We start from the raw sequence: 72089 nt of genomic DNA, 5'->3' as shown, positions 1-72089 counted from the left end.
TTGATCGTCCATGGGCTGAGCATGGGTGACGAACGAACGTTCGTTCACTTCCTGTCGTGCACGTCACTCCCTGTATCGCTCAAACGATCGTATCTATTGTGCGTACAATATCTACAAACGATCGTGTCGTTATCTGTATGTGCAGGATCGGTGCTATACGATCGTTCGTAGATATCGTGCAGGATCGTTCGTTTAACAACGATAATAATTGGAAGTGTGTACGTAGCTTTAGATGACAAGGTCTTGTCACAGTTGCACTGTGGGTGTTTGACATCTTTCAAGACAGCAGAGAATTTATTGCTTCCAATCAGAAACCTTATCATTGAGATAAGAGGATCAGCCAGTTTGTATATGGAACACATTTATTACAAAGCAAACAGAAAACTTAGTGCTTAAACATTAACACAGTTTAATGATTATTTCCATTTAGCTAATGATTTTAATACAAAGCTATAAATGTGAAAAAGGAATAAAGTCCTTTTGTTAGCTTTTAAATGTTCATGTAAAAATGATCAGTATTGTAACAACCTTTTTTTTTTGGCGAGTGCAGTGCAGCAAAGAAAATCATTAGGTTTGGCTATCCAAAGTAAAGACACTGGCCCCAATTTATTGAAGATTTTGAAAACTGCAGAAGACATAATATAATGAGAGAGTCTGGGTGATCCAGCAAACCTGGAATAGATCTGGTCCAGGATGTAAAAAAATGTCTAACTAATAGCAAATGAGTATGAGGAAATCCATTCCAGGTTTGCTGGATCATCCAGGTTCTCCCATGATAGTCTTTCTTCTCCAGTCTTGGAGAGCTTTAGTAAAACAGGCCCCTTGAGTCAAAGGAGTACAGGAAGAAGAATCTTATTCTGCCATTACAGTGCAGACCCAGACAGAATAAACAATTTAAAGCAGCGGTCCCCAACCTTTTTGGCCCCAGGGACCGGTTTCACGGAAGGAAATTTCTCTGAGGACCTTCGTTTTCAATAATGGATCATGTACTCGCGGCCCACTGAAAACACCGCCGCGGACCGGTAGTGGGCCGCGGCCCGGTGGTTGGGGACCGCTGATTTAAAGTCATTGTCTTGTTAACACAGTTCTGAAAGAATAGGGCGTGAAAAGCCATTAGTTATTCCCCAGTAAAATACATTCACCAATATGCTTTAACCAACAGTTGTTTAAATGCAAAGTGCACCCAATACCTATATTTGTTTGGAAGCTTTCATTCACCTGCATCTAAAGCTGCTGCTCTAGCTCTGTGTAATTAGTCTTCTATAAACTGCCATGATGGGTAAGAGAAATTGAGAACTGGCACAAGCAGCATGCCTGGCAGTTGGAACTAGCTGGTGGGTGAATCATTCTGTCTCACTGTACATGTACTTTGTTCAATATAATGAAATACATTCTGTATATTAAACACTGGCACACATATTTCAGGCTTTGTCATCCCATTGTTGTCTGACAAGCCGAGATAATATGATATGACATGGGTAGAGCTGCAGGTTAGAACCCTGCTCCGATATTCATTCCTCTGTCCCATTACAGAAAAAAGCCGAGTGGCATTATCATATTGCAGACTGACATCATTATAACTAATTAATACATTTAAACTCCCACCTTCCCTTCAGTCCTGCTCAGGTGTACAGGTTCCTCTCTTGATACTAGAGTTTCAAACTTCTCACAATATATATTAAAATCTGCAGCAAGTCAGACAGAATCTTCCCTATTTCCTGACTGAGGGATATCCAGGGATGTTCAACACCATTCCTTAAAGGCCACTGCAAAAATTTCATATAAAAAGGTATTGTTTGCCATCTGTTGAAGAATGACTAAATGGGTCTGATTTAATAAAGCTAACCAAGACTTGAAAGGATACACTTTCATCAGTAAAGCTGTGTGATCCAGCAAACCTGGAATGGAACTGGTCCCGGATTAAAAACATGTACTAACAAATAGCAAATGATTTCGGAAATCCATTTCAGGTTTTCTGGATCATCTAGGTTCACTGATGAAAGTGTATCCTTTCCAGCCTTGGAGAACTTTAATAAATCAGGCTCAATGTAAGTGGATGCAGGTCCTCAAAGCCTGGGGATGGACACTCCTAATCTAGCCCTTACCTACCCAGCCTTACAATCCCTGGAACACTTGAATTCCTACCATAGGCGTTCACTTGTTGTAAACATGAACACTCAGCATAATATCTTGGCAGCTTCCTATTTCTAGAAAGGCAAGTACACCACCCTTCTGGCTCTTCCCATTGTCCATGATCTGCCTCCATTGCATAAAGAAATACCAGTTTCTTGTGGTGTTGCCACTGGCTATATAAAGAATACAGAAAGGTTTTATTACTTTCATTAGCATGGAATGAAAGAGAAAAGAAAATCTGGGGAGACAAAATATAAACAGAATAAACTTTGGATTTGTAACCCTCTCAATAAATTGCAATAATTTCACAGCTAACATTGTTTACTATATGCAGAATTTCCATCTCTGATATTTCAGTGTACTGGTTGAATGTATAATTGTGTGCTTGGCTCGGGACACGGTAAGGCATCACAAAAGTTGGATGTAAATCAAACCAACAAGCAGAACTGAGAAGATGTTTGCTTGCTCACCAAACCTCAAGCCAAGTTTGGAACATTTCGTTTTCGATGCAGAATGAAAGAACAAGAAGCCCTGTCAGGTTTTTACTGTTGTACGTCCACACTGGGAAGATTCATTCTCTCTCAATGGCAGTAGAATAAAGACGGGAGGGACACTTCTTTAGGTGACGACTGTCTAAGAGGAATTCCCTCATTTACATAGATCTCCTCTTATTTCCTATGGTGTCAGTGGAAAAGAAAGTGACATTGATGTTTTCCCAACAGCAAGAACAAAACAATTGACAGGGGCTGCGGCATTCTCTACTCTATCCCTGATTTATGAAAAAAAAATAAAATAACCAAACAGAGCAGTGTTCGCCCCAGCCCCTTTTAGCACCACCCGGCTGTTTGGTCACAATACAGGGGTTGCCACTCACCTACAATTTCTTCCCACCCGGCTTAAAAAAGTTTCTGGGTTCAACACTGCAGGGCATAACAATGGGGCAGTTACATACCTTGTACTACAACCTTTACCACAGCTTCATATTAATGATCTAAAATACAATGTAATTATTATTAATTTTTAACAGTAAAGCAAAGCTCCAGACATGGGAGCCCATATATACCAGAACACTTTTAACCTCCTGGGCGGTTCATTTGTGTCTGGATTTATATGTCAAAAAGCAGTACCTTGTCTTTCATGAAATTTTATTTCACAGTATAATATAATAGTATGAGTATAATAAAGTTTCAAACACAAAGTCATGTCAAAACAATAAATTAAAAAAAATAAGTTTAATAATAAACTTTGACATGATTTTGTGTTTCAAACTTTGTTATACTCATACTATTATATTATACTGTAAAATAAATTTTCATGAAAGACAATGTACTGCTTTTAGACATATAAATCCAGTGTATTGCATTCAATACAGTTATTTTGTAATGAATGCAATACAAAATGATTTGAAATTCCCGCCGCATCCCTAGCCATGGCCGAACGTACGGCATTATCCGGAACTCCCAACAGAAGGTCAGAACAGTCGCCAGGGGACCGATCGGACGAAGAGGATGCGGCCCGAGGATGGGATCGACCGGCAGGACAATGGAGGACTCCGGTTGGACCAGGTAAGTCTTATTTTTTTTTTGGTTACCTCGAGTGTGGCTCAGGGTTACCGTTATCAGCTGTTTTTTGTACCCTGAGCCACACTCAGGGTTACCGCTTAGGAGGTTAAGAGCTAAGTTTTTCTTAGAGGGTGTGTGAGGGGACTGTGGTGATTTCGGGGGCATGGCCAAGATTTATCGGAGTATAAGCAATCTGAAGTGGGTGCGTCTAATGCCAAAGGCATGAAAGTATTTCCAGGAAGATACCGATGACATGTCATTTTTACCATGGACAGGCAGATATTACCAACAACAGGAAGATATCGATGACAGGTAATTATGCCAATGACAGGCCTATATTGCTGCCAGGCAGAGATCCCAAATGACAGGCAGAGATCAATGACAAGCAGATGTCCATGTGGCCAATTAAATCCCCTCTCTGCCGCCTGCTGCCCAATCCTGCAGCGGGGAAGGGACTGTGACACCGCTGGACTGAATTGCTTTTGCAGCTTAAATGGGCTGGTGAGTGAAAAAAAGAGATCCAGAGGTCAGTAATAAGGGTTCAACACTTAAAATACCAACCCAGAGAAACAAAATCCATACAAAGCTGTTGTCAGCAGATTGTTAACGAGTCCGGTGATGCAAGCAGGTGGGCATTCTGCCAAGACTGAGCGTTATTCACCAACATTAGCCCAGACTGCGTCATGATTGTAAGCTCTTCAGGGCAGGGTCCTCTCCCCCTCCTGTGTCACTGTCTGTGTCTGTCTGTCTTTTGTAACCCCTATTTAATGTACAGTGCTGGGTAATATGTTGGTGCTATATAAATCCTGTTTATTACTAATAATATTAATGATGTACCATCACCGGGAGCAGCCTCAATGATGGGGGAACATGGGGAAAACACCAAACTGAGGAGTGACTGAGTAATAGCACAATTATATATATATATTTTTTTATAATAGGAGAGATCACAAAATGCAGGTTAGAACCCCACTCTGATATTCATTCCTCTGTCCCATTACAGAAATTTATTCTCTTTATCCCGGTGACCTTGACCAGCAGGAAGTTCGGAGTGTTTAGTTGTCGCAGTGGCAGTAATGAAGGTGAAATCTCCCAATGGGGACACGTGGTTTGGGGACAGATTAGAGAGGAAGCTGCTTTTGAGAGATTTCCTCTCACTTCCTGTCCTGCCTGGGGAAGGTAAGATTTCTCAATGTGACACTAAGAGCAGACAAGAAAAACTTGCCAGGGATGTTAATCACTGCTAACTACAACCAAAACAAAATAAAGTTGTGTCTTCAGATATTGGTTCCCTGCATGATTTGGGGACACGGTCACCAGGGGCACATGAACAAAAACCTGAGACGAAGATATGGTGACCACAAAATAAATTTAACCTATTAGTAGCTCTGACCTGACGAAGCACAGCCCTCGGAGTCCAGGCAACCCCGAGCCCCCATGGAGCCGCTCTCCAGCCACTCATCGCTAACATAATCTTTGACATGTAAACAAAACCACACTTCCGCCGGCCCGTCCTCCCTATCAGCGTGCACGAGTCTGAGCGCGTTCCAGAGGTTCTCCTCCTTACTGCGCATGTGAGAGCAAAGTAGTATTATTAGACCCCGCCTACCTCCAGCGAGCAGAACTGATCCTCCTAAACCCAGCCACGCCCAAAAAAAAGGTGGGCGGGAGTCAGGAGATCAGTTCTGTTCGCTAGAGAGAAGTAGGCGGAGTTAGGAAATCAGTTCCGCGCGCTGAATAGGATGGGCGGGGTCAAGAGACAGGTGACGCCAGTTCTTAGCGCTGGAATTGATCTCTTGGCCCCGCCCAACTCTTTCCTTTAAACTTTAAAGTGCAGAATTGTTCTTCTGGCCCCGCCCACTTCATCTCTCTAAAGCAGGGATCTCCTGTTGGGTGGTCGGAATGAGGAAATAGGCGGGGTCAGGTGATCGTCTCCGCTCGAAATGGAGAGGTGGGCGGGGTCAGGGTATCGTCTGTACTCGGAGCGAGGTCTGGTTATCGGGCGCGAGCACAGCTTCTCACTGACCATGTGCGCATAGAAGTAATGGAACGCGCCCAGGCTCGTGCACGCTCGTTAAAGGGTTATAGTAATGATAGACTTTCATGTAACCCCGGAAGTAAAAAGTGTGACAGTTCGGGGTCATGGGGGGGTTAAAAGTGTTGGTTTGTGAGAGTTAGTGAGTGAGTCTGTTCTATTCTTTAAATCTGTAAATGCTCTGTATACATAGCTCAGCTCAGTGCTTCACAGCCTGCAGCTGTTCAAATGTTTTCATTGCTGTGAATGTCTGTTGTACTTAGTTGGACTTATGTTTAATTTGGTGACCACATTGTGGAGATTTTCCCGGACGTCCTGTGTAGTCACGAGGACATGGTTCTCTCCAGCAAGGAAATGCTTTCTCTGGGCTTTCATTGTTTCTTGTCATGAAAATATAAAGTCTACCACTGCTGATCTCAGCTGAATGCCTGGCTGGCATAGTAATGCATTGACTTCAGACCTGTACACAGTCCTCCTAAGTCCTCAATGGGGGACCCCAATACGCTGGGCTTGTATCATCAGAGGTAAATGAACCTGGGGGCATTTCATCCGTCCTCAGAAATCTTTCCTTGTACATCAGACAAATGCTTCATGTGTACACAGTGTGAGGAGAGGATTCTTCCAGCAGGATTCCATAGAACCCTAAGTGATACTAATGCTTTTTACATTTACAGTAGGCTTTCGATTATCCGGCTCGCAACTATCCGAACCCCATACTATAAGGCCCAGTTAAAAACAAAAAAAAAATCTCCTAGGGGACTGTAGGTGGCGTTGTAGGCAGGTGTCTGCCAGCGTTACGTACGCCGCACCCGCAGACATCCAACACAGAAGAAGTGGAGCCGGAGAAGTGACGAAGTGGAGCGGGAGAAGTGTATGCTTTAAGCATACCTAAACTCAAAATATTTACATAAAAGGTTAGACAACCCTATTGTTTAAAATAAAAATTTTATTTATTTATAAATCTGCTGTGTGTTGTTTTACAATTATTATTTTTATTAATATTAATAAACAGGATTTATAGAGCACCAACATATTACGCAGTGCTGTGCATTAAATTGGGGTTGCAAATGACAGATGAATACAGACAGTGACACAGGGAGAGGAGAGGACCCTGCCCCGAAGAGCTTACAATCTAGTATGTGGGGGAATTAACACACAATTGGAGGGGAGATATGGAATGGTGGGAAGTAGTGACAGTTTCAAAAGACAGAAGAAGATGGGTAGGCAAGTTTGAGCCTGCTCACTGAGCAGGCAGTTAATGGCTTACATGTGGAGGGGGGAGAGGTTAATCAGGATGAGCATGTAGGGAGTTGGGTAATGTAACTAGAGGGAGTGGTAAGGGCCCCTAGAAAAGGAAGGCCAGCCCTGTGTTTTAGCACCCCAACATGTTTGCAAAGTTATGTGAAATGTGCAGGTGGCAGACCCAGTGCTAGCAACTCTAGATGTTACTCCTACCCCTAACAGCCGGGAGAGCAGCACATCTAGTAGTGGTGGGAATGGAAACGCAGGAAGGAAAAGACAATTGGTAGTCATAGGGAATTCTTTGATCAGGAGGATGGATAGAATAGTTTGTCGCCCGTATCCCCTCAACTGAATGGTTTGCTGTCTCCCTGGTGCCGTGGTCGGCATGTTGTGGACCAAGTGGACAAACTACTGGGAGGGGGTGAACAGGACCCAGCTGTCTTGGTCCATGTTGGAACCAATGACAATATAGATGGAAGATGGAGGATTCTTAAAAATCTGTTTAGGGAACTAGGTTTTAATCATGGGAGATTTCAACTACCCTGACATTGACTGGAGTAATGGCACTACAGAAACAGCAAAAGGGAGGAAATTTGTGAATTTAATACAAGATTATTTTATGGTACAGTTTATAGAAGCCCCAACTAGAAATGATGCTCTGCTGGACCTAGTTCTTTCTAACAATGCAGAGCTTATTACAAATGTGCAAATAAAAGTGAATCTGGGTAGCAGTGACCATAATATGATTTCATTTAATGTAAGCTGTACACAGGAAGCAGAAACAGGAAAGATAAAAACATTTATTTTATGAGAGCAAATTTTCCATTTTTCAGGGCGGCTCTCTGTGACTTGGACTGGGAGACAATATTGTACACAAAGAACACAGAACAGAAATGGGAATGTTTTAAGTCTGTTCTACAAAAGAAAACTGCAAAAATATATTCCAATGGGTAAAAAGTTTATGAGACTAAAATTAAAACCTATGTGGCTCACAGCTAATGTTAAAAAAAGCCATAAGGAACAAGTAAAGGGCATTCCAAAATATAAAAATGAAGGGATCACCTTCATAATTTGAAACTGAAACTGGAAAACCTGAAAGCTGGGATAAATTAAGGTTGACAAAGCACCAGGACCTGATGGATTACATCCATGTGTACTCAAGAGCTAAGCTCAGTTATTTCAAAACCATTTTTCAAATTTTTAGAAACTCTTTAGTCACTGACAAGGTACCGATGGATTGGCGTAAGGCCAATGTAGTTGCTATCTTCAAAAAAGGAACCAGGTAACTACAGACCCGTTAGTTTAACGTCCATAGTTGGAAAGGTCTTAGAAAGTTTGATAAAGAACCGCATATTGGAGTTTCTGAGAGAAAATAATATTATAAGTGGTAGTCAGCATGGCTTCAAGAAAGACTGAAGTTGTCAAACAAATTTACTCTTTTTTTTGGAGGAAGTAAGTAAACAGGTAGACAGTGGAATAGCAGTTGATATGGTGTACCTGGACTTTGCTAAAGCATTTGACAATGTACCCCGCAGACAAGTAATATGCAAGTTAGGTTCGATAGGTTTAGAAAAGGCAATCTGTAAATGGATAAAGAACTGGCTTAAAGATCGCATCCAGAGAGTTGTAATTAATGATTCTACTCTGAATGGTCTAAGGTTCTTAGTGGTGTACCCCAGGGTTCAATGTTGGGACCTTTACTGTTTTAACATCTTTATAAATGATATAGAGTTTGGGATTAAAAGTACCATTTCTGTGTTTGCAGATGACACCAAACTATGTAATGGAAATAGGTCCATACTGAAAAGGAATGGAGGAGCTTAGCTATGAGGAGAGATTAGCTGAACTGAATCTATTCTCCCCTGAGAAGAGACGTATAAGGGGGGATATGATCACCCCGTATAAATATATAAACAGTCCATATAGAGAACTCTCTCTCCCCCCTTATTCACTTTGAGATCATTAAAAAGAACAAGAGGGCACTCTTTGCGTCTGGAGGAAAAGAAGTTTAAGCTCCAGATAAGGAAGGGATTCTTCACTTTAAGGTCTGTGAAAATGTGGAATCGGGCTTCCTCAGGAAGTAGTTACAGCAACTACTATGGATTGCTTTAGGAAAAAGCTGGATGATTTCTAGAAGCACAGAATATAACTGGGTAATAAAGCTTTAAAGTAAATATAACAGACTGTTGATCCAGGGAACATCTGATTGCCTCATGGAGTCAGGAAGGAATTTTTTTCCTCTGTTGGAGCAAATTGTACCAGGTTTTTTTTTTTTGCCTTCCTCTGGACCAACTATGTCTTATAGGGTTTTATATCTGGGATATGTTTATTTCCCTAGTGGTTGAACTTGATGGTACTATAGATTGCTTTAGGAAAAAGCTGGATGATTTCTAGAAGCACAGAATATAACTGGGTAATAAAGCTTTAGCTCAGGGAACATCTGATTGCCTCATGGAGTCAGGAAGGAATTTTTTTCCTCTGTTGGAGCAAATTGTACCAGGGTTTTTTTTGTCTTTCTATGTCTCATAGGGTTTTATATCTGGGATATGTTTATTTCCCTAGTGTTTGAACTTGATGGACTTATGTCTTTTTTTCAACCTAACCTACTATGTAACTATGTAACATTTGCTGAATACATGTCAGCAGGTAGAATGGTTGTGCACACCGTGCTTCAATGAACTATTGAGAGGATTACGAGAAGGAGAGATAAGCATTCTCCTGTGTAATGAGGAATGTAACCAGCTATAGGAGGATTGTTAAGCTGCGTACACACTTCCGACAGATTGAACGACCAATTGGCCGAAAATCGTTGAGAAAAAAGGTGACCAACGACGCCGACGAATGGGGATTATCATTGGAAATGAAAGACCGTCACGGCAGATCTGATTGGCCGACGATCATTCACTATCTATCGTGTGTATGTTCGTTCAGTGATCGTGCATGTTTCTGCAATACACTTTTTCCTTTACATGTCACTCCCTGCATCGCTTGAACGATCCAATCTAGCGTGTGTACACTGTTGGTGGCTTATATTTGAACGGTCGTATCGTTACAGCATGCACAAAATACGATCGTTCAAATATAATTGTGCATAATTGTTGATCGGTCGCAATTGTTAGTTTTCTAACGATAATTATTGGAAGTGTGTACCTAGCTTTAGACTGTACAACATATCTATGTTAAAAACTACTGATTACTATTCCTAAGGATAACACATACAATTTACTGGTGTCATGGACTTTTCTCTGACACCTGGTAGATGCCAGCGAACAGTTCAGCTCATCCACTGAACTTAATGAGGCTCTGACAATTGATGTCCTCCTATCACAATTCTTCACTTAGACAACAAAATATTAAAATATTTACCTAACAATTGTCCAATTGGATGATTGTTTTTCAAGCCATAGGTGCTCAGGGTTTGCTTACTTTACACATTTTATACCTAAACGACTGACCTATTGCAGTAATATTAATAGCTATAACTAGCTGAAATGGAAAGATAACACTGAAGAAAAAAAATATTAACAGGATAGTAAAAATAAAATCCTTCCAAAATCTACTTGTGGTAAAAAAAAAATCAGGTTTGTTTTAAATGTGGACCATGGGGCTTTCCTGCAGATTGTCTTAGTAAAATCACCTCTATATCAGCGGTCGCCAACCAGTGGTCCGCGACTCTGGATGGTGTGTGCCCCTGAGCGGGGTCAGGAGGAGGACCCTGCTGGGGAGGCGCACCAGTCAGAGTTCGGGGACTATGTCCCCCGTACAGATCTGGCATCTGGTTCTGACATCATGACATCACTATGGGGGAAGTTTCTTCTCCTTTGAGTGACACACGGCTCCCTGCACATGCGCAGTCTGATGCCGTTAAATTTAGTGACCCGTGGGTCCGAAAAGGTTGGCGACCATTGCTCTATATGCTGCACAGGAAGAAAATTTGCCCCTAATGGAGTATATAGTAATCCAGGATTATGAATATCTTTTATGCATAGGGACAAAACCATTATGAGCAAAAGAACTTGCTGGGGGAGAAGACACACAATAACTAGCATGGTACAGAATAAACATCAACTTTACCATAGTAAGAAAAACTGATCCATGACACCTACCTACAAATTAGTAACAGGAGCAGAAAAAAAACAGCCAGAGGAGCCACTGCCTCAGATGGTGAAAGCATGCAGAAGCTACAGGAAAGGTATGCTTAGGCATCTGTGGATTCTGCTACTAAAACTTCTTTAATCCCAACACCCAGGAGGATGCTAGAGTCTGATTCCTTCACAGTTTATATGATTTCTAAAAACAGGTGACTTGTAGTGAATAAATTGTAAGGGAGGAAATTGGAGCTTAATACTGACCACTAATCTGTACAATTAAAATAGAATATATTATAATCTGTATTAAATAACATAGGAAATAACAACCTAAAATAACATACTATTATTCTAAATAATCTTTTACACTTTGAGATTATATGTCAGTATCCATAGGCAAACAAACACAGCAAATTCCACCGCATTGACTTTTCTCTGCATTGACTTCTTTTTCATTTGGTCCCATAGCTACAAAGAAACTCGATTGGAAAATTTCCCATTGGCAGTCTCTTGTGATGACAGGTCTGAACAAACAGCAGGTAGATAGAGAGTACCCCCACTAACCCAGTCAAATTAAAAAACACATCCAAAGCACAACATTTAGATTTCACTAGCACTCACACCCACTGGCCAACAAATTTACACAGATTTCTAGATTTTATTTAAAATTTTGGTTTTTGAACTGATGCCACAGGCCACATTAAGTTTCATCACAAATATAGTGGTTCTGTAGTATTTGAAATTGCCAACAATGGAACATATACAGCAACTGAAAGATTGAGAGCAAACCTAATTAGAAGCTGGAGAATTCTTATCTGTGATTCAGTAACATAAAGGGGCCCTGCATCATATGTCGGCGCTATCTAAAATATTAGTTAATAATAATAATAAAGTGTGCAATATAAAATTTCCAGGTCAATCCCTTGAAATGACTAACAATATTCATAGTTTGCTGCCACCTTCTGGTCATAAAGCAAACTCCTTTCATATGTTAGTTATCTCTAATGAACTCATAGAGCTACTACTATAGAAAGTAAGTCTCTGTACTGAACAAATTCTCTGATCATGCAAGGACAATATTTGTGCATTTCATATTTTATATCAAATTTATTTCATATTTTTTAATGGTCTCAAGGGAACTTTTCCCTGCTCCTTCTCCTCGATCTTTCCTCCACTTTTGACACTGTCGATCACCCCCTTCTAATACAAATCATGCGCTCCATTGGTATCTGTGACACTGCTCTCTCTTGGTTTGCTTCCTATCTGTCTGACCAGTCCTTTCAAGTTTCTTTCAATGGTAACTCCTCCTCACCCACTCTCCTTTCTGTTGGTGTTCCCCAAGGGTCAGTTCTTGGACCGGTTCTTTTTCTTCTGTACACCTCCTCTCTGGGTAGTCTCATATCCTCCTTTGGCTTACAGTACCATCTGTATGCTGATGACACTCAAATCTATCTGTGCACCCCTGAACTGTCTCCCTCAGTCCTGGCTAAGGTCTCATGCTGCCTGTCAGCCATCTCATCATGGATGTCTGACCGATTCCTGAAACTCAACCTGGATAAAGCAGAACTCATCATCATCCCCCCCTCAAATTCCAAATCTCCCCCGACATATATCTAACTGTTAACAACACTGTTATTCGGCCCTCCCCTCAGGCACGTTGTCTTGGTGTCACCTTTGACTCGGCCCTCTCATTTACCCCCCATATTCAGAACATTTCCAGGTCCTGTCACTTTCACCTACGCAACATCTCCAAAATCTGCCCCTACCTGTCCCCTGAGAGCACCAAACTCCTTGTACAGGCTCTTATCATCTCTCGTCTGGACTACTGTAACATCCTCCTCTCTGGTATTCCACTAACCCGACTCTCTCCTCTACAATCTATTATAAATGCTGCAGCCAGACTCATCCATCCTTCCCTCCACTCCTCTTCCTCTGCATCTCTTTGCAGTTCTCTTCATTGGCTTCCATTTCACTTTAGAATCTAATTCAAGCTCCTGTACTTTGCCTTCAAACCCCTCCACAGTTCTTGTCCCACTTACCTTTCTGAACTGGTAGAAAAAAACTCCCCCAGCAGCTCTCTCCGCTCCTCCAATGACCTACTAATGACTTCCTCACTCATAACCTCATCACACGCATGGATACAAGACTTCTTTAGAGCTGCCCCAACTCTCTGTCCTATTTGGCTTGCTCCTACTTTCTGCTCATTTAAAAGAACACTCAAAACCCATTTGGTTTTCTTTCTTTTGAAACCATCACTACTTCCCACCACTATATATCTCCCATCCTATTGTGTGTAAATTCAACCACCTACTAGATTGTAAGCTCTTCGGGGCAGGGTCCTCTCCTCCTGTATCACTGTCTATATTCGTCTGTCATTTGCAACCCCTATTTAATGTACAGCGCTGCGTAATATGTTGGCGTTATATAAATCCTGTTTATTATTATTATTATTAATATTAATAATATTAATATTATTATTAATAATATGTTGTATTCTATTTATGAATACATTTGTGTATTAGAATAGGAGTATGAATAAATCAAACCAAATTCAACCCAAAATACAATGAAATTCTTTTCCAGGAATGGGGAGGAGGTAAAATTACAAACATTCACACTTTTTTTAGTTTTCAGCAGTTTTTTCATTGCAGCACAGTAACTGAGCTTTTCTATTCTACCTATCTCAGGCCAAGTTCATTATTGAGCTCTTACAGCATATTAAGTAATTTTTCCAGCTGTAGTCATTGATCAAGGATGCTGAGTGCAATATCTTACAAATTGCCCAAAGACAAAGTGATTGCAGAATACATACATTCCATATATGATGATACAAATCACAAAATTCCACACAAAGGTTACAACAGTAAAAAGGTTAGGCCATAAAAAATCTATTATTTTTATTTATATATAACTTTAATATTTAAACATAGTACAGGAGTATTTAAGCATAACACAATTATAAAAAAAACGTGCATACAAGTTTGTCAGTGTGGTAAAGGTTGTAAATGTAAAAATGTTTTGTGCCTCTCCTCCTTGTTGTACAGCAATTTCATTGCAAGGAAAATGAAGGCGATACAGTAAGAGGCAGGGATCACAAAGCAACATTAACTTTTATGAACTTATCCTCATCATTATAGCATCAGTCGGAGGGATGTGGAAAACTGTAGTACACCAGACAAACTTGGAAAAGGAAAAAATTGATTTTATAGGTCCCAGCACAGAAAGTTTTAAGGTTAGTGTATTTGATCTTACTATATATCCACAAATAAGAGGAACTTAATTAGACTGGATTGTCTATAAATCTTCTGTTTGTAAAACACTTTTATAATAGGGTATGCTAATTTAATTTAGGTTAATTTTTATCTTATATGACAAATTGTAATACATTCATTACACTGGTGTTTCTTTACATTTCATATTCACAAATCAAACCTAAAGCCCTGTAGACTTTATTCAGATACATTAGCAGCATGGACAATTCATATATAAGTATGCAATTCACCATTAACCATGACAATATGATATTAGCCTGTGTGACTATAGTCAAAACAGTATGATCTTGTGTCTGGATTTTTAATACTTACCGTATTTAACATTTCTAACTTAACAATATTCTCTGTCAATCACATTCATAGAGTTTACATGTTGTACTCAGAAAATTATACCAGTCAGGTGCATGTAGTAAGAGAGTGATTCACTTTCAAATTCTATGCCAGGTACTGGACCAGAATGTAAACATTCCTCCACTTATGTCCATATGCCTCTGATCTATCCTCAGTTAAACGACAATATTTCTGCTCTACATGTCCGTTCATGCTGACTTTCCATCTGGAGGTGTAGGAAGGAAACAGTTTAAGCATTGTGCAAACTAGAATTGATAACACCACTTAAAAAGAATATAAAATAAATTAGGAATGTTACTGTGTTATTTTTATTGAACATTCATTTAACCAGTTTAATTACAGTACAGGATTTGTAAGTGCTTGCTATATTGTATTGCTAGTACATACTGTCATGTGAAAACAAAATCACACCCTCTTTAATTCTATTGTTTTAGGTATCAGACATAATAAAAAAGCACCTGGTCCTTAGCAGGTTCTGAAATTATTTAAATGTAAAAACACTTACCGGACTTCACAATGTCATTATTTGTTTAATAAAAATAAAGCCAAAATGGAGAAGCCTTGTGTGAAAAACATGAAAAGTACACTCCATGATATGATAGTTTGAACCACCTTAACCAGCAATAACTTGAAGTGATTGCTTTCTGTAGGACTTTATCCAACTGTCACATCCTTGTGAAGGAATTTGGCTCATCTGTTTTTATAACATTGTTTCAATTCATTGAGATTATTGGCATTGGTTTATGCACAGCTCCAGAACTAAACCAAAAAAGAAAAAAATCCAACTAACCTTTAATCCTCCAGATTCCCCAGGTCGCGCACCATCCTGGAATTCATCTTTGACCCAGTGCAGAGGAAGTGCCGGGCGCCACCATCTTCTGTATTTTTCCTCCTTTTTCTGGATATGTCACCCGATCTCACACTGCACTGGTGCGAGGTTGGGTGACATAGCCTGCTGTAAAGGGGGAAAAAAAAGAAAGCCGATCTCACTGTGCATGTGTAAGATCATCATCTCTTTCCCTTCAGTGTAGGAAAATGCCCCATGTTGGGAAAGCACAGAAGGGGCAGCCAGGAGCCTCCTGGGATGCGTAAAGTAGGTATTCCAGGAGGCTCTGTGTGCCCATTCAGAAAGGAGAGGTTCTTAACCCTGTTTGTGCATTAATGAAAAATAACAAAATAATATGTTTACTTTATATAAAAGGGTTGTCTACCCTTTTATGTAAAGTAAAAACTTTGAGTTTAGGCCTGCTTTAAGATCCTGCCACAGTATTTAGGTTTGCTTGAGGTCTGGACTTATCAGTAACCAAAAAATCACCACCCAATCCATATTAAATCCATTCTTGGCAAAGTGATCATACCTTTACGAAAACCAAGAGGTAGTATGAACAAATTATCTCATTTCAAAATTACTTTGTTTCTGGTAGGGTGTAGTCAGCTTCACAATGTTCAATGGACTGAGGTACTCCTCTTCTAAATGTTCAGCCAAACCAGGAAGAACCAGCAAGATGGATGGAGTTGGCAAAAAACTTTGAAGAAAACCTTGGGCCAAAACTGTGCTTATTGATGTAGACGTAGGATGTCCTTCTTGGTAAAAGTGCAAAATGCTCTTTGAAGGTGAAGTCTCAAATCTCTCCTAGGTTAGGTAATGGCTGTTATATTAGATATTATATTAAACATATTCTAGAGGCACATGAAAGTCCCAAGAGGGCTTTCAAAAGCAAGGACAAGTCCCAGGATGGAAACAGTGATTTCATCAAAGTTGATACAACATGAGTAACCAAGGTAATTCAGTATTGAGCCATGTCCCATACTAAATACTCACTGGACTGGTATGCTGGCAATCTCCCTGAGCTAGAAAGTCCCTTTTGGTTGGCAAAAGCAGACCTGATATCTGTAGCAGCAAAGGGAACCAGAATTACTATATTTGCCCAATAGTGTAAAGCTGATTTTTGTTGCTGGAAATTGTCTTTCATGATTGGTTCCAGTGACAAATGAATGAACAAGCGCTTTACAGACAGCAACCATTCTGTTCTATAGAGAGGGGGGATAACGAACAAGCAGCACAATTGAAATGTATAGCGGTCATGCCCCGCAAGTTGTTTATGTATCCATCAAGGTAGATTCATGAACAACGTTGAGTGACCAGTGTACACATGATAGATTCTCGCCGAACCGTTCGTATTAGGAGAAAATTATCACACATATGTACATAGCCTAACACGCATAATGCACAAAAGATATCAAGCCCTGCTTTTTGGTTACACAGGCAATCAAACCTGGCAAGCTGGGCTGACCTGGAATGCATCTGAACAAATTCACCCAAGACCTTTTTCACAAGTAAAAAAATCAACAGGTATTTTTTTAGCTCAAATAAAAAAGTTACTTAAAGTTACTTAGTTAAAAGAGTTACATTTCATCTGCCTGGAGTGCCTGATTTAAACCGCTGGGTCAGAAACTATTGAAGTGATAGGATTAGTATCCTGTCATGTAACAAACATTTTCGAAAGGAGGATTCTCCTATGCTGATCCTATGTTTATTAGAAGACATTTAAATTCCTTAAAGATCTGCTTGGAAATATTTACAAATGCTGTTCCTACTGTTTACAACTGGAGGGTTACCTGGCTTTTACACCAAAGCAGTGTATTTTAATGATTACTTTAGGTTGTTTAGACAGTGTATGTCAGTGGAAGCACAGTAGGACCCAACAGAAATATATAAATAAATTTACCACTAAAATCATTAAAGCCTCTTGCAGTCCAATCAATACATCTGTCAACTACCAGCTTGTTTATACCCATGACCTTCAGTTAATGAGATACTATGAGCTCCTGCTTGATCAATTCAGACTCTTGAATTAATGGTGTAAAAAGGCAACAAACATAGTGGCTCCCAAGTATGAAAGTTTTTATCAATGAATAATGGCCTGTTCTGCTCAAATTACCCAATCAGCTTCTTTCTTTCATGGTCGAAAACTAAAGGAAGTTAAAGGACTGCACATAATCTGAGATTGTGTAAGTCTAGCAGACATTTGAACTGCAGAAAGGTTTCCTCCGGCACTATTCACTCATTTCCATACCACACTTTTAACACTTTACAAGTTGACTTTAACAAAAAATAAAATAAAATGACCATTGGAGTTATGAAGCCAGGTTGTTGTTGAGCATTTATTTGCTGCAGTCTCAAAGATGTATGATGAATAAAGCAATCTCCCTTTCTAATCTTTGCTATGTGGAAAGTCGCCTTGGTGGATGTTTAAAAAAAGAAAAAATGTCTCAAAACCAAAAACTTCATGGAGTAATACAACATTTAGTCAACAAATGAAGAAATTCAGATTCTAAACTCACTGCTCTTTTCAAAAAAAATTTTAGAATTAAAAAAAAAAAATTCCGAGCACACACCCTACCAATCGACACGGATGACAGGTTAAATCTGTATCTTGTATACACAGGCCTTTTACAAACAAAATTGCATTATTTGTCCTATTTATAAAATTGGTGAGCAGCTACGATCATTACTTTTCAGAGGGATATTTACATGTATATATAATATATATTATTATAATGGCACAATATTTGCATGTACATGTCCTGTTTGCCATATTTTTTAAGTTGTAGTCAAACTGAGTGTCTCTTTAAATGAGATTGCCATAGGCCATTTGCCAATTTTGCAGCTTCACCTACATAAATGGAGCTTTAGATTACCTCTATTCTCCAAATTTTAGAAGCCTAATCACCAGGAAACAAAACCTATTTCCACTTTAAATATAGTGTTATAAAAGCAACAATCAGTTTTAGAAACAATTTTGGAACAGTTTTCTGTCCTCCACTTCTTTTGCATACAAGCCTCAATATCATTTGAAAATCATTTTTGTGCATTTGATCAATTTAAGTACAGCTTTGTATAATAATAAAAGTTATATATTTGTTTGAGCAGATGTAATGCTTTCTGCTTGACTTTAGAATAAAAGTTATTTAGGACAGGATGATTCTAAAGGTTCCTTTTCTTGAGGGGGTTTTCTACATTCTTCACTGGTTTTTCCCTAGGCTTGGATAAATGTCAGGGATTTAGGTTAGTTAGCTTTCAGGATTTCTAGAGGGAAAAATTGCCCTTTTGTTTTCTAACCTGTTTCAATGTGCCAACCTACTGTATTTAGCTGTATACTGTGTATGGAGGTCACCCAGTGTACAATTCTGTTCATGGGCAGAGACAGATCTATGACCTTTAGGCACAACCAATTCTATTTTATGGTCTGTAATAGCTTTAAGAAGCATACAGTCAAATAAACAAGCATAATATCAATACTTTAGAATTTTCAATAAGCCAGTTGGTGAATACATCCACAATTGTCAGTGAATAGAAAATATTTATTTGAATTAGTCTTAGCAAAGCTGACTCAGAAAGGCAATACTGTTTTTAGCAAGCTGATCCAGATTTAGAAAGATAAAAAACAGTATTAGTTTTATTTTTATTCTGGATCTTTTCTTTCTGTAGCTATGTAACAAAACGTGGATAAATGAACATATTTTTGACATGTATTGGAAAGTAATCAAAATGTCTAAACTTTATCTTGCATTTCTTGAATCTGTGCTAAACCTGAAGGTTCTGTCCTATGAAGAACACAGATGGGATGACTCTGAAACAGATGGGCCTAGACAGTCTTGGCAAAAGAAATGGACTCCTGGAAGATAACATTACTCATTTTCTAACACATTAATACAATGTCATTTTTTAATTGGAAAATTATTGCTCTAAGGTGAGAACAGGATAGGGATAGAAGTCAACTGAGCATTACCAAAACCTGTGCTGCTGAATACGGGACAAGCCAAGTCCCATTCTATAGCCTAGAACTAACCATTCAACGCTGGGGCTGAATTGTCTAAATTAGAGGTAACAGATGGAAACACCCAAAATAATTGGTCCCTAAAATGCTAATTCACAGGATAGTTTATATGACTGACACAGACAGAAGGCTGCAGCATCTTGAATACTGACCAGAAAAGACATCAATGACAACAGCCTCATGGTTTACCAACTTAGGCCTTTCTTTGCATTATGCATTATTATGCATTTTTTTACTGGGATTCTGTTTCCACCCATTTTCCACAGTGTTGTAGGATGAAATCCTTGACAAAGTCTATCTGTTATGCAATATTGTTATGCATATTTCCTCCACTGAAGGCAAAGTAGTAAGTAATAGGACAGGAGGCAGCCTGATAAGTTACTCCTATATTTGTCACTTTTTTAGTCTTGGCTTGCACAGCTAGTAAGATCTAATATGAACAATTAGGAATTTATTGCATAAAAATAGACAATTCAGGGTGTTCAAAAAAGCAACTACTGCAAAAATGAGGGTGACAATAAGTTTACTAGATATGTCCTTAAAATAGAATGCAAAATGTAAATTTACTCATGGAATAAAAGAAGACCCATTTATATGCATATTTACAACTTCAAACATCTACTCGCATGTCATAGGATCCCCAAGACCCAGGATACCCTGATGTACAAATACTAGTGAGTACATGCAGATTCAGTGGCTCATGTATCTCAGTTGTGAGATGGTTCAGATCAAAGAATAATTAGTATATATCCCCTCCTATTGTATGTTACTTCCCCCACCACTTGGATTGTAAGCTCTTCGGGGCAGGATCATCCTTCTGTGTCACTGTCTGTATCTGTCATTTGAAACCCTATTTAAAGTACAGAACTGCGTAATATGTTGGCGCTATAAAAATCCTGTTTAATATTATTAATAATAATTATAATAATAATAATTCACATACAAGCAATTATATTATGTATGAAATGCTCAAACTCCGACTCCTTCTATTGCTTAGTGACACTGCACTGTGCTTTATTGCATGTTCTAATCCACATGGTCATTAGGAAGAAATACCAATTACATTTTTTGGATATATTGATAACAAGAAAAAGTTTTTATTAACCCTGATCTGAAATCCAATATTCTTTTTTTTTTTTTTTTAAAGGCAAACATAAAAATATGTAACTGTTAAATGTACATATAGCTTTCCTTAAAAGAAAGTTGTATGTGATCTGCCAAACGGGTCTAAAGCAGGAAAAAACTGACCTCTACGATTAGCTGTAAGCATTAAATAGTGCAAGTGGTGGGTAAATACAACATTTGTGAACTTCACATCAAGATTTTAAATTATGAACTTAAAACTATGATACTACAGATCTACCTTTTCCAGATCAGTGATCCAGAAAGTATAGCAGCTAGAGGATTTGTATTACAGTCAGCTAATTAGCATTTCTAAAAGGAGATCAACAATGTCAGCCCCCATTATTCTTTTTTGTCAGGTTTGCTTTACGGTGTTATATGTAGAGATCATAGAAAACAGCTCTGCATTTTTCAATTCTGTCTTGCTTTCTTTTTCTTGGACAAAAGTTTGTGTTTTAGTGAATGTAATCCTTACTTTCCAAAGTATTGGGATGTTCCCAACAAAAACAAAGATATTGGTCCCAAAGCCCCAATGTAACTATTTTCTGAAGTCTGTCTAAAGCCAGCTTTAGAGTATATGAAGAAAGTGCTTGTCAGGAATTCAATAGAGTGAAAACGAATTTAACTTTACCTTCTATTTACTTATTGGATGTAATCACTTATCTTGTGTAAGGATAAAGTTGTTGTTACAGTTGTGATTAAAGAACTGATTTGATTTACCTAATGCTAGAAAAGCTGCCCATTTTTTAACAGCTGATGTCTCCCCAGAGCTAGACCCTGCTAACAAACTACTGTAGTGTCAAAAGGCAGCTGTGCTGAGAATATACAGAGTTATTTCAGGCACAAATTCAGCTGAACATGCCACCTGATGTGGAACTTTCAACTTAACAAAGAATAAAAGTATTAAAAAGTACAAATACCTGTGGACTAATACTCAGAATCATGTTCCCCCTAATCGCTTCTTGTAAATTCATTTACAGAAATATGGGCCATCCAGATCAATAGTCTGCAACGTTTTAGAGTCTCTTTCTATTAAAGGTGAATTGTTCAGATATGAAAAAGTAACTGGTAAATATGCAACCCTATATATTTGCTTGTTTAGGTTTAGGGAATATAATGCAGATAAATACTTTATTTATCAGTCCCATGACAGTCCATCTCGCCCTTGCTTCAGCATCAAAATGTGGACGGAATTCAACATCATCATATACAATGCAAGACCAGCTGTGGCCTCTGTGTTACAGATAAAAAATTGATTCTGATTAACAGGGCAGTTACAGAATGCCTACTGTAAGGGCTATGTCATTCATAACTTGTCCCACAATGAAGGATTTGGTTGTCTGAGTTTAGGTCCATTTAATAGGCAGCCAGGGAGTGGAAGAAATGGTTCTGACTAAACACTTGTATAAGGAATATAGATTTAGTTATTGAACTATTTTAACAACAACACAAGTTAAGATCTGGGTGTCAAACATATGCAGATGAACTTTTTACTTTCTAGTTCAACATGAAAATTAAAATATTAATAATCAGTATTTCTTAATTAAAAATATTTTGTAAAGTTGCATTTTATAGTCCAGGGCAGAAAAAAATGTATAAATATATATAAAATAAAATGTATATATAAATATATAAACGAAATCACTATAAGGCTGTCAGAACTCCTTAGCCAAAAGAATGGCTCTCTGTGTATGACCTGTAGACAATTGGAGGTCCACATATCCATTGACACATAGAACAGTGCACAATAGACACATAGAACAGAACAACCACAATGAATAATAATTAATAAGTTTAATTTTTTGTGTTACTTTTCATTCTCAAAATGCATTTTTTTTCAAACTTTTAAAGCACTCAAATGCTGCTGTTTTTAGGCAGATCATAAATAAAAGCCGTTATTGTGAATGTTTTTATCCTTTTATGTACAATAAAAATACATTTCTAGCTGTGCATTATGCCATTTGATTTGTACAAAATTATACAGCTCTGAACCTAGGCATTTTACTGTCATGTAGAATGAGCATGTTATTTGTCACTAGCATGAGCCCACTACAAAGACAATCTGTATCAGTTCAGCAGTCAGCCTTCAACAGCCATTGAATTACAGTATTTACTTCAAGAGATGGAAAGGAATGCATCTTCTGTGACCACTGAAATTAATTGGCAATGGTGGAGAAAGAAGCCAGCCATCATTTCTTCCAGTGTAACACATATAAACTAAGAAAATAGTTTATTTGCAATATGCATTTGTTTAATTCACCATATATACTCAAATATAAATCAGTCTAAATATAAATGGAGGCTTTTAGTTTTACCCAAAAAATAGAAAAACTACATTGACTTGAGCATGAACATGGGGAATAAATTTCAGAAATCACTGCTAACATTCAAAACAGTAAATAAAGCTGACCTATTATTGGAATTATGACTTTATATGAAATAGTATGAAAACGTACCTTTTTCTAATATAAAAAAGGGGGGCTGCTTGTTCTTGCCAGCAGGATGGCTCAGAGGTTAGCACTCTGGCTTTTGCAGTGGCACTATCTGCAGGTTCTCCCCATGTTTGTGTGGGTTTCCCCTGGGTACTCCAGTTTCTCCCCACATTCCAAAAACATGCGATTAGGTTAATTGGCTTTCCCCAAATTGACCTTAGACTGTGGTAATGATTTATGACTATGGTGGGATATTAGATTGTGAGCCCCTTTGAGGAAAAGTTAGTTACATGACTATGGACTTTGTAAAGAGCTGCATAATATATTGGCACTATATAAATACTAGTTATTATTGTTATTATTATTATTATTAATAATAATAAAAAAACTGTGGTCAACAATAATAATGCATTATTGTTGGCCACCATTAGATGGTGCTGTGTCCTCATCTGTGTAGCAAACTCATCTACATGTCAATGTGCACAGCGCCATCTAGTGTGTGACCTGAGTATAAACCAAGATTCTTTTATAATGGTATTTTCAGGTTAAACCCCATCCCTGCCTATCTCGGTTTATACTTGAGTATACACACAACAATTTTATTTGTGGATCTGCATAGTTTCTGAGAATATATAATGTACAATTGTGTTGCACCTTGGTTGTCAGAAACTCTATCACCAACCTTTTTTTGTTCCAGGAACTGCATGTAAAAGCACAAACAAATCAAGCTTTTCCATGTACCCTTTGTTAGCAATTTTGACTAATTACGAAAAGTCAACTCCCTAACACAGCCTCCTTCTTTCTTTCACACAGTAGCTCCCTACTTTTCTGAGAATGTCTAATTACTTTCTGTCTTGGCCTAGGTCCAACTTCATGTAGGTGGCACAGGAGGAGAGAAGGGGAATACTAAAGAGTGTCACTTGAGGCTAGTTGAAATTCCTGATTTCACATCCAACATGGCAGCACCCAGCAAAGTCTTAAGCTTTTCAGATGCCTACACAAAGCAGGCTTTTACAGGTAATATACAACTTCCATAAAATACATTAAATAAACATAAAATCCTTTTTGAAGCTTGTTATTGAAAGGAATGGTCTGGGCCAGGGTTTCTTTGTGAATTCTCTTGCTCACAGGACCTGATTCGATAACCATATGGAATCAAACAGAAAATCACTGGATGCTTGCATTTAAGGTATCACATTATTTTTTACTCCTGTTTTCACAGACAGCAAAGGCAAGGAGGCGGCTTTTTCCTGTATAACTAGCAGCCACATCATTATTAGAAATACAAAGTGATCCTGGCAAAGCGCTGCATGTTTTTTTGTAGCTTTGTACTATTTTTCATAAATTACAGCTCATTTGAAGTTTTATGTTAAATTCTATGGATAGCTAGAGGGTGCAGGCAAACGTACATTGTTAAATGCCTTACTGTCCTTTGTTAAAGCGGAACTAAACAAATCTCTTAAGAACTAGAGTTTGTGGGAATTTTTCTGTCTTTACTGCACACTGCAGGCTGCATAGTTTCATTGGGAGAGCCCACCCACCATGATGCAGATTTTAGTTTTCCTTTAATGTTTTTAACTCCACCCACTGCAAAAAAAAAAAAAAAAACTTTAAAAGCTGCAGAATAGACTTTTCCTATCAATATTGTAAACAGCGACAGCAGTCTCTCTGCAGTGGTCCATCAACCCCCCCCCCCCCCAAATTGCCCACTCTCCCCCACATTACAGACATTGTATTGTAAAGACAATTGGAATTACTATGCGCTAAGTACTGAACCCCAAAGCTTTCCAGTTATTTAGTTTAATGTAAACGCATAGCAAAATAGGCTAAAAACTATGTATTGTGAAACCATGTTTTAAAACACTGGTCAAGTGATCATTGCTTGAATATAAGTCTGTACACAAGTTACAATAAATCTAGCATGTGTACAGCTGTCCTCAGACGTTATTCACATATCTCTCCTGGCGGATCAATAAACGAATAGGTGGGGGCCACTTCTGTACCTTCCTATGCAGCAGAACACGGCAGGGGTTCCACTCCCTCTTTTTTCCCCCTTCTAGTATTATAGAACAAAACATTGCTGTGTGTATAGTGCTCAATAATTCACATTCACTGGAAATGATCAGGAATATTTGTTCAACGTCTGTACATAGCCATGTCATTTGAACCCGTTAGATGTTATTGATGTTTTTTTAACCATTTCTTATTATCTAAACGAGTCAAGAATATAGAAACAATTCTCAAACGTGGTCACATACAGTAATGAAACTTTATTTTTTAAGCAGCGTAGGCAAGGGAAAGCTTTTATTGCACTCCGCATCACTATCAGACAGATCTATTAGGGATCTCAATAAAAAGCTGACTATAACTCATCTCTCTCCAAAATCAAATAATGTTTTGACTGGATTTGGGCTTTAAAACTCTCTATGGAACCATATATGAATGGAGGGGAAATGAGTCATGCCTTTGACTCATTTAGCTGTTTAAAGTCTTTTATTGACCTGCTAGTAAAAGAATCTCCAATGTAAAGAGAACCTACCACACTAAAGCACTGACTTGCTACTTGTAGAGCTACACTGGGAAGAAAACTGCATGTTTTAAGAAAGTGACTTTAGAGGTCATATGACTGATATACAGGGGACAATCAGGGTCAGAATTCTCAAGTCAGACCAGGTGGGAAAAAATGGTTTGCCTCTCTTTGCAGCTTTCCAAATAAGCAAAAGCTTAACTAAACCTAAATTGGTGGGGGGTGAGTGCTTGCCATGATCATCATGTATGCACAGAAAACTGCCATCTCCACCACCGAGTCTTCCAGCTCTACTGCAACCGTCTTTACAATTAGTGACATTGTCTCTGTCATCTAGATCTATTCTTGGCACTGTTGAGAAAGGAGCTGGGCTCTACACTGAATGGCACATCAGTCGTGCATGAATGGCACATGCTGTGTAAACAATAAAACAAAAAGCAACCAGGACCCAATAAAAGGGTTTCCATCTCAAAAAACCTCTACCTCCTGTTTAGGAATGGTCAGTGAGATGCAAAAAATCATCTTTTATGCAAATTTCATGCAATTTGGCTGATTTGAAACTGAGCCAAACTTTATATTTGCAATTTGATTGGCTCAATTTCAAATCAGTACTAGTCACATGAGATTTGCAAAAACGTTTTTTTTTTTTTTTTGCATAAACCATCCTACTCCTGGTGACTTTTTGAATTTTAGGTTTAATTCCACCTTAGGATGCCCTAGGATTCTACAGCAATCACAAGGTATCATACTATTCTATTACCAATAAACCCATTCTTTAATAAATGCAGTGACGCACCTGTCAATGTGAGAATGGCTGGGCTTATCAACCAACAATCTAACCACCCTCCAAATCTCTATACAGATATAATTTGTTACAGAGGGTCATAACAGAATGTAAACTAATTGTAATGTTTCATGATATACATGAAGCCTCTTAAAATACAAACTGTATGCACCTCTACTCTTCCCACTTCATTGTATATCTATTTACTTCTCGAATTATGTTTTTTTTTTGTAATAAAATCAGTACAAGCACTGAATAGGAGATAAACACTTTATTCCAAATAAATAGTTTTGCATAAGGAGTACCAGTACATTGCAGCCTGTACACTGCTTTATTTCTCCTGAGTACTGTCAAAATCTCCTCTGTGAAAACAGAACAACTCTGCAGCTTATGGTATTATAGTCGGCTTTGTTATTAACATGGGGAAATTGATCAGTTCTCCGCTTTACACATTCATTCAGCCTTTACTTTGTTAAGCATGTTTTGACTTAATGCTGTATTCTTTGCTGTAGTCCTGTTGGTTTTATTATATTATTGTATGTGTAATACATTGTATACACACAATTAATCGCATCATCACAGAATACAGCACAAAACATCCCCCCCGCCCCCAAACAGTACTGGCTATGGCCATTGTAAATTTTACCTTTACTGCATCTTCCATTGTAGCTTGTTTCAATTTTATTGCATTTGTGACTTTGTCACCTTTAGCTAAAACTGACTGAGAGATGAGCATAGAGCTTGATACTGTTTTACATCAGCTTCCCTTTCCAAACCTTCCTCCATTTAGAGGTTATAAAGGTCTAACCATGTAGCTTTATGATGATCAGCCCTCTCTTTAAAGGAGAAATGTAATAATAAAACACATTCGTTCTGGTATTACTATACGGCTTCTGATGATCTTTACCTTTTCTTTTTCTCTGTGCTTTTACAGCTGTGATCATAGGCCAGACCACTGTAAACACTACAGATTATTTACACTCAATCTGCATTTGTCTGTCAATGCTGGAAAAAAAAACAAGACAATAGATTTAGTTCAAAGCTATGAAGATGCAATAAAGATCATTTTCAGTAACGAGACCCAATTAAAAACTGAAAATAACACTCATGCAGTTCAAAATAGTAATAACAATAACCATGGCAAATATCACACAATTATAGCTTAGTGAAAAGATTTAAATAGTTCAATGTCTAAGGTGCTAAGACCTGTATATGATCATTTCTGCAGTGCACTAATGCACAGTGATTACTGCAAATTGTAAAGCTGCTGATCATGTTTAAAGATTGTAAATAGCATAGAGTATATCCCTTGATTTGGACTAAAGAAAAGAATTCTGCTTTTCATTTCCTGCTAGAGGATGTCTTCTTCTACTAGTTTGTGATCTCCAGTCCTGACCACAGAATGCACAGAATTCAGAATTTATGGTTCCTGACACTAGGACTATTGTACACACATCAGATGATTGTAGCCCGATACAAACAGGTGTGCTGGTCTTGGGCATGACATTGTTATGTGTGCAGTGGTCACCTACGGATCCATGACAGACCTATAGGAAGCGCCCGCTATACAAATCAAGGGAGGAGAGCACAGCGGGGTGCCACTCATCTGTTCCCTACTCCATAGAACAGAACGGTGTTGTGTGTACAGCATTCATCTGTCTCTCACTTTGTCACTGGAAAGGATCATGATTGTTTCCAGCATTGAAATATGCATGAGTGTATGTAGTCTAAAGCGGTCATGATGAAATTGCATGGTACAACGTGAAAAAAGGTTACTATTGGAACAAAGAAAGTTAATTTTTCCTTTTTTTTTTTCAGGCATTTGCTTTGCAGTAATATTGTTGCACATTTCTTTCAGTAACTACATGCAGTAGTAAAACGTATACCACAACTACCTTCATAGACTTGAATTGAAACTGCTTTTTACCCCTTTGGCAAGTGTTTAGAGTTGAACTTTACATCGGCAAATGTTGCTAGATGTCAAGTAGACTTCATTTGTTTTAAAAGTACACATATTCCCTTAAAGTAGTCATTTAGGAAACAACAAGCAGTGTCTGATTAGAAAGATGCAAGAATAATTGTTTTTTATTGTTTTCTTTGTGAACTAAAAGAAAGTTTCATAAATAGCACAACAGCACATTTAGTATTTCTTATCTAACAATAGCAGTAAAGTCGCTTTTCTCTGTTTTTTGTTTTCAATTAGACTTAAAGTGGAACTAAAGTGAAAAAGAAATGCAACTAGGCAGGTCCTTTATTGCAAAAGGGGCAAGCAATGATCCTTCTGCAATAAAACAAACAATTGCCTGATCGTGTCCTTTAAACACACCTGTCCCTGCTCTCCTTACCCAGTCCTCTTCTGATTCCAGATCTTTTTGATTGGCCAGGCTGGAATGACATGAATGACGCATGAGTTCATTCATCCAGCCAACCAGGAGAGATGCGGAACAGGCAAGGGAGGCAGGTATGTTTTATTGTAGAAGGGACATGTAATATTATTGTTATTATCATTAATAAACAGGATTTATATAGGGCCAACATATTACGCAGCGCTGTACATTAAATAGAACCATTGCATAAAGGAGAGCCCAGCGGGGTGCCACTTTCTTCTCTTCCCTCCTCATCACAGAACAGCGCTGTGAACTCACTATTTCTCCTACTGGAAATAATCATAAAAGATTTTTTCCAGCGACAGAAATTTAACATGTGTACAAGGCTTTTATCCATAAGGAATAACATTAACTGTTCAAATTCACTGCAACTATTAATTGGAGGTTTTAACAAATATCTAAATAATTTTTTAGGTAAAAAAAGTATTTGAATTGACTTAAGACTCAGAGTTTTAAAGTAAAACTTAGGTCCCACTTTGAAAAATACACAATCAGACAGGTGATTATTGCAAAAAGGACAATCAATGTCCCTTCTGCAGTATTTCATTCATTTTACCTGCCTGATGGCTGTCCAGCTGTTAAATTTTGCTGAGCTGCGCATGCAATTTAGCTCGGCAATCCCAACATCCCTTGTGGGTGCCAATCAAGATAGCCGAAGATTGTAATTAGAAAGAATATAAGAATGAAGAGGGTGGCACCCAGCAATGGATTGGGGATAGGTGAGTAGCACAGGCAACCTAAATGTGTTTCAGTTTCTCCCCTTTTCACACCATACTTTTCAAAAATTAACTAACTTCTATTATCAGTTAGAAAGCACTGACATATTATGCAGCGATTTACATAGTCATGCCACTAACTTTCCTTCACAATCTGATGTCCCTAACGCTTTTTTTTTTTAATATAACCAATTAACAGACAACACAAACAAAAGGGGAACACAGGAACTCCATGCAACCAGTTTCCAGATCTTAATCTGGGATTCTAGTGCTGCAAGGCAAGATTGCAACAAATTATCGGAATATAGTGACCCATGTGGGTGAAAGTTGAAACTCTGTGAAATTATTAGCATAAACCTTCCAGGTATGCTTTTCTTTAGTCCCTCAACCCCTTAACACAAATTGCCTTAAAAAGCTATTAGGTTGCATTGTCTCTACCTTGTCTCTAGCTCTTTCAAGAGGCAGAAGTGCTTTTTGGCAAGAGCTGAAAGCTTGAAATCCCACCATAATGTTCTCTTCCAAAGGGCTGGGCTAGATTCTAGCAGCATTTTGTGGTCCCAACAATTTCCTAAAAACACTCAGAGGTCACCTGTACCACCTAAATGCACCAAGGATCTGGGCCAAGGTAAGTATTTTTTTGGGCATTTGCCATTTGTGTTTGGGGAGCAGTGCTTGGAGAGCAGCAGATGAGAATCAGATAACCCCTTTGCCCTGGACTCCTTACTTCATCTCTATGAAAAGTGGTATAATGGGGCCCTAGGCAAGGCAGCTTTGATCTTCCATAGACAATTTACATTTTTAGGCATTTTCCAGAGGAGCCACCACATTTGCACTTTCTGCATTGACATGGCATGCTCCATTAGACACCAACTGTCTGCAAGAGCAACACCCTCCCTTGTAAACTGACAGGGGGGAATAGAGCTTTGCCTAGTTGAGACATCCCCTTGGTTTACTGCAGGACCAAAAAAGTTGTAGCTGGACCCCCTGGACATTAACCCGGCCCTAGGCTCCTACTTAGGCTAACTAGTTTAATGACCATCTATGTCTCCAGAGGTTTTATTATGGGACTACAACTGCTTTAAGTAAAAGGATGTACATACAAACCATTTTTTACAACAATTCAAATAGCCCAACAAAACACAAAAATGCTAAACCTAGGACCACTTCAGATCAAAGATGTGTACAGACTTTTTACTATTATAGGTATAGATTTCACTGAGCATTTCATTGTAACTTACCACAAATCACCAATAGTAAAAATGTGGGTCAGAAACTGGAAAAATTGACTCTAAAATTCCACTGAAAGAAAACGCACACTGACACTGAGTTACAAGACTTTCTCCTGTGACCTAGTTCTTCATCCGGCTGCTTCTGTCATCTTTACTCTTGCCTTTGATACAGTTTGACTTTTCCTTACTGTACGGTCTCCACAGGGATTTGTGAGAAGATCTGTCTTGTTAGTTTGTCTCATCAGCCAATGAACCTGTGTTTTCTGCATTTACAGATGTCATGCTGAGTGTCAGAAGCTGTTGAGAGCACAGCCTCATGAGGACGGTTAGGTTTGATGGTATGATAGTCAGGGCTTTATGGTAAATACTATCTACTTTGCTGCTGTATTTCAATGCAGAATACAATACAGAATAACATGATACATATTGAAGATACCTGTAAGAATCAAAACATTTAATGGAGATTAACTTCAAGTGTGCTGAGACCTGGCATTGCAAATAAAATAGCAATCATTACAATAGGTAATATTTTTAGTACACACAATTAAAGGTCATGATACTTGGATATCGCTATTTTATAGGTTTATTTACATACCAGCATAAGATATGCCTCTGCTCTGCTCCCCAGCCACTGAAAAATTCAACTACAATGATTATTTGAATGCTTGCCCCCCGGTAGATTCTGTGATTCCTTCTGCCAGCCCCTACCTCCTCTAGTGATAGAAACCACTGTGATAGAATCTAGTAGTTAAATGCAAGCAGTGCCTTGGGAGTGGCGAAGTGGCTGCTTTTATATATATATATATATATATATATATATATATATATATATATTATATTGATTTCAGGAAATTAAATGTAAATGACCAGCAACTGGTATGGAGCCCCTTTAATTGCATTTCCCAGACTAATATTATTAAACAATCTTTGGCCAGCTCCTAAACATATAGTGCATCTGTCTAAATGTACATATACAAACATGAAGTTGGCTAGAGAAAATGTTTGGTGACACGCTTTCTGCCATAGTGATGTTATTAAGCACTTAATAGGTGCCCAAACATTGGCAGCTATAATACAAAGTTATCATTCGGCCAGAATATTGAATTTTCACTTAGTTTTTCAAGGTCTTTAAAATATACCATTGAAGGTGTCTTGTTATATTTGTTCAATATGGGTAAAAAACACCTGTTGATCATGTTAGAAATTCAAAGTTGTCCTGTATTCAGAGCTCAATTCAGGTATCAAGGAGAAAAAAAAGCTATTAAAGCTTTAATCCTGGCGCTACAGAATGATCGACCTTTAGTTTGTGCAGATGGGAGAGTAAATGATTCGGAATAGTTTAGAATAGGAAAATTAGGCATCTGACATCTAGGATGCTACTAGGACTATGAAAGACTGGACGCATCGTTAGAAGAAGAATGTGGTGCAGCATGGGCATTTTGCATTAACAGTAAGATGTGCTTTAGGGATAGTAAGTAGAACCTGAACTGCATAGCACACATATGCCACAGTCCTTTTACCCACAGTGGCAGTCGTCAGAACAAAAAAAAAAAAACATTACATTGTCCGAGTTTCTCTCAAATGAAACTTCATTAATATACTCGAGTAATACTTAGTGACAAACAACTGTTGAGACTCATGCCTCTCCTAGCACTCTGCCTCGCATTTGTTAGAGACAAAACGTCCTAACACTTCCTCACCCTCCTCTCTGGCTTTTTTGTTTCCCAGCTTCCTACTTTTAGTCAGGCTAAATCTGGTGGCCTTGGATTTGGCTGATCATCTGAAATTCTTCTGACTATATGAACTTTAGCCCCTGCCAGACATAGCTTTATTAAACATTTAAAAGATGCAGTAAAAAAGTTTTAATGACAAGCACTCACTAACCTCTTGCAGTAGGCATTGTCCAGCTATTCACCCCAAAAGGTTCGTACAATAAGCATATAACAGAAAAGAAGGCTGAAGGCATGAAAGTCACATGGAAGGTTGCTGAGCTGGCTTAGAGAAGAATTTTAGTGTTTTTACTGCCAACTCAGAAGATGAATTGTTCAATGGTGAACTTGGAAGATGAAGTGCTCCATAGTGCTTTTAGCTAAAGAGATCAGTTAGAGCTTCTTATAAAAATATGATATACATAGTATGTACTGACTTTTAAGAACATGTAAATATTTTAATTTCCCGAGCCTGGCCACAGTTGGGCCTAATTTTTTGAGTTTTTTACCTGCAAAGGCTAAACTAACATGTGTATATCATAATAAAAGTAGTTCTTAGCTAGTTCCTATTGCTAATTTGTTATATTCTTCTTTCTGCAGGTATATTACCAACACTATACGTGAATCAAAGTTTGGGTTTGTATCTTACAAGAAAAAAGAAGCTGATTAAGACTCATCAACAACTCAAATGTTTATGCTAAACTTTACAACAACTGCGACTTCTATTCAATATTCCTATAGTATTAGTCATAGTATCCACTTTTCAAATTATTCCAAACACCAACATCACCATCATTCTGAATGGAATATTCACTAGAATATTTGAATATTAATTAAACAGCTGTATCAAACGTGATTTCCATAAATTACTTTTTCTACAGGTTCACAGTTCAAAATGGTATTAAAAGTTAGACGGCTGCATTGGCATGAGCATTAAAATGTATTAGTGGGCTCCATTTTAAAGCAGACAAAAAAGGGAATGATGCCAGTTAAAATACTTTGACAAGTAAAATAAAAATAATTTTTTTAAACATATTATGTATTTTTTAAACCTTTATTAACTCTTTGTTTAACATATTCAGTCCTAATCAACTCTGTCTTCCCCTTACCTATCATATGTTGCTCATTTTTTGGCAATTTTTTTTTTCTAGCCATTTATCCATAAGCCCAATTAGAAAAAAAGACCACATTATCATTTGTATATATTTTGGCAATGCTTGGTGTCCTTTGCTTACAAATTTGGGATGTTTACAGCTCCCAGCAAGGCTGTAGAGTAAAGCTACGTACACACTTCCAATTATTATCGTTGGTAAACGAACGACGAACGATCCTGCACGATATCTGCAAACGATCGTATAGCACCGATCCTGTACATACAGATAACGACACGATCGTTCGTAGATATTGTACACACAATAGATGCGATCGTTTGAATGATACAGGAAGTTACGTGCACCGCAGGAACGTTCGTTCATCACGCATGCTCAGACCATGGACGATCAATGAACGATCGTACACACGAACGATGGTCAACGATCGTCGTCCAATCCGATCCGCCGGTCCGGTCGTTCATTTCCAACGACTTTCCTCGTTCGTCGGCGTCGTTGGTTACTTTTTTTACGAACGATTTTTGCCCAATCGATCGTTCGTCGTTCGTTCGTCGTTCATTTTGAACGATAAAAATTGGAAGTGTGTACGCAGCTTAAATAAGATATGATACCGCTACATGACAGCAAAGAGTGGTAAAAAGGAGAAATGTCTCAGAAGAAGAGGGAAGCAGAAGTTTCAGAAAAAGGGGAAACAGTTTCAGATGAGGACAGAAGAAATTCAGAGTCAGGTGGAGAAGTGGGGAGGGATTTGTGAATGGTGACAAGAGAGGGTGGCAGTTGCTGGCATGGTGCACTGGACATGTTGGCCATCTTGCCAGTCCCACCCACTAGCTGTTGCTTAAGTGACCCAAACTAAAGCATTTCTGATACCACAGGACTGAAATAAAAGGAAATCGCTGTAAAGAAGTCTTTAAGGGAAAACTATATTTTATATCTTCTAAATGGTGTGTAGAATTGAGCTTTATTCTGAGCCCAACCTTAGCATTGCTACTATATATAACGCTTTAGCCCAACCTCCAAGCTTAACCACAATAATAACCTTTAACTTGAACCTAACCCTGATGATGACAAAAATGTATAACTATACCTATAGCATCACTAATAGGTTACACCTAAAAAATATACTGACAAAGTCTGCACAGAAATTTGAATGTCCTGCAAAATCAAGCACCTATATGAAACTCTGTAAGCAGCCTTAAGTTGTTGGAATATTGACATATCAAAGTACTTTTTGGAGCATCTCAAACGAAGGATAATTGAAACGGAATTCCATCCCCCTAAATAGTTTAATTCACAAACATAAATAACGTCTATGTTTTTCTTCCCCATGAAATGGGCACATTCCCATAAATAATATTTTTCCTCATAATTCATTAAACATTAATGTTGGCTTGTGCACCACTGAAAAAAAACTATACACACACAGTTCAGTTATGTCCACTAAAGTCTCTTAGAATTCACTTATTACCTGTGGATACACTGTAGATTAGAACTGTAGCACTATTAACAAAAGCTGAGATGATAAATGTGCCATTAACTCAACATAAGTTTTAGCTGGCATTGATTTCAACCATCACATGAGCCCCGAGAATGATCTTCAATTAGGTAAATTAGCAGTGTGCATATGTTACATCAACACATATGTTACATCGACCATCTGACCTTGTGTTAATATGTACAGAATACCATGCCAATAAAAATACTTGCATGTTTTGAAGTTCTATCAGAAATCAATAGTTATGATAAGATATAAGTTAACTGAAACAGAATTTATCATAAACTTTATAACAAACTAATCAAATGCTAAAGGTACAAAGAGTCCAAGGTTAATCACAGTGTACATGTTGATAATATATCTCATGACTTGATTAAAAAAACATCATGTTATTCTCTCAGTATCATTTTCTGTTAGTACTGGTACAAAAACAAAATTCTCTTTATCGTTAAAAAATAAAATTTTAGTTTAGTAGATGAACAATTTACAGAAACAACTGCACCTGAAACCAGGATACCATATCCTTGAACACTAGTAATTTTGACTTCACTTGCATGTAACTAGGTATTCTATGCAAATGTCTCACCACATTCACTGAACAAATAATCCTTTGGAAAGAGTAAACAACCTAAACTGCTTTAACAAAACAACTCACTTGTCTCTTCTATTGCACATTCTATATTCACATTCAAAACAACTCTGTTACCTGATAAGTAAAGTGAGGTTCAAGCATGTTTCACATTCCCTCGCCCTTGGCTATCCTGGAGCTGGATTACCTATACTATGTCAGAATACAATGGAGCCATAATACTTGTAAGGATAACAAACGGTAGCAACTGCAAACGACTTGTAAAACCGTAGCAATTGTTATCGCTACAAGGACCAAAAACCAACCAAAGTGTAAACCAAAGTCTGCCAGCAGACTGCTACATGGATGCATGCTCCAGTTTTTGACTTGTCTGTTTTTTTTCTTTTAGCTTCTCCAGCATTGTGTGGCTGTCTGGCACTGCTAATGAAGAGTAATATTGACTAGAACCAGAATATTGATAAGTGAATAAAAAAAAAATATATCATAAAATGGATATGCATTGTGTCAGGAGCAGAACTGTAATAAGGATGAAAGTTCTATTTTACGATACAAACTCTAGACAATAACTAAATGTACAGGTCAAACACAAAGAAAACGTGCTAAAGATTTTGTTTTTCTAGCCATTAATCCCCGGGATCTACAAAGTCCTATCCTACATCCCAGCCAGCTGGAAGACACTTTTTTACCCAGCACAGTCAGGTGAAAGAATAGAGTGGTGACACCTTACCGACGCTAGTCTACTGAATATAAAATGAATAATAAGAAATATTAGGTCAGCCCCCTGATCCATCCTTTTACCGTCCTTGTTTCAGCATAGTTGTATGTAGTACACTAGATTGGCTCTGGCTTCAGACCCTTCCCTTCTAAAGTTGTGCACAAATGTTAATTTTTGTCAACAGAGATAAAACTCTGCTTATGAAAATATAGCATCTGTACAGCAATCCCACATGGTTGTTTATTGATCCATCTTCCTGAATCACTAAACAACAGAGATAGCCATTTAATGTCATTTTTTTAACAACAATCGTACAGATGATCAATATCAAGTCAAATTCAGTTACACTGGTTGAAAAAAAAATCATTAAAGGATTGATTCATAAATACAGAGCTGTATTTATTTGTATTTTATATTTTCTTGGCATTCAGCTTTAAATTTATACCATTAGTTACTATATACTATAGTGCATGTCCATAATGCGGAGACAGTTTCTTGGGTATAACATTGATCATTTTTAACCTAGTCTTGTTGAAGACAATTAGTAATTTTCTATAAAGATTAAATAATTTTGCACAAAAACCTGATCTGGTGACCCAAATACTATATATAAGAATATTAAGTTTGGAAAGAGACAGAGAAAAAAAAAAGTACATAATGTTTATTGATCAACAAATATTGACCAATACACATTGATGATCCCCATAGGATTATTTGTAAACTGTATTTCTGGTTAATCCCTTTAAAAGGTATTGAATATTAGTGGTGATTTCTGGGTAAAGGCAATGGACCAGATACATTTGGAGATCTAGTTGGACAGAATCGAAATTTGCTTAATCAACACTGTTTTAGAAGGGCAAAAATATTATCTGGAAAATAGAACTAAAAAAAAGAAAAGACAAATCTTGACAAAAAAGACAATAACAGGAGGTAGGAAACTAAAAGTAAGAATTTTCTGCATTATTATTTACAACAGGTAGATTTATAGTTCATTTACAGAAGGCACTGAACAATGGCAGCAGCTTGGTTTAGGAGTGCATTCAGGGTTACAGCATGGCCTCAGTGAAGGATCCTTGCCTTTGTTTGTCTCACTTGGTGCATAATTCATACTCTGATGGAATCTGTCACGCTCGTTCAGGATTTCTGTCAAAATAGGTTCCAGGTCCTTGGGGATGAACGGCTTTAACAAGTTGTAGTTCTCTGCAGGATCCGTATCAAGATCAAACAGGAGAGGTGGGTTATGTTCAGTTAACAGTGCTGTTATGTGGCAGTCGGGATCTGGAGTTGTCTCGCTGTGAAATGCTCCTTTTGGAACACATTAAAAATAAAACCATTGCATCAAAAATAATACAGTGTGTGGAAAATGGACAACCCCCCAACCCAAAAAAAAAGAAATAGGTATTATAGTATCCCAATTTATTGCTAACATATGACAAAAACATGGATAAAAAACCTGGTTATCATATAATTATAGCTAAATAAGCAGAGTAGTTTACTTTACCATAGTAAAAATGGTAACATGGCTCTATTGTATAAAGCCAAATCTACATGGGCTGATTTTTTAAAACTCCTTTAAAAGCCTGTAAACTATTCTATTTGTTGTCAATGGAAGCTTTTATAAACACTTGCAAATGCCCCTATTGATTTCAATGGACGCTTATTTAGGTGTCTTACGGCTGCTCTGGGGGTTTGAAAGATTGATAGGATCCTTTATTAGGAAATACTGCAGTAGATATTAATACACATCAATCCAATATAAATTAATATGAAAGCCAAAAGTAGCTAATTTGGAAAAGATGAGGTGATATTAGAAAACAATTTATTTCACCCTCCTATCATTACTCTTTACTTTGGCTTACTTAGTATATGATGTCATTAACACTTTCTTTACAACCTTTTCCTTCATTAGACAAAAACTTTTCTCCCAAAGTACTGCAAACACACATCAATAGGGTTTTGTTTCTAGACCCCTATTTAATTATCTTGGTCATTTTGAAACATTACATGCTTAACTAAGTTTTACTTTTTTTCATTATTAGTTTCATTGATATTGAAATGGCGATAGTTTATTTTGCTAAACATTATACAGTTATATTATTTTGAAACCATGTTCTAACTTATAATTCAATGTATTAATTTTGCAAACATTATACCATAAATGTATTATAAATTATAATTTCTTGATTATATACCCTCTTGTATATGTACACATCATGTATGTAACTACTATGCAAATTAAAAAAAAAATAACAATCATGTTGATAAAAATATTATCTCTAATAATATAAGTCTCTATATCCCCTGAGGTAGCCAAATTAGGAGAAATGCATCAGGAAGAGACTATATGAAGTTTACCTGGTTTCTCAATGCTATGTAGCCACAGGTTCCATCATATAATTTGAAATGATCCATTGATCTATACAACTTTAACTTTTTTGTATATTGCACAAATGTTATTATAAGATTTCATTAATAAAAGTTATTTATTTTACAAAAGGCCTCCCTCTTCCCCTTTCCTCATTATCAGTATTTAAATATAGGCTTGGCACTATCTAGGATTGACCTATTTTGTATTAACTATCCCTCCCTACTGGTATCTTCCAACTTTCTCTACTTATTATAAAAAAAAAAAAAAAAAGAAGAAAAATACACTAAGGAAGAAGCAGGTGCTGTGGACAGGTCAAATGTGGCAAATATTCCCTCAAATTCCAAATCTCCTCCTGACATATTCCTAACGGTTAACAATGCTGTCATTCGTCCCTCCCCTCAGGCATGTTGTCTTGGCGTCACCCTCGATTCTGCCCTCTCATTTACCCCCCATATTCAGAACATTTCCAGGTCCCTACCTGTCCCCAGAGGCCACCAAACTCCTTGTACACGCTCTTATCTCTCATCTGGACTACTGTAACCTCCTCCTCTCTGGTATTCCACTAACCCGACTCTCTCCTCTACAAATCTATTATGAATGCTGCAGCCAGACTCATCCATCCTTCCCACCGCTCCTCTACTGCCACATCTCTTTGTAGTTCTCTATATTGGCTTCTATTTCACCTGAGAATCAAATGCAAGCTTCTATGCTTTGCCTTCAAATCCCTCCTTTTTGACCTTATAGAAAAATACTCTCCTAGCCTCTCTTTTCGCTCCTCCAATGACCTACTAATGACTTCCTCACTCATAACCTCATCACACGCACAGCTCCAAGACTTTTCTAAAGCTGCTAATAAGAATAATCTCAATAACTTGCATATATTAGCAATGGTGAAAATTTCAAACATAGACGTTTAAGAGCTGGGTAAATAGTCTGTGTAGACTTAGCCTAATTGTTAAAAAAAGGTGAAGTTGTTTAAAAGTACCTCTTTCTAAAGACATTTGATCTTTGGGCTGAGCTGAAGATCTAGATGTGAGTTTTAGGCAAGCATTTCTACAAACTTCTACCCTACTTAGGTCCTTCTTGCTACCCTCTTCTCTGTTAACAAAGTTACTTACTTTTTGATACAAACTTTTAGCAGTTGTTCAAACCTTACATCAATGTCTTACTTACTATTCTGGATAACAAAATGCTGCCTTTACACTAAATTTAGTCATATATATATATATATATATATATATATATATATATGTTGCAAAAACCTTTTTGTCTAACCTTTCATAGCACTTTTCTGGTTCTTGAATTGCCGCATAATAATTTGTAAATAATATTTGTAGTGCACCACTTACTGAAAATAATTTACTAACAGTTCCATATTTTGAATGAAAGGAGCACAATAAGTCATAAACAGCATAGTCATGAAATGTTGTTGGGCACAGCTTGGTGACCGTTTTAATAAATCCTATTGCAATTTGTGTAGTGACTAACTGGCAGGAACACCCACCAACATTGTACTACAGTGCAGTCAGCGCAAAATGAGAAGTACAGGTGCTTATACCTACCCTGAGTATAAAAGTGGGCCTTGTATTTCCCCATTCTCAAAGCATGGATGCCACGGTTTGGATCAATAGTGGGTGGGTAGTAATAAAAAGTGTTTCTTGGACTCTAAAATAAAAAAAATGCAAAACTCCATGTTTATTTAATACAGCATTGAATGACATAAATCCCTAAGTATGGTATGGTGTCTAATTAAAAAAAAGGGCCTTTATCCCTTTTTATTGATTGAATTGCTGCAGGTGAATTATACTCTACAAATTTATCTTGGTTCATGTTCCACTGACCATATGGAAAGGTCAAGAGTTTGACAAGAGTTTCTATACTAGGAGGTCCTAATAAAATTAAAATATGAAACATTAACAATCTCAATACTGACAATCAACCGGAAAAATGTTTTCACACATGATAACATGATGATTTCCACAGCACATCTGATCTCCTAATAATGAGTCATAGTGGAAGCTCTTAGCCATAGATGACAATAGGGATGGCCTCATGTGGAAAACAAATGCAACTAAAACCAAAACATGAAAAATTCTGACTGCAAAAAAAAATTCATAATTATTCTGCAGATCAAACAAGGATGTAGACATGCTCCCCTAAGGATACAAACATTTAAAGCCCACTCTTTACATAATACTAGTCTGACTGCACTTCACTTGGTGTGATTTAAAACCTGCAGTGGTCATTATGAGCAGCCCTAACTCTTATTGCTGAATTTCATTGAAATTCTGTTATAGAGAAATCAGAAATAGGTGCTGAACAATCAAAGGTGGCTGGAGACCCTTTTCTGGGTTCTGAATCTTCAGCCCTCCGGATTGGCCATGCCAGGATGTTGTAACTTCCAGACATGCCCACATTTCATTTCCGCCAATACCAAGAAATGCAGAGAATACACACTGAGCTCTCTCTCCATGTGCATCCCAATGTACAGTCTACAGAATACCACACACACAAAAGAGCACGAATGGCTCTATTTATAAAGCATGCAATCGGACATTCTCTGGTGAACTTTCCAGGTCAACCCCAGGGAATGTTTGAAGGAAATCCCTGCTTTATAAATAGAGCTCAAAGTTAGAGAAAAAGCTTTCAAGAAAAAGCCATAATAAACTGCTCAACAGTGAAAAGATATGAGGGAGAAAATAGAACAATTGATCCCATAATGAACCTTGTACAAGCATAAAGTTTCATAACATGTTGTGCCATACATACATGAATACACCATATATTGTCTACGTATCATTATCTAGCTTGACAGAGACAAGCCCAAACTAATCTGTGGTGTTAAGTAGAGACTAAACAAACAACATGAAACATTGTAATGGTATAGGTATCCTTATGACCTGTGCCAGGTAAGGGAGGGGCAGTAGATATATAAGATAGATAAGGAGGAGGGTTTCTGAAATTGCATGTATTACCAAATGACAAGTGTCTTGAGAATATCAGGTGAAACTAATCACGGCCTGTTTCAAAATATTTCTGCATTTTTTTTCAAATGTTTACAATAATTTACCATTATGAATATTAGGTGTGCTATTGTTAGCAAGCATTCTAAAGCCCTCTTTAAAGCTGAATTAAATTTACTTATATCTTGCTTTTCCGGATTCTAAACCAAATAATGAATTTACAAATGTCAAGTTCAACAGACATCACATATTCATAATTTTGTGGATTTTTTAAAGGTTCTAGGTACAGAATTTACTGCTGCTATCAGGTTGAATACTTGTTCGCCATAATAAGGAGATTTAATTAACACTTTTATTCTAGGCTCCAACCCATGGCGAACAGGACCCCTTAGACCAATCAGACCTTTCACATCCTATATCCTAACATGTATGTTGGGAAACATTGGCAAATTCTAAATTGCTGTTGCTCATTAACTTAAATAATGTCCTCTAGTTTTGTTCATACAATGACTTACTTTATCACCTTTAAGAAGCAGTTTACTTAGATCATATCCATCCAACGTGACATTGGGAAGCTTAGCTCCTGCTAATGCTGCTACGGTAGGCAAAATATCCAGTGTGCTGGCCAGCTCGGAGGTCACGCCTGCAATGGTCATTGGAGAAGCACAAAATTTACAATGGACTAGGTCATAATATACAGTATATTAATAGGCTACATTTTACATGTTCACAAACTAATACTGTGCTGCAACAGTTAGTGTTTATAAAAGTAAACTGACTATGGATCTATATATCAAAAGTTCCATGCTTTACATTTTAGCTATTGGTTAAAAAAAAAAAATACACCCAAAACCAACATTCAAAACCAAAAAAAGATTTGGAGGTTACAAAAAATGGAAACCTGAAATTACTGGTCATATTGCCTTTGCCATAGCTCAGAATAACAAAATAGCAGAGGATAAAACAGATATAGAAAAGACCTGCCCACCAAAAGTTTACAACATAAGGGAAATCAATAAATAAGATTAAAGGCCCTTTTTGTGCAGACAAATTTAACTCAAATTTCAGATCAGTATTGAAGTATTTCAAACAACACCAGTGGCAAGATGCTCTTTACACCAAAATGGTCTGGAAAGACGATCTTGCTTTATCACGTTCATTCCTTAATTTACAGATACTTTCCACTCTACCCATCATTCTTTAACTTAAACAAACTTATTTTTAGAAAAGTCTGAAAAGCCTGTTTTTTTTTTTATTAAAATGAGTTATGTCTTTGCCTAAAAAAATGAATACAACAGATCTGTTACTAACTGTACAGCTTTTTCTGTTTTTATACAAATATGTGGTTAGGAATCCACCCTAGCCTACAGGAAGATGACTTGGCTGTTTTAATTGTTGGTGCACAGGCACTACATCGATTTCAACAACTATATGTATTCAGCAATTGAACTCATCTCAACTGAAATGATGCAGCATACAAGGATATGTTCCCTGTATGCATTTTAAATTGGTAATTTTTAACTTTGCCAAGAGTGTTCCTTATCAGTCTAATACTCAGATTTGTCTACTGACTATAAAGTAAGGCTGCGTACAAATGTTAGATTTTTGTTGTTTGAAATGATCTTCCAAGTTCGTTTCCAATGATAAAAAACTGAAAGATGAATGAACGAGCGTTCATGTACATGCGCCGTTCTGCTCTATGGAGAAGGAAGGGGGGACAACGAGCAAGGGGCACACGGATGCGCTCGCCTCCTTTAGCTTGCATTGAATATCTGCTTGTGAAGATTTTGTTTACTGACCACATTAGGTCACATGCAAAAAAGGTGCAGGTATTAAACAATTAGCTGTGTGCTGTAGATGAAGTGTATTTGTGGTATAAAGTGTTTAGTCTAGAGATGCATCTCATCCAACAAAAAGGGACCTTCAATCTCATCCTAACTTATCTTGATGGCAATGTTACTAATAGAATTCACAAATTCTTCCCTAAATGTCTAATTTGCTTTGTTACCTGGTTTTATTTTTCCCTCCCAGTACATTATTGCAGGTTCTCTTAGGCCTCCCTCATACGTGGTGCTTTTGCCACATTTCAAGATTCCAGAGGCACCCCCTCTCTCCTTGCGCATTGTTTCAGGTCTTAAGTTGAGAAAAAACAAACAGATTCAGATATATCAACAATATATTTGACGGACACCTCAAAGCAAGTAACACAACGCATGGTAATGCACTACCATGCACTGATGGAAAAAAAAAAACTTTTACCAATGTCTGAATTTCTTTCTTTTTTTTTTTTTTTATGAGCATGGGCTGCTTTAATGCAATGGTCATTAATGTGTAAAAACATTGGTTAGCGTACTTGTGTTAACAGAAGTTCCAAAATTTGAACGGGTCCCTAAATTACTTATAAGCATAATTGTAATTAATTGTAAGCATATTCGTCTTAAAACTCACCCATTGTCTGAGGTAAAGATGAAGAGTGTGTTGTTTTGGATTCCCAAATCCCACACAGCCATTAGCAGATCCCCTACTGTCCCATCAAATTCCAGTAGTGCATCTCCATACTTTCCTCTTATAGATTTTCCTGTATATCGAGCACTTGCAAACTGTGGATAATGAGTGTGCTGTGGAAAAGACAAAAAAGATCCATTGCCTAGGCAGAATATATTTTATCATTCAAAGATGTAAATCCAGCCTTGTTGCAGTCCTCTTGCTGTGTTTAACCCACTTGCTGTGTTTAACCTAACATTCAAAAGGTAGGCGAGTACCAAACAAATTTATCAATTTAATTATTGTCACCCCAACAGGTTAAATATGCAAAGAATTAATCCAAAGAAGGAGTAGAGAAAAAGCTGGTTTTGTAGGCAATAAGAATTTGTATTTAATATAAAAGTAGGGTTTTCCTATATACAAATCACAATTAAACAGTGATAGGTACAGAGCATATAGGCGCGTACGGTTATCCCCATTATAGTCATGGGCAAGAGAGATTAAATAACTATACAGGATACATCCCTAAATGGATAAATGCTCCCCTCTTTGGAACATTTTTCCCTACCATGATGTAATGGTACCTGTTGGTTAATAACTTATAACATTCTTAACAATCCCCTGAGGAAGCTGCAAGGCGAAACGTGTCAGATGTTTTTTGAACACTGGCTTTTTTTAACGCAACCTATAAATAACCATTTTGGGATATATCTTGTATTGTTATTCAGTCTAGTTTATTATAAATCCAACTTTTATATTAAACACAAAATCCTACAAAACCCCCTGCTTTTTCTCAACTCCTTCTTTGGCCACTTAGGTAACAGACAAATTTTGGCACGCACAGTAGGGAACTATAGAATAATAGATAAACATATGGGAATTGGCAAAGGAGACATAATTCATCATTCTCCTAGCTTTCGGAACATTTATGCCCTCATAGCACTGGGAACTGTCAATAAAAACACGAATATACAAACTGTTGGCACCTAGAGGTTAAACAGATGTGCAGTACTACTGTTGTCTTAACAACTTTGGATTACATGACTGAATATATAACCAAATATTCTATTATTTATATTTCTTATAACTAAAGGAGGTCACTTACATGTGCTGCATAGTAGAGGAAGAAAGGTTTATTCTGTTCAACAGCTCTCTGAATAAATGATTTGCTGAACTGCTCATAAATAGGGACAAGTTCAGTAAAGTTTACTGGTTGCTGCAGGATCTGCTCATCAATGAACACAGGCAAAAGCGTTTCACCCAAGTCACATGTGCCATAACATCGCGTGTCTGGAGGGAAACATATCAAGTTTTGGCAGGGGCCCTGCAGAAACAAAAAGAATACATAAATGTAACCACAAAGTAAAATACAAATAGACCCCTGCAGTATAGTAAAAACTATAAATTATCAATAAAAGTTAAATTAGGGGCTGAGCCATGGTTTCTTAGGTCTCTGAAGACACTAGTAGAAACTTTCCCAGCTAGTCATTATGGGTTCACTAAAAGGATTTCTTTCCTAAAACCACCAAAGGTAAAATGGACGATCTTCTGCTGCATTCTTTGTTATTATTATTAATAATAAACAGAATCTATATAGTGCCAACATATTATGCAGCGCTGTACATTATATAGGGGTTGCAAATGGCAGAATACATACAGTGACACAAGATGAGAGGACCCTGCCCCGAAAAGAGCTTACAATCTAGGAGGTAGGGAAGTAACACACAATAGGAGGGGAGATATGGAATGGTGGGAAGTAGTGAGGGTTTTAAAAGACAGAAGATGGTTAGGTAAGTTTGAAAAGATAAGTTTTAAGAGCTCTTTAAAATCAGCATCAAGTAGGACCAAGCTGAATAGGACAAGGAAGACCATTCCAGAGAGTTGGGGCGGCTCTAGAAAAGTCTTGGAGCCGTGCATGTGATGAGGTTATTAGTGAGGAAGTCATTAGTAGGTCATTGGAGGAGCGAAGAGAGCGGCTGGGGGAGTATTATTCTACCAGGTCAGAAAGAGAACTACAATGAACAGAACTACAATGAAAAGAACTACAAAGAGATGCAGCGGAAGAGGAGCGGTGGGAAGGATGGATGAGTCTGGCTGCAGGATTCATAATACATTGTAGAGGAGAGAGTCGGGTTAGTGGAATACCAGAGAGGAGGAGGTTACAGTAGTCCAGATGAGAGATGATAAGAGCGTGTACAAGGAGTTTGGTGGTCTCAGGGGACAGGTAGGGGGAGATTTTGGAAATGTTATGTAGGTGAAAGTGACACGACCTGGAAATGTTCTGAATATGAGGTGTAAATGAGAGGGCTGAGTCAAAGGTGACACCAAGACAATGTGCCTAGGGGGAGGGCTGAATGACAGTGTTATTACCAGAAATTAAAGAATATTTAAAACACCTGGACATCCCTGCTGAACAAGTCACAAGTAGACAGGCTAAAGAATTTGAGTATGCAAAACTGAAATAACTTATAAAAGCCAGTAATGAAGGAAGATGCTGGCACTGCTTTTGAACAAACCAAGTACTGAATTTTTTTCAGCTTCTCCTAATCTGCACACTTATTTCTGGTTAGTGTCCTGGAAAATATTAGTTGGTTTCCACTATCCAGTCTCGCTATGTAACAGCAAAGTCCACTGTAAGTTCTCTGTAACCCACTTAGTGGGCATATAACATACATTTCAACTTTTCAGAAACTCTATACCTGATCATGGGAATACGGCACTCCCAGAAAGTGCTGAAACCCTTGTCGAGTGGGCAGGAAAGTTCCATTCAGCCCGAGGCCCAGGTGCCATTTCCCTGCCATGGCTGTGACATAACCACGAGAGTGTAATACTTCAGCAATGGTAACCTCGCTGAGAGGCAAACCTCCAACTGAGCTGGGGTAGAACACACCAGGGTACACCCCCGAACGGGTTTGGAAGCGACCTGTCAGAAGGCTGGCCCTGGAGGACAAGAAAAACATTAGGATGAATGATAAAAATAAAGAAAAGAATGCAGTGCATAAAATGTAGCAGAAAACACATAGAGCTTTATTCATAAAACAGCAAATCTGACATTTCCTTAAACATTCCAGCATCATTGTGTTTCAATGACAGAAATTAATTCCTACCAGGGAATGTTTGAGGGAATGTCAGATTCCCTGTTTTATAAATAGTCCGTAAAAATAGTCTGTTTTATAAAGAGTCCGTACTGTAAGTGTTCAATACAATAATCAGCAACCTTCCCATTCTAAGCTGAACCATAATAATTAAATAAGGGCCCCTGATTAGTGCACCCATTAGTTCTTAGTGCTCTTGTGTTGCTTCATACGTCAGCTCATGATATAAAGAAGAGTATTTACATATTTACTATACAAACAAACAGAATCACTTTGAAAAACCATTAAATCTAAAACACATACTTACTGCCTATTCCCACAAACACCATAGCTGAAAGTTCCTAAACCAGGGTTCCTCCAGAGGTTGTTAGGGGTTCTAGGACAATAAGGAATTTGTACCTCTCAGTTTATCTGACACCGATGATCTTTTTGGCTATCTGTAATGGTGACATTCTTCCCACTGGCCGGCAATGTATGAGGTATTCATGCTACTAACCAGCATGCTAATATACTGTAAGCTGTAGATATAATAATTGTAAAAGGGGTTCCCCTAAGATCTAAAGTTATATTTAAGAGTTCCCCTATGTTAAAAAAAGGTTGAGAAACACTGCGCTAGAAGATAGTTAATTCATAACCCATGTCATTGTTTGTATCTGTCATTTGCAACCTTAATTTAATGTACAAAGCTGGGTAATATGTTGACACTTTATAAATACAGTTTATTAATAATAACAAATCACTGACATGAGACAAATCCCTCAGTTACTGACAAGCACTTGGTTTATTCACCCTTTGTGATTAAAGCAGCGATACTTCTGCGACCAGAGCCACAAAACTTCAGAAATGGGGACTTTGAGAATACAATGCAGAGAAAAAATTATAAATTATGCAAAGTTCTGATCATGTCTGGTGTGAATGGATCGTGTGTTGGCTATGACAGGTGTATACATATCTGTATATATTTTTATAATCTATATATATTAAATGTACAGCGCTGCGTAATATGTTAGCGCTGCGTAATTTGTTGGCTCTATATATAAGCCCTGTTTATTAATAATATTAATAATAATATATATTTGTTATTTAACATATATATATTTGTTGGAGCTATATAAGTCCTGTTTATAAATAATAATATATATATTTTTTTTTTTAATATGAATAAACGGGATTCATAAAGCGCCAACATGTTACGCAGTGCTGTACTATATATATAATCATCATACATTACCTGGAAGGTGAGCAGACGGCTCCTGTGGTGTAGAAGTTTGTAAATCTCAGTCCTTTGGCAGCCATGGAGTCCAGATTAGGTGTGTGGGAAGTGGGGTGCCCATAGACCCCCAGATCTCCATATCCCATGTCATCTGCAAATATGAGGATGATGTTTGGAGGGTTTGTAGAGACCCCAGCAGGACAGAGCAGCAAGCCAGCTAGAAGCAGAACCCAGGGGCCCATGTTTATGAGTGCTGTATCAGCAGGTCATGATTGCTGCAGCTGTGTATAAAGTACAATACTTATCAGACAAGGGGGGGAGGCGCTGCTCTAGAAGTGGTGCACACGGTACAGGGAGCTGTATGCTGCAGAGAGGTGTCAGTATTATACCATGGAGGATAGGCGTGCCCGGTGTCATTCTATGCTCGCACACACACTGACATTTACATCCCCGCACGGTTCTCATACAGAGCCGCGCGAAAGAAGGAGCTGGGGTCATGTGATCTGTGAGGGGGCGGAGCAGACGGCGACACCTAGGAGTCATGTGACAGGAGGGAAGAGTAGGGAGTAGGAGTGCTGGACATAGGTTCCTGTCACTTTTTGCAGGTTATTATATGCAATGATACTATTCACTACGTGTTTTATTTTTATTTCACTTGGGTTTACTAATATTGTTCTCCACATTTGCTGGTAGCAGTCAGGTGACATAAATCCCTACTATACAGAGCAGGTATGGAGCAGAATAAATACGTATGTACCTTATAGTTCTCCCTATCTAGCTGGACAATTGTGTGGCCCTAGGGAGTGACATTCTTCTGAGGTTATCCATAGCTGGACCATTCACAAGGCAGCTTAGCCAGGAACCAAGGGCCTAGTCAATGTTCAGGGTATAGCCACAATTTCCATTCACTTTCATTAAACCAGAAAAATGGCAGCTTTGGTCAACACCGTGCACCCCCGCCTGTCCCTTCACATGGACGCTGACACTTGGGTGGTTGGTGGTGCCATGGCAGTACAGTCAGTGCAGCTCCTCTGTGCCTACTGCAAACCTGTCACTTGAAAGGGGGGCTGCTGCCTTGTCTAGAATTACATTGTTATTATTATTATTAATAATAAACTCTATTTTTATAGCACCAACATAATATGCAGTGCAGTACATAAATAGGGGTTGCAAATGAGAGACAGATAAAGACAGTGACACAAGAGGAGGAGCAGAGGTTGCCCTGAAGAGCTTATATATATCCCATTGTCTTAAAGAGGAACTAAGCTGAAAAGTGCAAAAAAAAAAAAAATACACTTACCTTCAATCTCACAGGGCAGTCTGATCCATCCGGAGGTTTCCTCCATCGGGTCCCGCGTTGTCCCGGCATCCGTCCCGCTCCGGGCACTGCCATCTTCTCTTCTTCCGGGTTCATCATCCTACGTCACCCGACCCAGGCCCAAGATCGGTTGTCGTAGGATGGAAACAAACTTGCCGATCTCACTGCACATGCGTGAGTTTGGGAAACTTTTCTCTTTGCGCGTAAAGGCTCCTTCTGCGCATGCCCGAGCATCCCCTGGGATGTAAGACGTAGGTATCCCGGGAGGCTTTGCATTCCTATTCAATCCCAATTGCCTAGGCGATGGAGAATTAGGGGGCAGTGCTGCACCCTTTTTTTTAAAGAAAGCAAACAACAGAATGTTTACCTAACATCAAAGGGTTGTCTACCCTTTTAAATAAGTGAAATTTCTGAGTTTAGGTACGCTTTAACCCCCTGGGCGGTTCATTTCTGTCTGAATTTATATGTCTAAAGGCGGCACATTGTTTTTCATGAAAATTTATTTTACAGTATATTGTACCAGTATGAGTATAATAAAGTTTGAAACACAAAATCATGTCAAAATAATAAGTTAAATAATTTTTTTTTTAAATAAATATTTTACTTATACTAATATATTATACTGCAAAATAAATGTTCATGAAAGACAATGTACTGCTTTTACACATATAAATCCAGTGTATTGCATTCAATACAGTTATTTTGTATTGAATGCAATACAAATAGATTTGATTTCCCGCCACGCCCCGAACGGAATGTCCACACGCACCGATGTCACCAGGAATGCAGAGAAAGCAAGATGACTGGATGGATTGCGGAGAGGACGCCAGCGGATCAGGTAAGGCTGTATTTATTTATCATTGTTTTACATTGGTTTAGCTACCGCTCTCATTACTGCTCGGCAGGTTAAGGGGACCCAACAGGCCTGATTTATTAAAGCTCTCTAAGACTGGAGGTGATTAGACTTTAATGGGAGAACCTGGGTGATCCAGCACACCCAGAATATATCTAGTCTAGTTCTAGTTCTCATTTCAATAGCCATCCACAAAAATCACCAAATCACACTGTATTAATTTAAATATGCAATGCCTGACCAAAAATCTCACACACTCCACTATTTTAGTCTTTGATTTCAGCATGCATTTGCAATGGTTCTGTTTTGATAAGCTTATGCAAAGTCACATTTACTTCGGTCCAAAGCTGAATTCATTTTTTGCCAATATCCTATTGAGGATGGAGAGTCAAAGCACAGTGTAAAGTCTTCTCCGGATTCCTAGGGGGGAAGGTCTGGACTTTGGACTGCGGTGGCCAATCCATGTGTGAAAGTGATGTTCACTGAACCACTCTCATGATTTGAGCTGGATGAATCCTGGCATTGTCATCTTGAAATATGCCTGTGTCATCAGGGAAGAATAAAACTCATTGATGGAATAACCTGGGCAGTATATTCAGGTAGTCAGCTGACCTCATTTTTGGGCACATAATGTTGCTGGACCTAAACAATGACCCCACTGGCAGTGTAAATGAAATGAAAGCACCACGATGTTTTAATGTAAAACTCAGCAAGCCTAAAATTTAGGTAAGGAATAGATTTAACATTTTAGGTTTTTACTGCTATTTGTGTTCACTGTTAGACAGATTTACCCAAACGTCTTGTCCAGTAGAAAGTAAAATAAAATCTTTCCAACAAGAGAATAGAAAACCAGAACATAGTGCAAGAGAGTGGACCTAAGAATTCTCTTCTTATCCAAAATATAAGTATAAAACTAGAGAAGATAGACTATCATGGGAGAATAAATGGGTATCATGGGAGAACCTGGGTGATCCAGCTAACCTGGAATACATTTCTTAAAAATCCTTTCCTTTTTGTTGGCAAATGATTTGAATTCTAAACCAGATCCATTCCAGGTTTGCTGGATCATACTGGTTCACCTATGATGGTCTATCTTTTCCAGTCGTGGAGAGGTTTAATAAATCAGGTCCACTGTGGGTAATGTGTCAGAAGGAGCTTTGATTTCTATGGTATAAAAACATATAAAATATTCCTGTCTTTGACACCACCGTCACATTTAAACCCTGTTAAACAATTCATCCAATATGATTGACAGCCAAGACGTGTATGGGGACTAAAGTGCATGTGAGATGGAGGTGGAGGGAATCACAGAAGGAGAATTAGAGAAGGTTGTAATGTGAAAAGACCCCAATGCTAGCTGAAAATGTCTCTTTTATTTCAAATTCATTGATTCATTACCTGTTTACCACTTCTGTCTGCAGGCATATATTATACTATACAAGTGTACATCTACCATTCCCAGTGGGAAATGTTTAAGTTTTGCTTGTTGTGGGATCCTGCCTGTCACTTTCAGTTTTACATTTGAATATGATTCTTGCAGTTGGATTACACAGAGGATTTTTATTAAGGCCTTATACATCCCTAATTCACAAAGCTAACACATAGGAGTAAAAATGGTTTGGGACTGTTATTTTACATCTCATTGGAAAGTGTGTTAGCTTTGTGAAATAGGCTTTATGTGCAGTGCAGTGTGGTATGCTGTGCATCACACAAGGGTCTGTTTGGTGTAAATTCAATTACTGCCAATGAAACATATGGACCTGAACAATTCTCCACTAGGGAATGTTTCAGTGAATGTCAGATTCACTGCTTGATAAACAGACTCCATAATGTTTGATGCACAAGTGGGGCATTTCTATAATGTGCTGCTGATCGCATTTCTGTCCATTTATGTGTGCTTCCCCATGTAATGTAATGATTGGGGCAAGAGGTACAAAGGACAGCAATAAAAGGTGCCAGACTGAGTTTATCACATAGAAACCCATGCATTACAGGGTGTGAATATAATATAAAAACAGACAAGAAAAATAGTGGTTTACTCAGTCAAGCTAAATGCCCCACATGTAGGGAGCTTGCAGAGCAGGGCAATTAGTTATCCACAGCAAAAGATAAAAAATACACCTTGGGCACAATGTTTACATGAGCCAGTGGCTAAACCTAGTGATCTGTTAGTTCTCATTTTCTGTTAACATCCCATGAGATTAGGACCTGTTGACCCCTGGCCAGCCTCTGGTAGGTTCACTCCCAAGCTTTTGGTCTTCATATAGGAGTACCCTTGTGGGTGCGCCCAATGTTTGGTTAGGATGCTTTTAGCTTCCACCATTAGAGTAGGGACCCTACAGAATGAATTTTCCCTTGATGTTGGCTCTTGGTCTTATCAATAGATATGTTTAACGTAGGCTACGTACACACACACATCAGATCATTCTCATCTGATAATCGCCTCAGTGCTGATATTGGACGAGAATCTGGCACGTGTACAGTGCTCGTTGTTCATGGATCTGTCCTGGCGGATCCACAAAGGATGAACGACAAATGATCATAATGAAGTGAAGGGGAGAGAGCACAGCAAGGTACAGCTCCCTGGTTCTCCCCCTCCCCTTTCTATTGAGCAGAACGGCGCTGTATGTACATACATATATATTGGAGGTGATATAATTGTCCACTGGCTTTGTGTCAACGTTAAACCCAGGGTTTTTTTATTTGTTAGCTGTATAGTCTAAGAATACTTTGATAAACAATAGCAAGATGGGAGGAGCAGAGCAAGAACACAGTGGTAATGCATGAGTATGTAACTTTCCTAACGTAACTTCACCTAAGTTTTTTCAGCGATATTTGGTTATTGATGAGTTGCTGTGAGTGCTTTGTAGTGTATTGATGCATGCTAGTTTATATGCATGTGCACAGCATGAAGGAAGTCCAATTTATTTGAAAAGGCTTCCAACACAACAGACCTGAAATCGAACCTGCAACATTTTGCTGACACAGTACAAAACACAGTTGTGTGTTACCATATGTTGTGCATTGGGAGTTCACTGATTTGGTGTATTGGGGTACCATTTAAATCACATTTTAGCACAATACTATTATATGTGTTTTGCTGTGCATTGCAGTAACTGCTTTATTATGTATATGTGTTAAGTCATTCAATAACCCAATTAACGGGGACTATTTTTTGTCTTTTAATTACTTAACTCAAGAGATAAGCCCATTCCTGGTAAACTGCTGTAGAGGACTGTCTTCTGCTTGCATAGAAATGATCTGATTCATTCATTCTAGGTTTTGGAATCATTGCTTTCAGCTAATTCTGTTACCAGTTTGTCACTGCATTAAGCTAGACTTGACCTGACCATTTTTGTTCTGTCTACATAACTATATTCTCTGCCCTAGAATTGAAAATATTTTTATTTGCATTTTTATTATGTCTTTATAGGATTTTACCACATCTACTGGGCCAAATGTGGAAAATGTTCAAATTTTTCATGTTGCCATAAAAAGTCTGTGTATAATCAGTCCTCGGTGGAATGCTTACATGAACACAGCTTTCCTTTTATAATAATGCTTACCTTTTTGAGATGCAAAATAGGGACACATTTAAATCCACATTTACATGTGGGTATATGTTACTGTTTTATCAAAATTTCCTAATTGCATGTTCCGAGATTCCCTCATATCTGGACACACAGAGCAGGGAGACATGTTTGCTACAGCAACCCCCATCCCCTTTCCCTGTTGCATCCAACAAGGCAATGCCGGTCACATCCTATTACTTTATGGAAAACTAGGGCTGTCCTTAATTTAAGCCTAAGGCAAATCAATGTTTGTATAGTGCATATGTCTCAAACATAGAGCACACAAAATAGAAATATGAACCAAACTATTGAACTTTATAATGTTGCTCTTTAATGTTGAACTCCAGGATAACATCTACCTTTGCAGTGGGGCTAACTCAGCTTTGTAAGGATAAAATACTTGTTTAGGTCTGGGGGATATAAACAGCAAATTTACTTGCTTTATCACTCACTTTGGCTGGTATAGCAGTCTCTTCACATCATCCACATCATCAGGACTTGTCATTGTAGGGAATAATGTCATTGAATCGAGTTTGCAGATTCTCCCCGTGTTTGTGTGGGTTTCCTCCGGGTACTCCGGTTTCCTCCCACAATCCAAAAACATGCAGATAGGTTAATTGGCTTCCCAAAAATGTACCTTAGACTGTGGTCATGACAGAGGGGGGGCCAGTAAAGTCAAAGGAATAGGGTTACTAAGCTTGCTCTTCACATCTTCCATAGACATTTTAGCACAGTTGCATTGAATTTTTTATCATTACACAAAATACAGTGTAAGCTCAATGCATAAACTGTGCCAAAATGTTACTTTATGCATGAGCATATATTTAACATTCTTCTCTTCATTTTCCATATGGGGATCACCTTTGCAAAAACACATGGATTGTTTTGTGGATGCTAAAATAGGCCGGCTTTAGCATTTTTTTGCTATTATCCACCTGCTGTGTGTCCAGTGACTGACTGCATGTCCTTACCTAGCTCACCACTAAACACAGAGCAATTAGGCAAAATTAGACATTGTTTGGGTCACATTTTTAAGACTGGGGGGCTTATGGTGTTTTTCTTTATATTTTCCTACTGTTTCTAGGTTTAGATGAAAGTGGGATGTCAGGGGATCATGGGTAGCCCTTGTGTGGTCAGTTTCTGCATACCAGTTTCTGCATGCCAAGTAGAATGTAATCTCTCCAGGACTGCTTAGAAATATTGGGCCTGATTTGATAAAGTTCTCCAGGACTCCAGAGGATACACTTTTATTAGTAAAGCTTGGTGATCCAGCAAACCTAAAATGGATATTGTCAAAATTCAAAACATTTGCTAGCAAATAGCAAATGTCTTTGAAACAATCCATTTCAGGTTTGCTGGATCACCCAGCTTTACTGATGAAAGTGTATCCCCTCAGGACATGGAGGCCCATTCATATTAAGGCCTCCTGGACTCCAAACTAGAAAGACATTTAAAACATGTTTTCTGAATTTTTAGCACAAATGGACGAGCCCTGGGAATGGAAAGTCATTTCATGTTATTGGGTATCAGTTAGGGAAGACCTTATTTCTTTTTTCGCATTTTTAAGTACTAAGGGTCACTAAAATCCCAAAAAAGGTTCCATGAACACATTTTATGGTGTAATAGGGGCATATTTTAGACACTGTACACATGATGTACATGATATTGAATAGGAAGAATTAAGTGAAGGTCAATCAAATAATACTCGTAGCTGACATGTAATGCTGTACCACTGATGTATCTTCCCTAACACTTAAAATTAAATTAAATATTATTTAATTGCCTATAACAATACAGCGAATTTCATAATATTATACCTAAAACATATTCAAATAAATAAAGCAAATTTTTTGGGGAATATGGTTTTTAGGAAAATTGTACATGAGGCCGATTGTGTGCTGGGTGCTCCTTTCATTTTGAGATTACCATATCATGTCAGCTGATGTATACTGGGCATTTAAGACATAACTATTGCTCTGACCATCAGTCATAGACGATGTTGTCCTTCTCTTGCATTGGTTACCATAACTCATTCTCAATTGTGTCCTGTTGATGTTCTTTCCTAATTACAGTGACTAACTACTTTGCCTTGGTTCACCCCCTCCACTCATTTGATGTACTTTTATTTGTGGTCTCTGTAAAATAATTGTAGAACTCACCCCTTGGGGAGTAGTTATTGAAATGCTGGTAGCAGAAGTTTTACATTCATGATCAATGTGTGCAATTAAACCTCAGTATGTGGAACATTGACAGTGGGGGAGGGTGTTATGCTTCCTTCATCTCAGCTTTATTATGTGAAGGGTACATGGCTCTGATATGCTTTAAAATAAGCTAAAATATCAACATCATTTTTCCAGTTTTTAATATATGTGCAAAATTTAATTTTAGATTAGGACTAATATCGACAAAGCATTAGGAGGCTGTAATTTCTCACTATATATATATATATATATATATATATATATATATACATGCACATATATATTAGAATTATTTATATGTAAGTCCAAACACAATGGGCTTGGTTAAATAAAGAGAGAGAATACAATTTCATCAGTGAAGCTGGGTGATCCAGCAAACCTGAGAGCTTTAATAAATCAGGCCCAATGGCTGCTGAAATCGGGCTTTATTTGAGGGGTTTATTTTACCACAGTCAGTGTGCAAGTTTGGAAAGGACTGACTATTACATGTCTCTGGCAAAAGTCTTTTTTTCCACCTCAGTTTTTGCTCTTTTGTGAATGAAAACAGCAATAGGAATCCAGTAGTGGGCTGCGAACACAATGATTTTATTATTTTCTTGTCCCCTTGTTCATTGTCATATGACTATGATATCCTGTTTTGATCTTCATTAAATATTCTGATTTATTCATAAAGTATTTTTCACTTTGTCTCACTGTGAGCTGTACTTTTAGTCATATCAGTGTTTTGTTGGCAATGCACAGATGTTAAACTATTAACAAAGATGGATACAGTAATAAAGTTGCAAAAAATTCCTCTCCAAACTGCAAAAAAGAAGTCAAATTATCTCATGAGTTGGAAAGACAATCTAAGGTTTTATATATATTACAATATGATGATATTCATGTTTCCATTTAGTACTTATATGAGTTCTCAAATGTTATTCACCAATTCAGCCTTCAAGTAGAGTTATACCACAATCAAATCATGATATTTTCTAAATGGGTCTTCTGTGTTTATCTAAAAGTAGGAAATACCTTGATGCACACTTCTTTTAAAACAGAACTCTATCATACATCTCTAGGCAAGTGTAAAATATGTAAATTATTGCAGTTCTCTAATCATCTTACATCATTCAATGTATTTATTTTTTAAATGCAAGCAGTGTACTTTTATTTTTAATTCCTGGTATCAGAGCTGACATGTAAGAGGAAAATATGGTACAAGAAACTAACCAGTTCATGCTTATAAGAAGGGAAAACATAGTGATAGAAGGATGAGCTACTTACCGTATTTTTCGGACTATAAGACGCTCCGGCCTATAAGACGCACCCAATTTTAAAGGAGAAAAACCTAGAAAAAAAAAGATTCTGAACAAAATACTAAAAAATCACTCTGTGTCAATGTATCGCCTTCTAATCACTCTGTGTCAATGTATCCCCTTCTAATCACTCTGACACAGAGTGATCAGAAGGGGATACATTGACACAGAGTGATTAGAAGGGGATACATTGACACAATGTATCCCCTTCTGATCACCCTGTGCCAAAAAATCATACTCACCCGATACCGCGATCCCGCGATGCTGTGGGCTTCTTCTTCTCCTCGCTCTCCTCCTGGCTGCAGCGCGTGTCTCCTCCTCCTCTGAGCGAGGAGAAGCCGACACGCATACCCCAGCGATCCCATAAGCAGGCTGATCCAGCCTGCTTACCGGATCGCGAGGGCACGTGTGCCGGCTTCTCCTCGCTCAGAGGAGGAGGAGGAGACACGCGCTGCAGCCGGGAGGAGAGCCAGGAGAAGCCGGCACCCGTGCCCTCGCGATCCCGTAAGCAGGCTGATCCAGCCTGCTTATGGGATCGCGGGGGCACGGGTGTCGGCTTCTCCTCGCTCAGAGGAGGAGGAGACACACGCTGCAGCCGGGAGGAGAGCGAGGAGAAGAAGCACGCAGCATCGCGGTATCGCGGTATCGGATGAGTATGATTTTTTTAAATTATATTTAACATGTATTCGGTGTATAAGACGCACCCACTTTTCCCCCCCAGTTTTGGGGAAGAAAAAGTGCGTCTTATAGTCCGAAAAATACGGTACTCTGCTACTTCTCCTTTAACTGTCTAGCCACAGGCTGGGCTGGGTCCAGGGCATCTGTCAGAGCTTCTTTTTTTCTAAACTTAATTTATAGAAATGTTTTATATCAAATTTTAAGCACAAGGAAACCTAATTTTTAAAATATTGCAAGCAGGCAAGTTGCTGACAGATGATGTCCCTATTGCAAAAATAAATAAATAAACTTACCTGCCCGATTGCAATTTTTTGTATTGCAGTGAGCTCACTCACAGCCAGTGCCATCCTCATTTGGTCCTCTTCTGGGTTCCAGGTCTTCAGCCAACTTGATTTCTTTCAGGTATTATATGTCTAAAAGTGGTACATTGTTTTTCATGAAAGTTTATTTTACAGTATAATATATTAGTATGAGTATAATAAAGTTTGTATCACAAAATCATGTAAAAATAATACATTGAATAAATGAAAAAATCTATATATTTAAAAAAAAAAATTTTAATTTTCAATTTTTTTTAAACAAATGCATAATATACTCATACTAATTTATATACTGTAAAATAAAGACTAAAAATAAAATTACATGCGGTTTACATGTAATGTTAACAATTAAACTAATACTAATAAAACTAGTTTAAACATTTCAAACAGTGGGCCTGATTTATTAAAGCTCTCCAGGGCTGGAGAGGATACACTTTCATCAGTGAACCTGGGTGATCCAGCAAACGTGGAATGGATTTTTTTAAAAGTAATTTTCCATTTCTAGCAAACGTTTTCAAGCCTGGACTGCATCTATTACACGTTTGCGAGATCACTGAGGGTTACCGATGAAAGTGGATCTTCCACAGTCATGGAGAGCTTTGATAAATCAGGCCCAATGAGTAAACAGCTGTAAAACAAAATTAAACATTTCAAAACATAAGACAGGTTGTTATAAAGAATGCAATTCTTGCAATGCAATGCAATGGAAAAACACACAACACAAAATGAATACCCATTACAAGATTACAAATCAAAAACAGTTTTTGTTGCAATACTGAACTACCATTCAGAGAAGCATAGAGAACATGGCAGTAGATGACATGGTGACAGTTGATTACTTTTATAAATGCTTCAAGCTATTGATGTTTACCTTTCTGAAACATCAATATGTTATTAACCTAGGTAATCTATTTTTAAATAAATGTACTGGTCTCCTAAGAGATGATTTATATTACCTACATTATATGGTTGGGAATGATTATACTGCACAACAACGATTTTGCTACTGGGAATAATACATGTGATTTACATGTTATTGAGTGTGCTGATTCCAAATACAAACTCAGAATTTGTCTATCACGTACAGATTTTAAGTTATAGACATGCTATAGCTGTTCAAATGGTCGGTAATTGGGTAATGTATTTTTACTTGGGAACATTATAACAATTGCAGCTACCACTATGTCTGCTGCCACCTCAGCTGAATCACGTCCCATGGGGGCATGCCATGTTCCAGCAGCAGCTGGGCATGTCTGGCAAGTCAGTGAGCTGACATCAGAAATAGGTATATAAGGCGAGATGGACCGAGGGCTTGTCTGTAGTGCGAAAGCTGTGTTAATAAACCAGACAATTTTTGCTACAATCGTGGTCAATGCAAAAACCTAACCAAAGAGGGTGAGATTTGCTTACAAGTATTACTTTGGATTTGAAATTGGAAATCAGGATAAAAGCTTGGCACCTCCAATCTGCTGTCAGGTGTGTTACGTTGACCCACCACCATGTTTGAATGGAAGAAGGAATAAAATGCCTTTTGCTGTGCCTATGGTTTGGCGTGAGCCAAAAGACAATAACTTGGACTGCTATTGCTGTATGAGTAAAATTGCTGGGTTTTTGAAGAAGACTATGTCAAAAATCAACTGTCCTGATTGTGAATCTGCCCTGAAGCCGGTGCCACATGATGCAGAGAATCCAGTGCCAGTCCCTCCTACATCTGTTGTTATTGACAGCGACATGTTGGATGAAGAACAGGAGGATGATGTTGATGTTAATAAATGGTATGAACCCCAATTTGAAGAGGGTAAGCCACATTTTATAAGCCAATCAGATTTAGATGATCTAGTAAGGGACCTGTCTTTGTCAAAAGAGAAGTCTAAATAGTTAGCCTCCAGAATAAAGGAGTGGAATTTGCTACAAAAAGGAACAACAACTTTCGTCATTGTCTCACAAAGTTCGCAGGTTATTACAAGCTCGAAAATGACATTTGCTTCTGTACCGAAGGAATGAAAGAGACATACAAATCCATTAAGGTCATTTTGAAATTTAATAACTATTTAGAACACAAGTGGAACATTTGTGGTGCCCTGAAGATGGTGGCACTCCTTCTTGGCCTGCAATTGGGATATACAAAATATATGTGCTTTCTGTGCCTGTGGAACAGTCGTGATGACAGCAACCATTACAAACTGATAGAATGGCCACCCAGACCTGAACACACTGTTGGCCAGTAGTAACGTGAAGCATACATCACTCATTGATCCACGGAAAGTTTACCTTCCGCCACTTCAATTTAAAATAAACTTGGATTAATGAAAAACTTTGTCATTGCAATGGAAAGTGATGGTATGGGTTTTCAATATCTGAAGGACATGTTTGGAAAAGGTATAACAGATGCTAAACTGAAATCAGCCATTTTTGTTGGTCCCCAAATCTGCAATTTGATGCTTGATGCCACATTCAGAGAAATTCAAACCACTTGAACTTGTTGCTTGGGATTATTTGTGCTAGTTGCACAAAACTTTCTGGGCAACCAGCGAGCTAAAAACAATGCTGAACTTGTGAGCAACATGCTAACAGCATACCATTAACCTGGCTGCCGAATGTCACTTAAAATTAATTTCTTACATTTCCATCTTGACTTCTTCCCACAAAATTTGGGTGATGTGAGTGATGAACAAGGAGAGAGGTTCCACCAGATCATTTCTGGTATGGAAACAAGATATCAAGGCCGGTGCAACCCCAACATGATGGGCGACTACTGCTGGTTTCTACAATGGGAGACAGTGGAGAGCCACAAATGCACAAGCAAGTGCCTGAAACACTTCTGAAGTGTACATATGTGTTGAACAAGGACTCAGGTGAACTATGTGTAATTGTTTATGCTGTTGCAACATAAGACTATGTTTTTGTAATGTCATGGAACTATGAGCCAAAAGTTAGTTATGTATAGAGATTACATAATGGGCCACACTGTGGGTGGCTCAGAGGTAGCCCTCTTGCCTTTGCAGCGCTAGGGCCCGGTTCGAATCTTGGTCAGGGCACTATCTGCATGGAGTTTGTAGGTTCTCCCTGTGTCTGCATGGGTTTCCTCCTGATACTCCGGTTTTCTCCCACATCCCAAAAACATGCAGTAATAATAATTGGCTTCTCCTCAAAAAAAAAAAAAAAAAATTGACCTTAGATTACATTAATGACATATGACTATGGTAGGGACATGTGAGCTCCTTTGAGGGACAGTTAGTGACACGACTATCGACTTTGTACAGCACTGTGTAATATGATGGCGCTATATAAATACTGCATAATAATAATAACTGCAGAACAAGAAAATGTAGCTAATCCCTTCTATACACGTAATTAACTTAAGATCCTGACATCCAAGGCAGATTTGGATTCAGCGTACTTGATTTAGTGTAGGACACATGGATTAGACCAAGTAGCAGACAATATTTATTTTTTGTGATGTAGTGTTATGCTAAGCTGATCATCCACACATTTTTAAACATAAGAAAAAACGTATTATTATTTCGGTCAGATCACATAGTTTATATAATTGCAGTTTGCCTTTCATGGTGCAGTCTGTGGACAGGGCTAAGCAGCAGCCAGGTTTTCCTTTTCATTGTTTAAACTTTATTATACTTCGTTTTTGTGGTGTAAAATGTATTCAGCTGTTATTCAGCTTTATGCAGATGGGTGGCAACCCTGAAAAGCCAGTGTTGCCACCAGGAATGGGGAAGTCATAGTTCAGGATACAAGAGATCTCCAGGGCAAGGAAGTTATTTTGAGCCAGGAAGACCTGGTGAAGACTGGAGTGCCAGCAATGGAGGAGAAAGTGGGAATTACATTGCTGGAGGAGATCATTGTGCAAGGTAAGTGTCATGTGCATATTTACCAAAACCTACCTACATACAGCCCATTTCTTCTGCTCATGTGTGCCTCAAATCTATGTCACTCCCATAGAGAGATTGTATTTTGCTTGTCTCAGATCTGTCTTCGGAATAAATAGAAATTGCATGGTAGATGCAGGAAAAGAAAATGACCTGACAGTGAAGACCTTAAAAAGGGCCATGCACTAAGCAGGTAAGACAGCTTAGAACTTGGCAGAGCAGGGACTAATACGTTTATTCTTTTTAGGAACCTTGCATGTAGATGATTTGTGACTGTTTGTTTTCAAACTCAAAGCTAGTTATTTGAATGTTTAAAATGTAAACTTCTTTCCAATATGGTTAATTATTAATACATAGCAGATATGCATACAGAACTTGAATTGGTACTGCCTCTGCAACAAGATAAAGATATATGAAAATAGATTTTGCTGAAGGTTTCTAGTGTTCAGAACAATTTATCTCCTGTGTTGACCATGCCAGTTATAAAGCTTGGCTCAATTTAACTGATTTTCTACTTTACATTTAATTAGCTTAAAACGTATTTATTTTTTTAATATATAAAGAGAGTACATTTGTGCATTAATAGCAAAGAGAGCACATAATGAAATGATTGTCAAGTATATGACTAAAGATGCGTTAAAATTTTAGGACCTTGAATAATTTCTGAAAAGTTTGACAGGTTCACATTAATATTTAAAGTCTTTGTTGGACTTTTCTGTGTTATGTGTGTTTTGTGTAGCAGTCCACACACAATTGCATCACAGCATTTGATCATGCCTAAACACATACATGCGTTCCCTTGAAATAACATGAGTCACAGCTCTTTAGATTACTTCCTTGAATTGTGTGAATATCAAAAACAGCAAAACAATCACATTATTAAGGCTTGATCTGTGTGGGAGGAAGCTAAAAAGTTCCCTGCAAAAGCTAAACTTTGAAGTTGCTGCATGAATTTAAAAAGAACTGTGGTCTAGTTTAGGCTACAGAAATTTGTTTACATCTCTTAATCAGTCACCAAACTCTCATTTTACCTGTCAATACATTTTTGAAAGGTTTTTTCAATCTTTCTTAATTGTTCATTTAAAGCAAACCTATTGCTAAAAAAAGCAAAAACAAAAAACACCTTTACAGATGGAAAGTCATCGATCCATCCGTGACCTGTCTTCCCCCTGCGTACTGATGTTAGCTGAACACCGCCATCTTCTTCCTCTTCTACTGGGTTCCTCTTCCTATGTCACCCCAATCTCGCACTGCACAGATGCAAGATCAAGTGACGCGACTTCCAGAAAATGTAAAAATGAAAGTGCTGATCTTGCCCACACCAGAGAAGGGGCTTTTCTCTAATGTAAAAAGGAAGGAGCAGTTTGCAGCCTCGTGGAATATGTGACATATTCATCGACATATGCGTCGGTAAAGACAAATTGGAAGGGGTCTTCAAATGTCAAAAAAAATAGTTAAAAAAAGATTTTCCCTTATATTAACGGGTTATATAAGGTCCATGATAGGTCCGCTTTAAATACCAGACAGTGATCCTGCCATGTTGGGCCTTGTTCAGGGAGAGAGCTTTTCCAGAAAGAGGACATGACTAAGGACTAATTGCCAGCATTGCTTGTGGTCTCCTTGAAGCTATTCTATTAACATTTTTTAGGGTACTGCACAGACACAATTAACATTTCTCTATGTTACCTATACCATAACAAATCTTCACCCTTTACGTTCAGTACACTTTAAGCCAGATGCTAGTGTGCACTATGCAATAATGATCTCCTTTGGGTTTACTCTAACAGTTTTGCAGGACACCCAGAACAATTTGTTGTCTGTACCTGCCTCACTCTTAAATATGAAAATGTAAACCCCAATGGTATGGACTCAATTTGCCTAGATTGGAGAAAAAAGCTTTGCATCATGTCACAGTGTGACGCAATGGGCCTGATTTTTTAAAGCTCTCCGAGATTAGAGAAGATAGACTATCATGGGAGAACGTAGGTGATCCAACAGACCTGGAAATAAATCTGATCTAAGATTGAAAACATTTGCTAACCAATGGAAATAAATCCATTCCAGGTTTGCTGGATCACCCATTAGTGGGTATCTGCAGTTCTTTGAGCCTACGGTGGGGAGAAGTTTGACTCCTTTGCCTGCTGTTGTGCAGCTGTAGAATGTTGGTGTCTCCAATGACATGCATCATGGGTATATTAGCAAGGAGAGTCTGATATTACTAAATAGTAAGTTCTGGGGGTCAGATACAGTCTGGATGAATACTGATTTTTACAGATAACAATAGGAGATATAATAAATGTTGATACAGTTTTAGTATCAATATTATAATACTAGTAAGGCAGTATTATGCCATGTTGGCTTTGAAAATTGGTTGCCTGAATTTGCTGTGGAGTACTGTCATTACTGTCAGTTATATCACAGCTGTATCCCCACGTCCTAAATATGGTGTACACAACTGGAATGTACTACAAACCTCATTATTTTTAAGACACTGTAATTTAATTCCCAAAATCATCATTCTGAGAGAGGTATAATGTTTGTTTCACACAGTAGTTCATCTGCTCTGCAGTAAAATAATTGGCAGAGTTTTTACAATCTAAGCTTGTCAAAACATGTTTTTAATAAATGTCCCTTGTTTAATTAACTTGATGACAGTAAGAGTAATATAAATTGGAGAAAATGTGTATTTTTAGTACATATCAGGTTAGGAAAACTGAAATCTTTTTCAATGCTTTGGGTAACATCTGCAATTTTCTTTACATTTGATAGATTACATTTTCCCTTGCCACAAAACTATACGGAATGTGTTCTATGGAGATTTAAATTATACACTTACATCCAATCAAAAGGTGTTACAAAACGCCTAAAATAGTTAGTTTTTATGTGGTTTCCTGCAAAATTGAATGACATACTAATTTCAATAGGGGAGAGAGAGAGTTCCACTCCACCTCTGATACCTCACCTGTGCTACTTATAGCTGACCTGCAATTTGCTGTAGCCAATACACTAGGTGTACCTGGGGGGAATTGGAAAGCCCACCACGTACATTCCCACCCATTCCAGAGTCCAGGGCTCTGAGATAAATTACCATAGTAATCCCCTGCAGAGTTATTAATAATATTATTACTAATAATAAACAGGATTTATATAGCGCCAACATATTACACAGTGCTGTACATTAAAAAGGGGTTGCAGATGACAGATGAATACAGAGAGTGACACAGGCGGAGAAGATCCTATCCCAAAGAGCTTACAATCTAGTAGGTGGGGGAAGTAACACACGATAGAAGGGGAGATATGTAGTCTTGGGAAGTACTGACGCTTTCAAAATACAGAAGAAGATGGGTAGGCAAGTTTGAAAAAATGGGTTTTGAGTGCTCTTTTAACCTCCTGAGCGGTTCATTTCTGTCTGGATTTATATGTCTAAAACCGGTACATTGCTTTTCACGAAAATTTATTTTACAGTATAATAATAGAATGAGTATAAAAAAGTTGGAAAGACAAAATCATGTCAAAATAATAAATTAAATAAATAAATATAAATATTTTTAATTTTTTTTATAAATTAAAAAAGAAAAACAATAATATACTCATACTATTATATTATACTGTATTATTTTGTATTGAATGCAATACACTGAATTTATATGTCTAGAAGTGGTACATTGTCTTTCACAAGAATTTATTTTACAGTATAATAATAGAATGAGTATAAAAAAGTTGGAAAGACAAAATCATGTCAAAATAATAAATTAAATAAATAAATATAAATATTTTTAATTTTTTTTATAAATTAAAAAAGAAAAACAATAATATACTCATACTATTATATTATACTGTATTATTTTGTATTGAATGCAATACAAATGGATTTTGAATTCCCGCCCCACAATGTACGCACGCACTCATTGAGTGCAGAAGACGCCGGCGGGAGGAAGAAAGAAGACACGAAGGAAGAGAGAGGACGAGAAAGACGACACGGGATGCAGGCGGATCAGGTAAGACTCGATTTACCGTATTTTTCGGACCATAAGACGCACTTTTTTCCCCCCAGAAGTGGGGGGGAAAAGTCCCTGCGTCTTATGGTCCAAATGTAGCCTCTGTGCCCGGGCCGTCTCTCCGGTATCCTCCCCAGCCGCTGTCCCGGCCAGCACAGTTCTGGAAAAACATTATTTGGACAGATGAAACCAAGATACCAGAATGATGGCAAGAAAAAAGTATGGAGAAGGCATGGAACAGCTCATGATCCAAAGCATGCCACATCATCTGTAAAACAGATGGCTGCCAGTGACACTGGGACACTAGTGTTTATTCATGATGTGACACAGGACAGAAACAGCCGAATGAATTCTGAGGTGTTCAGAGACATACTGTCTGCTTAAATCCAGCTAAATGCAGTCATATTGATTGGGAGGCATAATACGGATGGACAATGACCCCTAACATACAGCCAAAGCAACCCATGAGATTAATAATGCAAAGAAGTGGAATATTCTTGAATAGCCAAGTCTGATCTGAACCCAATTGAGCATGCATTTCACTTGTTGAAGACTAAACTTCAGACAGAAAGGCCCACAAACAAACAGCAACTGAAAGCCGCTGCAGTAAAGGCCTGGCAGAGCATTAAAAAGGAGGAAACCCAGCATCTGGTGATGTCCATGAGTTCAAGACTACAGGCTGTCATTGCCAGCAAAGGGTTTTCAACCAAGTATTAAAAATGAACATTTTATTTTCAGCTTTTTAATTTTCCAATTACTTTTGAGCTGCTGAAATGAAGTGATTGTGTTGAAAAAGGGCTTTAGTTCCTCACATTTTTATGCAATCTTTTTGTTCAACCCACTGAATTGAAGCTGAAAATCTGCAGCTCAACTGCATCTGATTTGTTTCATTTAAAATTAATTGTGGTAATGTACAGAACCAAAATTGGGAAAAAGTTGTCCCTGTCGAAATATTTTTGGACCTAACTGTAAATGAGGAAGTCATTAGTAGGTCAGTGGAGTGGAGAGAGCGGCTGGGGGAGTATTTTTTTACCAAGTCAGAAATGTAAGTGGGACAAGAACTGTGGAGGGATTTGAAGGCAAAGCACAGGAGCTTAATTTTGATTCTCAGGTGAAATGGAAGCCAGTGTAGAGAACTGCAAAGAGATGCAGCAGAAGAGGAGTGATGGATGAGTCTTGCTGCAACATTTAGAATAGATTGTAGAGGAGAGAGTCGGGTTAGTGGAATACCAGAGAGAAGGGGATGTTACAGTAGTCCAGACAAGAGATGATAAGAGCATGTACAAGGAGTTTGGTGGTCTCTGGGGACAGGTAGGGGTGGATTTTGGAGATGTTACGTAGGTGAAAGTGACAGGACCTGGAAATGTTCTGAATATGGGGGTAAAGGAGAGGGCAGAATCGAAGGTGACGCCAAGACAACGTGCCTGAGGGGAGGGACAAATACCAGTGTTCTTAACAGTTAGAAGGAGGGGAAGATTTGGAATTTGAAGGGGGGAAGATGATGAGTTCTGTTTTATCCAGGTTGAGTTTCAAAAATCGGTCAGATGTCCATGATGAGATGGCTGATAGGCAGCATGAGATCTTATCCAGGACTGAGGGAGACAGATAGATTTGAGTGTCATCAGCATACAGATGGTACTGTAAGCCAAAGGAGGATATGAGACTATTGAGAGAGGAAGTGTACAGAGAAAAGAGAACCAATTCAAGGACTGACCCTTGGGGAATACCACCAGGGAGGAGAGTGAGAGAGGAGGAATTATAATTTAAAGAAACTTGAAAGGAGCGGTCAGACAGATAGGAAGCAAACCAAGAGAGAGCAGTGTCACTGATACCAATGGAGAGCATGATTTGTATTAGAAGGGTGTGATCAACAGTGTAAAAAGCAGAGGAAAGATCTAGGAGAAGGAGGAGAGAAAAGTTGCCTTGAGACTTAGCTCTGATGAGGAAATTAGCCACTTTAGTAAGGGCTGTTTCAGTGGAATGGGCAACTCGAAAACCCGACTGGAGAGGGTCAAGGAGAGTTGGTGCTCAGGTAATCCGTGAGTCTTTCATAGACAAGGCACTCAAGAAGTTTAGAGACATATGGGAGAAGGGAGATAGGACAGTAGCTAGAAGGTAGGGAGGGGTCCAGTGAGGGTTTCTTCAGGATAGGGTGAATTATGGCATGTTTGAAAGCGGAGGGGTAAATACTATTAAAAAGAGAAAGGTTTAATAATTTGATTAGGGCAGGGGCCAGGGTGGAGGAATGGACACGAAGTAGATCAGAAGGAAAATGGGTCAAGCGGACAGGTAGTAGATGGAGATGATGAAAGAAGAGAGGACTTCATCCACAGTAACAGGGCTGAGGAAGGTCAGTGATGATTTACAGGTGGAAGAGGTGGATATGGTTAGAGTGGCCCGGTGAGCATAGACATCATGTCTGATTGTGTCAATTTTCTCTCTAAAGTAGGTGGCAATGTCTTGGGCAGTGAAGGTTGTTGTGGGGGGAGCAGATGTGGGTTTTAGGAGGGAGTCAATTGTTGAGAAGAGGCTACGTAGGTTGCTCTTACGATTCCTGGACTCTTTTCCCAGCATACATGCTGGTTTAAAGAGCCCATGTGCTAAAGATGCAGACACATATTTCCCATCCAGGACCCATCCCAGTGGTCCTGCAAATTATATTGTAATAATTGTATATTACATACAAGTAAGATAATAGTCACCATTAGACAAATGGTCATGCTTCATGATTGGTCATCTCGGGCTGAAATCTGACTCGTACCGCTCACTGCTTGCCCTATTCATTCCCGATAGTGCTGGGAAACACTACAGGTAGCTTCTCTCAAGAAGCAGCAGTTCCCTGGCACAAGGAAGTGATAAATGCACTGTAACCTAACTGTCAGTGTGAACATAGCCTTACTGAAGTGAAAATGCTGACATTTTACCTTCTATGTTGCTAAAGTATTAATGTTTAATAATTTCCCCTGCAAAAAAAAATTAAAAAAAAACATGACTACATTCCAAAAACACTTTTTTAAAATGAAACAAATAAAGATTATGCAGAGAAATGCCTAGGTTCCAGAATATACAGTTATAGAAATATCCTCACCTACCTTAGTGGCCAGTATAGTGTCCGTTTCCATTAGTATTCAGTGTAATGCACCCTTATATTGATATGTAGTAAAAAGTTTCCACTTTACAATTTCTTCACTTACATGTGTACATGCTCACTTAGTGTTCAGTGTAGTACCCCCTTACAATGGTAATCAGTGTATTGAACCCTAATATAGGGGTCAGTGTAGTGTCTACTTGCATTCGTGGTCAGTGGAAATTTGTGGCCAGTGGTAATGTGTCTCTTTATGTGGATGGTCAGACAGCCGGCTTCTCTAGTCCCATACCACTGACTCTGCAAAGTGCCATCTATGCTTGAAGAATGTGGGCATTATTAGTCCCAAAATCTAGCCACTGCAAGTTACTGTTTATGGAACCCTTTGAAGCACCCTAAAAATTCCCCAGAACTGGTTAGGAAATATTGCTAAAGAAAGACATGCTTGCTGGCACAGCTTTAATGTATTTTACTGTGGCAATGAAAACTACAAAAGCCTGTACAGTCATGATAAAGGAAGAATACAGGTAATGAATTATAAAAAAAATGTTAAGCAATATGCATTTACACCTAAAATCACCATGTGGTCTGGCTTAACCTAGTCTAACCTTTTTATCATTTTATATAGAAATGTGTTCTCCATTCCTGTTTGCCCTGGTTATATTTCTGTTGATTTCTCTTGGGCTTAATGAAGTTATTTATATTAAAACAATTTTTTACATCAGTCATTTAATTAAATCTTGTGTAGCATATTTGGGAAATAAATTACCAGCCGGCTGCTGTCCAAATGATTACATTTGTTTTTCTGTCAACTATGTATGCTTAGGGGTCAGCAGAGTTGTCATCTTGGTCAAGTCAACACAAAGCTTTGTTCAAACAAGATGTTTTAAATGTATTCCAAAACTTATCTACACTCCAGTAATCGGAAATAGGAAGAAAATAGAGGTGTTGCCACTTGGATTATAGAAGTTGCTGTTTTATTGAAGATCAGGCAAACAAACCAAACAACGAAATATTTGCTTTTACCAGCTCTGCATCTTTTGCATTATTTCTCTCCGCATGAAGCCAGCTGCAATTACAAAACACTAGAGATGCCTGCTTTTCCTTGAAGTAGTTTAATCAAATGAATACACGTGAAAGCCATCGACCCTAATCAATATACCTGTTAAGGCTGAACTCCAGGCAGATAATAAAATGCCACGGTGCTATACGATCGTTCGTGTATATCGTGCAGGAACGTTCGTCGTTCGTTTTCCGACGATAATAATTGGAAGTGTGTACGTAGCTTTAGCTGTATTGCTTTACCTACATTAAAGAAACTTAGATAAGGAATGAGAAAATCTCATGAATGGCTAAACAGAATTACAAATTCTTGGGCAAGTGAAACAGCTCAAACATACGTGTTTAAATTATCATGTATTTAGCTGCTTACTTTACTTATTATTAAAGTTTATAGGTAGAAAAGAGGGCTACATTGATAAACAAAAATATCATAAAACACTAAATGAGAATATGGTTGACAGAATATATAAGATATAGAGAGAACTGAAAACCAGTTTCCCATTTTACTGATCTTAGGAACAGAATACAATCTCAATTACAAAGCAGCAATATTTAGTTTGTCGTTTGACAATGTCAAAATGAAATCAGAAGGGCTAAAGATAGAGAGCGAGACAGGCTAAAGAGAGATTGAGAAAAAAGAAAGAGGGAAGCAATTGAATGTGAGAGAACCCCTACCTTTACTCATGGGTCCCCCTCCATTTATTTTAGGTGTCCATGGATCCCAAACAAGCTTGAGCCATTGTAATTCTATGACTACATCCCCAAACCAAAGTGAAGAGATTCCCGGATCTAGTATACCTTTACGTTCATGGTCCAATATACCAATAACTTCATACTTTAAAGCAGAAAAAACCTTGATGATGTGGATGAGCATAGGCCAAAAGTTGTAGCAACAAAGGAGTCCACAATGATAAACATGCTAGATTCAGTACACAGGAGTAAGACTGGAGCCAAACTCACTATCCAAGTAGATCAGGTTAAGGGCAAGAAATAAAGAATAGTCAGTAATTCCGCAGCCATAAGTCAAACAGCCATAAGCCAAACAGTAGCAATGTAAGACGAGGCAACACAATATTCTGGCAATCCAACATTTTAGGTAGCTTAGTGGATAGAGTTACCGCCAGAGAGAGCTTTTGTCATATTTGGTTAGTATTTTTAACCAAATACGGCCAATAATACCAAAAACATTAAAAGTAAATTTGTTACTTTGCATATTTTCAGGAATGTACACAAATGTACATTCATACATAAGGTAAACCAGTAGGGGATTAACAAGAATATATGGAATACCATAAATGATAACAATATAGAACACAATAAATTTTGAAAAAAAAACAGGAAAAGGAGCTCACTCAAAAC

At 38.0% G+C, this 72089-nt stretch overlaps 2 protein-coding genes across 4 annotated transcripts in view; both read right to left on the bottom strand.

Moving 5' to 3' along the window:
• LOC140324270 (hydroxymethylglutaryl-CoA lyase, mitochondrial-like) overlaps positions 1–5241 on the bottom strand; it is a gene marked incomplete in the record, with an annotated part of 20785 nt that extends 15544 nt beyond the window's left edge. Inside the window, 1 exon segment of the mRNA XM_072402009.1 lies at positions 5089–5241. Coding sequence (XP_072258110.1) covers positions 5089–5178 — 90 coding nt within the window.
• Positions 5242–13959: 8718 nt separating this feature from the next.
• ARSA (arylsulfatase A) lies at positions 13960–48944 on the bottom strand. Of its 3 annotated transcripts, XR_011919516.1 has the most exons (9): positions 48480–48944; positions 46853–47093; positions 45259–45477; positions 44118–44287; positions 43678–43802; positions 42185–42312; positions 40269–40371; positions 27297–27394; positions 13960–14888 (listed from the first exon to the last, which is right to left on the bottom strand). XR_011919516.1 is itself a non-coding variant. In XM_072402008.1 (8 exons), the coding sequence occupies exons 1-8, from the start codon at positions 48701–48703 to the stop codon at positions 27354–27356; spliced, it is 1251 nt and encodes a 416-aa protein (XP_072258109.1). In that variant the 5' UTR covers positions 48704–48944; the 3' UTR covers positions 26658–27353. The 3 variants fall into 3 exon arrangements, 2 of the variants coding, with proteins under 2 accessions (XP_072258109.1, XP_072258108.1); XM_072402008.1 differs by lacking the exon at positions 13960–14888 and having other exon boundaries at positions 26658–27394; XM_072402007.1 differs by lacking the exons at positions 13960–14888; positions 27297–27394 and adding an exon at positions 35306–37643.
• Positions 48945–72089: the final 23145 nt, after the last annotated feature.

This window comes from Pyxicephalus adspersus, chromosome 2 (genome assembly GCF_032062135.1).
Source record: "Pyxicephalus adspersus chromosome 2, UCB_Pads_2.0, whole genome shotgun sequence".
In the NCBI taxonomy this organism is placed as follows: domain Eukaryota; kingdom Metazoa; phylum Chordata; class Amphibia; order Anura; family Pyxicephalidae; genus Pyxicephalus; species Pyxicephalus adspersus.
This window is presented reverse-complemented; position numbering and strand designations above follow the sequence as displayed.

Excerpts from the sequence above, each read along its gene's own strand:
- ARSA (XM_072402007.1), bottom strand. The coding sequence starts at position 48,703 with ATGGGCCCCTGGGTTCTGCTTCTAGCTGGCTTGCTGCTCTGTCCTGCT. Across the intron at positions 45,478-46,852 it reads TGCCGTATTCCCATGATCAG|GGCCCCTGCCAAAACTTGAT; the intron begins GTATAGAGTTTC and ends TTGTTTCTGCAG. Across the intron at positions 42,313-43,677 it reads GGAGGGAAAAATAAAACCAG|GCGTGACCTCCGAGCTGGCC; the intron begins GTAACAAAGCAA and ends TGACCATTGCAG.